Source organism: Phacochoerus africanus, chromosome 7 (genome assembly GCF_016906955.1).
Source record: "Phacochoerus africanus isolate WHEZ1 chromosome 7, ROS_Pafr_v1, whole genome shotgun sequence".
In the NCBI taxonomy this organism is placed as follows: Eukaryota; Metazoa; Chordata; class Mammalia; order Artiodactyla; family Suidae; genus Phacochoerus; species Phacochoerus africanus.
Genome location: NC_062550.1, coordinates 10,444,798 through 10,514,733, shown reverse-complemented (window position 1 = coordinate 10,514,733; position 69,936 = coordinate 10,444,798). Strand labels below are relative to the sequence as shown.

At 54.0% G+C, this 69,936-nt stretch overlaps 1 protein-coding gene across 4 annotated transcripts; it reads left to right on the top strand.

The window, feature by feature from the left end:
* The first annotated feature begins 31,533 nt into the window (after positions 1–31,533).
* Positions 31,534–61,722, top strand: CYTH4 (cytohesin 4). Of its 4 annotated transcripts, XM_047786347.1 has the most exons (13): positions 31,534–31,686; positions 41,443–41,525; positions 44,117–44,181; positions 45,741–45,807; positions 47,344–47,462; positions 48,722–48,802; positions 49,233–49,345; positions 51,160–51,308; positions 55,322–55,433; positions 57,076–57,152; positions 57,517–57,588; positions 58,529–58,683; positions 59,747–61,722. In XM_047786347.1, exons 1-13 carry the CDS (start codon positions 31,668–31,670, stop codon positions 59,817–59,819), a joined length of 1,185 nt encoding a protein of 394 aa, XP_047642303.1. In that variant the 5' UTR covers positions 31,534–31,667; the 3' UTR covers positions 59,820–61,722. The 4 variants fall into 4 exon arrangements, with proteins under 4 accessions (XP_047642303.1, XP_047642304.1, XP_047642305.1 ...); XM_047786348.1 differs by lacking the exons at positions 31,534–31,686; positions 44,117–44,181; XM_047786349.1 differs by lacking the exons at positions 31,534–31,686; positions 41,443–41,525; positions 44,117–44,181 and adding an exon at positions 44,188–44,249.
* The last annotated feature ends 8,214 nt before the right edge of the window (positions 61,723–69,936 follow it).

The following is a 69,936-nucleotide window of genomic DNA, read 5'->3' as shown; positions in this document are numbered from 1 at the left end:
GATGGGCAGAGCCACCAGTCACCCACCCCAGACTCACGCAGGACAAACTGGGAAACCAGTAGGAGGGTGTGGAGTGCCAGGTGCTGGGTGCCCAGCGCCCCTCCCACTCCCTGCCCTGGGAGCACCTGGAGCTGAACCTTCCAGAAGCTTCCACACAAGCTACAGCGTTGCTGAAAATGGCTTTTGCAGAAAGGGAAATGCAGTCTCTCCACGGACCTGCGCCAGCACTTGGCCAGCCAATGATTAAAACCTGCCAACAAACATCTGTGCTCTGCACGGGTGGAGCTGAGGCAGTGGAAGGCACTTCGCGGCACCCAGCTGGGGTCAGGGAGGCCAAGTGTCCCCCGATGACCCACCCTGGGTGCCCCACAGGCCACACCGAAGGACTTCATTCTGGCTACTCCCCCAAATCCACATTCTTTTCCCAACCACCACGACCCTACAGGGCAACCTCCGTGTTAATCTAACGAAAACAATGCACTAAGTGTAATGTGGGATCTTGGATTAGATCCTGGAACGAGAAAAAAAATTAGTGGAAAAAGTTACAAAATCCAAAACAAATCTGAAATTAGATATCGGTATTGTACCAAGTGTTAGTTTTGACAAATGCACAGCGGTTATGCAAATGCTGTGAACATAAGGGGAAACTGGGTGAAGGATATTGTGAATTTTCTTACTGTTTCTGCAATTTTGCTAGAAATCTGAAATTATTCCAAAATAAAATGCTTATTAAAGAAAAAAAAAAAGAGGCATCCCCGCTGGGGTGCAGTGGGTTAAGACTCCAACCGCAGCGGCTCAGGTCACTACAGAGGGGTGGGTTGATCCCTGGCCTGGGAACTTCCATGTGCCTCAGGTGAAGCCATAGAGAAAAGAAATAAAATTTTTTAAAAAGATAAAAGGAAGAGAAAAAAGTACAAAGCAGCTCTTTGGGAAGATATAGCCAATGAAAATGGTCCCATGACTCGGAAAGGGACAAATGCACTGGGTTTTATCCCCTATCACATGGAGCCTTGTTGTGCAGTAAACAACCTACCCAACCATACCTGGCCATGTTGGCTGTACAATTGCACCTGCTCTCCTTCCTGAGGAAGCTGCTTCTCCAGGACCGCCCTGGCAAAACTCTCCCTGACTCAGGGCCAATCGACTCCCTTTTTCAATCTGCATTCTATCAATTATGCACCACTTAATACCTGGCTCTGAGCTGGTACTGCAGTGGATACAAAACCAAGACAGCTAGACACCCCTGAAGAACTGGTGACCTGTAATGAGAGTGACTCGGGGGTGGTGGAACCTCCGGACAGCTTGGGATGGCCCCAATCTGCAGGTGGGGCTGGGGTTGTGAGGACAGGCCAGGGTTGGCAGGGGAATGACATGGGGGTGGGGCAGCCTGGAGGACAGTAGGGGCTAGAAGGACAGTGGCAGTCTCTGCCTGCTTCCAGTGCGGCAGCCACTGCTCTTCAGCCCCAGTGCTGTTGGTGGCTCTATCATTCATTTTACAGATGAGAAAACCAGGGCACAGAGAGGTTCATGAACTTGCTCAGGTTGACACACTCGCAGCCACCACACTGGAAGTGAATGCAGGTCCAAATCCCCTCATTTCACAGATGGGAAACTGAGGCTCGAGGCCATGAGAGCAAGGCCAAGATGCAGCAGCCCTGGCCTCCTGTCTAGTCCTTTTCAGCTTTTCTTTTTTTCTTCCTTTTCATTTTATTTTTTTTCTTAATATCTATGAGATATAGTTTACATACAAGAAATAAATCCATTTAAAACATACAATTCCACTTATTCTCATAGATACATACACCCATGAGAGCACACAGCATTAAAGGCAGAAAATCATGGGAGTTTCCGCTGTGGCGCAAGGGGACCGGAGGCATCTTGGGAGCTCTGGGACGTGGGTTTGATCCCTGGCCTGGCACCGTGGGTTAAGGATCCAGCGTTGCCGCAGCTGCGGCTTAGGTCGGGACTGCGTCCCAAATTTGATCCCTGGCGTGGAAACTCCCCATGAGGCGGGGCAGCCAAAAAAAGAAAAAAGAACGAAAAGAGGCAGTAAATTCCCATTAGCGTGGAAAGTTTCCTCACACCCCTGCTCAGTCCATGCCTCCCCCCCCGCCCCACCACACACAGAAGGTCTGATCTTCTTTACAGATTAATTGCATCTTCTCCAGTTTCACAGAAGTGGCATCACAGTATGCAACCCCAAGCCTTCTTTCCCTCAGTGTGTGTTTGAGATCCAGCCACGCTGTTGCATGGGCTGTGGTCCATCCGCTTTCATTAGGGAGCAGTGTTCCATCCAGGGATGTGTCACCCTCTGGTTATTCATTCAGTCCTGTTAACCACACTTTGCAAATTCACTGAATCACAGAAGCACGGGGCCTCTGGGCATGCGTAGAGGATCCTAAAGCTGGTCTTTTCCCAACCCTGCCTTGGCACCATACGTGATCCAATGCTTGACTCACTGCCCATGAAGCAGCCACGCAGCCCCTACTCACATACCTCCAGTGACGGGGAACTCATTCCCTTAGATGGCAGTCTTTCCCGTCTTTGGGGAGCTGGGCCATTTAGAAAACCAGTCCTCATGTTCAGCCCAATCTGTCTCCCTAGATTGTGCCCGCAGAGGTCCTAGTTTGTATCCTCCAGGGGCCGGTCAGATCAGTCAGCTCCCTCCTCCCCACCCCCCAGGCCTTAGGGTTCCGGAAGCACAACTCCACCCAGCAGCGTGCGGGTAAATGTTTAACCCATGGCTCTGGTTCAGGTTTCTGTGCTGGTGTATAATCTCATGTGATACGAATATATCAAAGTGCACTTATCTAATCTGTTAATGGATATACGTAAGGCTTGTGGTGTTTGCTTTACCCACCGTTCTGCTGCGGTGATTTGTGGGCTCCTGGAGCTGGCTGGTGAGGTTTGCCCCTAGACGTGGCACAGCGGAACTGGAGGGTATGTACATCTTTCACCTTAATACGGAGCAAGATGTCATTTTTCAGGGGTCCACACCCTCACCCACACCGGGCTTGTAAAGCTTTATACTTTTCCCAACCTGATGAGTGTGAATTGGCCTCTCATTGCAGTGTTAACATATATTATTTATGGCATTTTTGCAAATATTTATGGGACACATGTGTTTCCTGTTCTGTAAATAGTCTTATATCTCTGGTCCATTTTTCTCCTCTCTGGTACTTATTTGGAGAAGTTCTTTGTATATTCTGATATTCTGATTCCCAAATTTTTTTATTTTTTTCTTCTTATGGCCGTATCTGCGGCATATCGAAGTTCCCGGACTCGGGGCCGAATCAGAGCTGCAGCCACTGGCCTACACCACAGCCAACGCGGGATCTGAGCCGCGTCTGCGACCTACACCACGCTTGTAGCAATGCTGGATCCTTAACCCACTAAGAGAGGCCAGAGATTGAACCCGTATCCTCAGACACTGTGTCTGGTTCTTAACCTGCTGAGCCACAATGGGAACCCAAATTTAAATTTACTATATGCATTATAAATCTTTCCCCCTAGTCTTTGAGATGTCTTTTAATCAGCTGGGGCTTTGAATACACACAATTTTCAGTTGAATGTAGTCTAATTTACATTTCTTCCCTAAAGACTTAGCTTCTGGAGTGACTCTTGCTTACGAAATCCTTTCCTACTCCCAATTTCATAAGAACAGTTTACTGGGGAGTTCCCTGGTGGCCTAGTGGTTAAGGATCTGCATTGCTGTGGCATGGGTTCAATCCCTGGCCCAGGTACCTTGGCATGCCCCAGGCATGGCGACACCAAAAAAAAAAAAAAAAAGTCCTACTGCTTTCTTCAAAAGCTTTTAAAGTCTTTGTTTTCCATATTCAGTCCTTGCACACTTGGGGTGGACTTTAGGGTGCAGTAAGATAGGATTTCTGCAATTTTAATTTCAGGATCCTGAATTGCTGTGTGACTGTGGCATAGGCTGGCAGCTATACCTCCTCCGATTGGACCCCGGTCTGGGAATTTCCATATGCCATGGGCATGGCCCTAAAAAAAAAAAAAAAAGATTTAATTTTGTCTCCATGGCTATTCATTGAGGAGGGCTGCCTGCCTTTTCCCCAGGGAGCTGCAGCCCCGGCTTCTCGCGGCGACATGTCTGTACGTGTGTGTCTGTTCTTTGCTTCTTTATCTATTGCTTTCTTTGTCCGCCCTGGAGCCAGCACAACACAGCCTTAGTTATTGAAATTCTATGCCAGGTCTCTATACCCGGCAGGGCAAATTCTCCTCTCTTGAACTTTTCCAAAATTGTTGTAATTGTCACCGACCCTGTGCTCTTTCATGTGGATTTTAGAATCGGTTCGTCAAGTTCCTAGAAAAACTGTATCAGGATTCTGATTAGAATTCGGTTCAACTTACAGAAGCATTTCGGGAGAATTGACATCTTCGTAACATCAGTCTCCCTACCCGTGAACATGCCGTATTTCTTCTTTATAGCTTTCAGTAAAGTTTTATGATTTCCCCCCGAGAAAAGTCATGCACTATTTTTTTTCATAAGATTTACTGCTTGTTACCTCATTACTCTCGGTGCCATTGTAACTCACTTTTCAAAACTGTATTTTCTGTTTGTGGCTTATGTGTAGGAATATGTCAGACATTGCAGATTGGACTTAAATAGATGGCAGCCTGGATGGAAATTCTTATTATAATTTATCTAGACAGTTTGCTACTAAAAAGTCTAAGACCGTAGACAGTCCCCTCTGCGCAAAATGACAGTTTTAGTTCTTCCTTTCCAACAACATAATTCCTTGAGTTGAATAGACTCAGCGAAGGCAGGCATCTTTGACTTGAAAAAGAATGCACCAGGCATTCCCACTGTGGCTCAGTGGGTTAAGAATCTGACTAGTATCCATGAGGATGTGGGTTTGATCCCTGGACTCCCTCAGTGGGTTAAGGCCGGCAGCTGCAGCTCCGATGCAACTCCTAGCCTGGGACCGTCCGTATGTCACAGGTGTGGCCCTAAAAAGATCAAAAAAGGAAAAAAAAATAATGCTCTAGTTTCAACCAGGGAACATGACGCAGGCTTTTGGCAGATATCACTTTTATCATATATTATTATCAGTTAAAGTCCCTGGCTATTCTTAGAAACAACTCTTTTGTTCCAATCACAAGTGTTTAATTTTATTGATTGCTTTTTTCCCCCTGTATCTATGGAGATGCTGCAACATGATTATATCCCCTAACGTGTTCGCTTAAGGGGACATTCCTGCAGAAATCTAACTTAGTCATTTGGGGAAATGCTGCTGACTATCCCTCAACTGCCATTCTCCACTTTTTTTTTTTTTTCTTTCTTTCTTATGGCTGCATCTGCCACATCTGCAGCGTATGAAAGTTCCCGGGGTAGGGGTCAAATCAGAGCTACAGCTGTCAGCCTGCACCACAGCCACAGCAACACCAGATCCAAGCCCCGTCTGCAACCTACACAGCAGCTTGCAGCAAAGCTGGATCCTTAACCCACTGAGCGAGGCGAGGGAAGGAACCCACATCCTCACCGACATAAGGTTGGGTTCTTAACCTGCTGAGCCATAATGGAAACTCCCAGAGGTATTATATCTTCATAAAAATGTTAATCTTTTATTAAAATAGCAGCCAATGCTGCCAAAGTCTTCACTGTGTACGCTAAGATCTGGCGTAGATCTGGCACTTAGTAAACTGTTATAGAAATAAGGATGTTTATTAAATTGTGAACTGAAGCTTGGCACGTGCCGTCAGCCTCTTACATGGAGTAAAACATGAGCCACTGCAGCTACAAACCCCCAGCAGCCCCTGAGTGGAGCTCAGGCTGGGGACCAGGAGCGAGGCACTCTGTGCTCTCGGAGAACTGGAAGCACCGGTCTTCATATAGTCAAGATATTTTCAGGAGAAGATTTTATGAGCCCAATTCTTGCATCTCCTCCTATCTAGAAAGACACTAAAATCCTCCCTGGTGGCGTCTGCTCCTTGTGACTGGTGGTGACCTTCAGGAGATCAGCAACAAATTGTGTGTGTGCTGCAGGCACCGCCCCCTGACCTTATCACACCCTGATAGTCCCCCTTTTCCTCCCCAGGTGGTATGTCAACCCAAGGATGAAGAATGTCACAGCCACATGTAAAGGCGTCTCCTCCGAGGGTGAGAGCCGGTGAGTCCTGGGGGCTGTGAAAGCTCAGCACACCGGCCCGGAGAGCTGATGTGCATCTCAAAAGAAGGATTTCAGTGAGCCCAGGCCTCTTTTGTTCCTGCTCCCTAACCTTTGTTGCAAAAACTACACATCCTAGCTCCTCTCTCGCCGCCTAGGAGCGGTTTCTCGGGTCTACCTGAGATGCTGTCTTCCAGACTTAAGTCCTAATTTCACCCCAAATAACTCTCAATTTGCAGCTTGTGGATTTTTTTTAGTCAACAAAATTCAAAATTGAAAAAAAAAAAAAAAAGAGGGAGTCTCCTTTGTGGTTCAGCAGAAATGACACTGTCTCCAAACTGTGGCTCCTGGATCTTGGTCCTCGGTCTGCTGGAGATGCCTCCACCCCCATCCCCACCCCAGATGCCCCCCTGGCCCCTCCAACTCAACAGGCTTCCCCATCTCCCATCCCGGTAGACACAACCAGCCCAGTCCCCCCTAAACTTGGGCCCAGGCAGCATTTTTAAGTTTTTGTTATTTTCATATTTTCATCGTACCTTTGGAGGAGCAAGACATTCACCTGGGTCAAAACTCACAAGGCAACAAGCACTGGGCATGGTCTGTGGTGATAAGCCCAGCCCAGCCCCCAGCCCCCTCCTAGGAGGCCACCTCGCTTGCCAGTTTCTTCTGTGTCCAGAGACATCCCAGCAGGGAAAAAAAGCTGCTTTCGTTTCTTTCTCTCACCAGGAAGGGAGCACGCGCTGCCGGGCATCCTCTGGGCTGCTGGTTCCCATTGCCTATTCACCTCAAAGCTAGTTCCCTTGAAGTAAAGAGCTTCCTGGTTCCCTCTGGCAGCTGAACAGAAGCCCATTGTTCCGGCGTGCTGGAAGTAATCGGATTAGTTCCTACCTACCGAAGGAGGGTTAGGCTTTCCCCACCCGTCCCTTCTCCAGCCACGCGGCCCTGTATCACCTGTATCACGACGTACAGACACCCTTCTGCCAGGTGCGTGGGTCTGAAGGCTGCTGGGTGACAGGGCTGTCATTTGTGTCCAATCCCCTCCTGGGGGCTCTACCCATCCCTCCTGCCACCAGCAAAGCAGGAAAACGCCTTCCCCCACATTCACCTGCACGCCTCTTACATTGGATATTAGCAGAGGCCACAAGGACAGAACCTTGGAGTCTTCATTTGCATTTCTTTGCATACACGTGAGCATTTTTTCAGAGCATCGAAAGCTATTTGCATTTCCCCTATTCTGGGAATGGCGTTTTCCTTCCCTTTGCCCACTTTCTTCTGGGGGTTGGGCTTTCTCCTTGATTTCCATTTCAGGGAAATCAGCTCTTTGTCACGTGAGTCACAACTCTGTTTCCCCAGACTGTCCCTGGGTTACTAGCCTTGGTTTGAGCCACACTGGTTTCTTCATATTCGTGTCATTTTGATGGAGCAGGCCCACGTAGCCGTAGACGTCCCGGTTAAGGATCGTAGATAGAGAGGGACACCTAGGGGACGGTGGCAGATCCCTGGAAGTTAGTCATTGCTCGAGAAAGCCATCGGCTCAGGGCAGGCTTGCTGGACAACTGGAGGCCTGAGAAGGGCCTCAGGTCGTTGGGTAGGGGATGGGGTGAGGTCTGCATTCAGATTTAGACCCAGGGCAGGGGTTTGAGGACCCCCCTTCTGCTCATTCGAACACACACCTTATCCAGATGCCCAGATGGAGCTACTACTCCCAGAAAGGGAGAGGCAGGCCTTTCCCACCCCCTTGGGTGATAAAACTGTAGCCGGCTGGATGCTGGGGGCAGAGCTTCCGTGCCTGCCCGCTTGCATCTCTCACAAGCATCCTATCCTAATACATCTGTTTCTTGCCTCTCACTGGGTCTTTCGCTGAATTCCTTCTGCACTGAGGCAGGAAGAACCTGAACCTCAGTGAGTCCAGACACTGTGGAGCCAGTCTGTGTTCTGGCTGTGGGTTCCCACTGTTGGTGCTGACAGTTTCAAACTGGTCCACCTGTCTTTTCTTTGCCTTCTAAGTTCATTGTAACTCTTAGAAAGGCCTCTGCCACCCTGACATGACATGTCCAAAACATCCTTCTGATACCAGAAGGATGACTCCGGAATCCAGGTTCTTGTTCACGAGCAGTCGAAGAATGAACTCTGTGAACACAGGCAGCCAGCCAGCCAGCAAAGTCTTTATTACAGAAGAGCAGACAGCTCCCAGGGCTGCTGGGCAGGGGGAAAAGAGCCCCCTTCTTCATTGTTCTATAGGGATTTTTATCTCTTAGAAGGTGGAGAGGGGCCCCAACGTGGGGTCCAGAATGATGTGGTTTTCTCCATTGGCCTTGCTCCATTACCTGTATCCGTCCAGGTTTAGGGGTGGAGTCCCGTAAGTTTTATGGTTTCTTTGTCCTTTTCTTTCCTTAGATCAAGTCACCGTTCCTCTCATTTCTTTTTATCCATTGAGGAGTGGGCTAGAGATTCTCCCCTTTCCTACCGTAAACAAAGCCTGTGGGGAGAGCGCATTTCCTATAATAAAACAAGCCCTGTGGGGGTGTTACTCCCTGGAGCCCTTAAGCCACAAAGGTTAATCAACATCCATATCCAAGAACGTATGGAGCCCATGCTCCTACCCTGACTGCCTGAGTTGGTATTCTGTCTACACTGACTACCGGAGTTAGTTTTCTGTCTCCCTTCTGTGGTTTCTTCTTGCTTCATGGTCTAGCTTCTTACATTGCATTATGTGATGCATCTCATATGATCCCGCCCTACAATGCGAGGTACGGATCCTACCTTGTTTTTTCGGCATGGCTCTCCCTTAACCAACACTGTCTACCCCAAGCCGATGAAAGCAGCCCATTGACTGAAAGCAGCCTGCATCTCCTGCTGCCTTCGCCGGTGGGTTTAACTAGCCCTGGAGCCCTGGGCATCTCTCCATCCCAGCATCCAGGGCCTGGGGTCCCCCCTCCTGAATGGGCCTCACTCTCTCACTGGCCTTCTCGCAATTTACCTCAGAACTCAGCCTTTCTCCCCAGGAGAGTGTAGACATATCAGGGTCAGTGCTGGGGGGTGGTTTCTGAGACGTCAGGGGGCTCCCGTTTTCCCTGGAGAGGGACCACTCCCATCCTTTTAGGCAGAAGGGTCTCCCTGTCCATGAAGGCCAGACCCTCAGGGGTCCTCTACTGCCTACTCAGTGTGGCCTGGCCCCTGCCAATCTTCCTGCCAGCCGTCTGTCCTCCTCCTGCCTGGCCAGATCCTATTTCCCCTCAGTGTTGCCGAAACTCAGCCTCTGTCCACGGAGGCCGAATAGAAATAGGAGGCTGAGTTTGGGGTGAAGGAGGAAAAGAGAGCTTTTATTGCTTTGCCCAGCAAAGGCCTTAAAGACTGTGCCGTCGATTGGGAAGAACCGTGGGGAGTTTTATAGTAAAAAGGAGAAAAAGAGGATTCTGGATAAGACTCAGTCTTGAGGGAACATATACATTCTTCTTTCTGGGGGAATCTTGGTCACCAAAGCCGGCAAAAGCATGGGCGCGATGGTGGCCTTCTGGGTTATTGCCTCGAATAACAGTACTTGAGAAAAGGGCATATGGATCAGAGATTAGAACAAACCAGAGAAGTTCCTGGAAACACATCATGCGCTAATAATCTTTAACCCACAGGCAATGGTGTTCAGGGCGCCTAATCTTTAGTTTAGGGGTGATTTTGTTTAAAGTGCAATTAGGCCAGGGAGAAGCCCAAGAAAGGACTCTAAGCTGTTCAATTTTTTTTTTTTTTTTTGGTCTTTTTGTCTTTTTAGGGCCACACCCACGGCATATGGAGGTTCCCAGGCTAGGGGTCCAATCGGAGCTGTAGCCGCCGGCCTACACTACAGCCACAGCAACGCCAGATCCAAGCAGCATCTGTGACCTACCCCACAGCTCGTGGCAACGCTGGATCCTTAACCCACGGAGCAAGGCCAGGGATCGAACCTGCGTCCTCTTGGATGCTAGTCAGTTTCGCTAACTGCTGAGCCACAACGGGAACTCCTAAGCTGTTCAATGTTCAAGTATTCATTTTTAAAAGAAGCATAAGGAAGATAACTTTTCTCTTAGGTGTATGCGATGCCTACATCGTTATGCGCAGCCCTTGAGAGGGACCCAGGACCCTGCCCCAAGGCTGTACCATTGTTTCTTGACTCTTCCTCCCCTGTCTCTGCACCCCTTCCTTCCCTGCTCAGCAGCTATCTGAACCTGCCCCTTGGCCCTCAGGGAAGGTCACAGAGGCTGAAGGAGGCCCATTTCCTACAAACAAGAAATGGGGGACCCAGAAAGGCTATTAGACCAACACTCAGCCTTGAGTGTTCCCGCTGGCCCCGAGTTCCCACCACTCCCCTCCCCTCCCCTCCCCTTATCAAGGACAGATAGGTGCAGAGACACCCCCACCCCCCAGCCAGCCTGCCTGTCAGCCTCAGACACTGTACAGGACAGGCCAAGGTTCAGACACACCTTTGCTGCAGTGGACAGAGGCCAGGGGTCTCTGGGCAGCTTCCCCACTCCAGCCAAGGCGTCCTCCCATTTCTTCCAACAGAGGGTCTCGGGTTTTAACTCTCAGTGTCCCCACCCTCCCACAGGGACCCCCCAGGCCATTTCACCCATTCATTCTTGCCTTTCTCCCTGTGCCCTGGCCAGAGGTGTCAGTTGTCCAGCTATGCCCGCTCCCGTGCTGGATGGGGCTGGGGGTTCTGATGCTGAGCAGGGAGGAGAAGATACATTCAATGGGGCCGGGCCTGGCAGTGGGGGGGCGGGTAGGTGCTGGGAGGATGCTCCCTGCCCACAGGGCCCCTGTACCACTAGTCTGACCTGCACAATTCAACCCTCATTCAACAACTCGTCCTGGGCGCTGGCCCTGGGACACAGCGAGTCCACAGCCAGGCAGGGACACAGACTGCAACTAAGATAATAAATCTAATGATCATGCAGGAGGTAAAAGTGCCACGAAAAAAAAAAATAGAAAAGGAGGCTGGGAAGAAGAGAAGGATGCAGAAGGGACAAGGCAGATTTGATTTTAAAAACAGGCTGAGCTCTCAAAGATCCAGGGAAGAGTAGGGCAGGGAGGCCCTGCCCAGGGCGGAGGTGGGAGGAGCTGACAGTGTTCTCAGAGCAGCAAGAAGGCCTGTGGGGCTTGAAGGAAGTGCACTAGGCAGAGCGGCCAGGGTCTGGAGGCCCAGGTACGATTTCGCGTTCCTTCTATGAGCAGGGAAACAGCGGGATCCGAATCTAAATGGCGCCCTCTGGTGGCTATGTGAGGAATAGACTGTAGTGGGACAAGAGCAGAAGCTGGGAGATCCTGTCCTCACTGAGGTGTCCAGACAAACCGGGATGGAGGCTTGGACCAGCGAGGTGGTGGTGGAAGATCTGCAAAGTGGCCAGACCCAGGATATATTCTGTAGAGTCTATAGGATTTGCCGATGGAGTCGAGGATGGTGCCATTTTCATTCTTAACAACGGCGGCTGATGGAAATTTCCATTTAACCAGGAAGGGGTGGCTAGGGGAGGAGAAGGTTTGCAGGATCGGGAATTGAGGCTCCCATTCTGGAAATTTGGGTTGAGAAGTGTGTTGGACATGGGGGTGTCAAGTGTGGCTTTGGATGATGTGTCTGGAGCAAGGGAAGGATCCAGACTAGAGCCGTCCATGATACAGTGTCCAGATGCAGGTGGTACTTAAAAGCCCGAGGTCCCCAGGGAAGGAGTGCCTCTCAAGACAGGAGTTCCCATCGTGGCTCAGTGGTTCATGGACCCGACTAGGAACCATGAGGTTGCGGGTTCCATCCCTGGCCTTGCTCAGTGGGTTAAGGATCCAGCGTTGCCGTGAGCTGTGGTGTAGGTTGCAGATGCGGCTCGGATCCCGCATTGCTGTGGCTCTGGCGTAGGCCGGCGGCTACAGGTCCGATTCGACCCCTAGCCTGGGAACCTCCATATGCCGCAGGAGCGGCCCAAGAAAGGACAAAAAGACAAAAAAAAAAAAGAATTTCCTTTTATTCAGGAGGGGACTCTCTCCTCAGGGACATCCTCATTGGCCAGCAGGGGTCACGTGACCACCCTTGGCTCTAAGGGAGGCTGTGAAATAATGACTTAGCTTCCTTTTTTTTTTTTAAATGTTATTACAACAATCATCACAACCCAATTTTATAGTGTTTCCATCCCAAACCTGCAGCGCACCCCCCAGCCCCAACCTGTCTCATTTGGAAAGCATAAGTCTATGAGTCAGTATCTGTTCTGCAAAGTTCATTGTGTCCTTTTTTAATTTTATTTTATTTGTTTATTTTATTTTATTTTTTTGTCTTTTTAGGGCCACACCCACAGCATATGGAGGTTCCCAGGCTAGGGGTCGAATTGCAGCTGTAGCCACCGGCCTATATCACAGCCACAGCAACTGGGGATCCAAACCGCGTCTTCGACCTGCACCACAGCTCACAGCAACGCCCGTACCCTCGACCCACTGATCGAGGCCAGGAATCAAAGCCGCATCTTCATGGATGGTCGCTAAAGGCCGAGCCACTACGGGAGCTCCATTGTGTCCTTCTTTCAGATTCCACATGTCAGTGACAGCTCTTGATGTTGGTGTCTCACCGTCTGACTGACTTCACTTAGCATGATAATTTCTAGGTCCATCCATGTTGCTGCGAATGGTGTTATTTCTTTCCTTTTAATGGCTGAGTCATATTCCATCGTGTATATGTCCCACAGCTTCTTTAGCCACTCCCCTGTCAATGGACATTTAGGTTGTTTCCATGTCTTGGCTTTTGTATAGAGTGCTGCAATAAACACTGGAGTACCTGTATCTTTCCCAGTCGTGGTTTTCTCTGGATAGATGCCCAGGAGTGGGTTAGCTTCCTTTTGTAGCAAAGGAAGGAAAGAAGGACACAGATTGGGAGTAGGTGTTGAGGGAGCCAGTTCTGAAGATCTGCTATAGCCACGAGGGGCTCAGACACCGCTGGACCCAGAAGCTTCTACCATGTCACAGAGACTCAGTCTCTCCTGCTCTCCAGCTGCCCACTCAGTGTCGTCTGCTTTGGCTTCATTCCTGGGATCCTTCTGGTGGCACCAGGCAGCTCCAGATTTGCATCCTCTTTGCAGCTAGAATCACACCTGAAAGTTTTGTTTTCCACATCGTTCTGGCCAAAGTCCCAGGACTGAATCTCTCTGGCTCTGCTTCAGTCACAGGAGCACTGCTGAACCAACCATAACAGCCGGGAGATGGACTAAGAGGGCACGCCTTCTCCATCCCCATCCTGGAGCTGGGGGAGGGGGTCAGCCTCATCAGTCACATGGACTGGAAGTGGAGGTGTGCTGGTCCCAAAAGAAAACAAAGACTGGAGCTCCCGCTGTGGTGCAGTGGGTTAAGCATCCAACTGCAGTGGCTTGGGTCACTGTGCAGGCTCGGGGTCAATCCCTAGCCCAGGGCACTGGGTTAAAGGATCCGGTGTTGCCGCAGCTGCAGCATAGGTAGCAGTTGCATCTCGGATTCAATCCCTGGCCCAGGAAATTCCAAAGAAAGAAAGAAGGAAGGAAGGAAAGAAAAGGAAGGAAAGAAAGGGAAGGAAAAAAGAAAAGAAACAAAAAAGAAAAGAAAGACGGAAAGAAAGAAAGATGGAAAGAAAGAAAGAGAAGAGGGAGGGAAGGAAGGAAGGACCCTCTCTGGATAAAGGAGAGCAGATGCCAGATAAGCACAAAGAGCTGAGCTCCCTCCTGTTCTCACTCCAAAGCCTCCATGAACTCACGCGGTCCCATGGCCCTGCGGTCACCTGCTCGGCGAGGACGCCCAGATACATTGCTCCAAACCAGATCTCTCTCTGGAGCTCCAGGTGTGTAAATCTGCCATGTTACGTGTAAACACACATAACGTACACACACATTTGTTTTATGTAAATACATTACAGTGAATACACATATCATACAAATTACCATCTTAACCATCAAGTGTCAGTTCAGTGGTATAAACACATTCATGGTGTTGTGAAACCAGCGCCACTACCTGTGGCTCTTTGCATCTTTTTTTTTTTTTTTTTGGCTTTTTAGGGCTGCACCCGAGACATATGGAATTTCCTAGGCTAGGGTCTAATCAGAGTTGCAGCCGCCGACCTTTGCCAGACCCACAGCAACATGGGAACCAAGCCGCTTCTGTGACCTACACCACAGCTCACGGCAACGCCGGATCCTTAACCCTCTGAGCAAGGCCAAGGATCGAACCTGCAACCTCATGGTTCCAAGTTGGATTTGTTAACCAGTGAGCCACGATGGGAACTCCTCTTTGCATCTTGTAAAACTGAAACTCTGTCCTTGCTAAACAATGACAGCCCCTCCCCCTCCCCCAGCACCCAGCAACCACCATCCAACCATTAAAGTACCTCCTGTGAGTGGAATCACAGTATTTGTCTTTTTGTGATTTTTTTCAACCTTAGCATAATGTCATCTAGGTTCACCTATATCCTCGCACACTGCAAATTTTCCTTCCCCTTTTTATTTTATTTTATTTTATTTTATTTTATTTTATTTTATTTTTGCTTTTTAGAGCCACACCTGAGACATACAGAGGTTCCCAGGCTAGGAGTCAAATCAGAGCTACAGCTACCACCTGCACCACAGCCGCAGCAATGCCAGATCCGAGCCGTGTCTGTGACCTACACCACAGCTCACGGCAACGCTGGATCCTTCACCCACTGAGCGAGGCCAGGGATCGAACCCGCAACCTCACGGTTCCTCGTCAGATTCACTTCCGCTGCGCCACAACGGGAACTCTCAGAGCAACGTTTCTAAACTGCACGTTAGAAGTAGGATTGGCTCCCAGCTCCCCACGTCTGGCTGCATGACTTGGGGGAGGAGGGGCGGTGACAGAACCTTTGAGGCTCAGCCTCACTTATCTACAAAGTAGGATCATGACAGCCATCTCAAAGGGATGTGGTGAAGAGTGCTTGAGACAAGAGACGTGAAAACCCCTCTGTGGCGTCTGGCACAAGAGAGCTTTCCTGCCAAGCGTGGTTCCTTCCTTCTCTATCAGCAGTCAGGTGAGATGAGAAACGTCAGCTGTGTTCTGACGGGCAAAACCGCTCCCCGTCTGGCCCCCATTTTTCTTTTGAGACTCATCCCCCGCCCACCCCCACCCCCCACGGAAGCCACGCACACAGACTCACGCACCGAACAGGGTGGGCTCTGGTCTATGGATGCCCCCAGAGGTGCCCGGCTCAGCCTCCGCCTCTGCGGTTTGCACATGCTGTTCCCACTTCTCCATGCCCTTCCTTCTTCTTTCCTCCAAGCCAGTTCATGCAACCTTCTGCTCTGTGACCCGTTCACTGGTTCGCTGCCCCCGAATCCATCATTACCTCCGTGCTTGTTCTAAGAACTCCTCACATGCCTGTGGACTCCCTGGAGGATGGTCTAGCCAGTTGCACTGGCTCCCCAGGGTGTGGCTGGACCCCACTCCATCCCGAGGAGTGGCAGTGACATGAAAAGATGCGTGTGGCCTTGTGACTCAGACTCACGGGGTCTCACATCCCTCCCACCCACAGACCCTGAGACCCTGGATGAGACACTTCATCCTCTGGGCCTCAGTTTCTCATCTGTAAAATGGGGATAATTACATCTATTCCACTGAATGTTTGTGAAGATCAGAGATCAAGGGGCTTTCTAAAACAACGCATTCCAGTGTTATATGAATACTTTTTAAGTGTCAGACTATATCAAGAGGGACACGTGGGTGTTTGGGGTGTTTTTTTTTTTTTTGCCCTTTTTTTTGTTGTTGTTGTTTTCAGGGCCACACCCACAGCATATGGAGATTCCCAGGCTAGGAGTCGAATCAGAGCTGCAGCTGCTGGCCTGCACCACAGCCACAGCTACACGGGATCTGAGCCATATCTGCGACTTATGCCGCAGCTTGTGGCAACATCAGATCCTTAACCCACTGAGCAAGGCCAGGGATGGAACCTGCATCCTCATGGATACTAGTCAGGTTCTTAACCCGCTGATCCACAGCAGGAACTCCCCAGAATGCAAGTTCTCAACCACAGTGGCGGATGAGCTGATGGACAGTTGGTGGAGGGATGGATGGAAGAATGGATGGCGGGTGGTGGAGGAAGGCTGGGTGGGTGGACCAGTCACTGGATGGAGTCAGGGGGATTCTTCGTGAGGCTTTCTCAGCTGAAGCCAGCCACTCCAGCACCTCTTTATCCCCCCCCCCACCCATTACCCCCAAACCATCGCTTCACCACCACCCCCATCCCCACCCTGAGATCTGCAATGGAGAGTCGAGAAGGGAGTGATGGAGAATGAAAGAGAAGGCGGCGAGAAGGGGCTGCCACGCTCTTCTCGATGCCCAGCCTTGGCCCCAGCTAGTCTCAGCCCAGAGACCCCGCACAGGGGAGCCCCAGGCTGTGGTTCTTCTGAGTGGCGTACCCCAAGCCACCACAGGGTGGAGCCCGCGGGCTGGTTTTGTTCTCCAAGGAAACTGAAGGAGGGGGCCAGACCCTCCTGGGTCTCCCATGGTCGCGCTGGGTGCTGGCTGCTGTCCCTGGATGCTTTCATGAAATCCCTCACACCTTCCTTTGTGGGCGATGCTGTCATTATCCCCGATATTACAGAGAAGGAAAAAGAGGCCCAGAAAGGGAAAGCGGGTGGCAGCTGGTGGGAAGAGGGACCTGGCCACGTCTGCCAGGCTTCTCAGCTGCTGCTGCCCACTCACTGGGTGCCCAGAGCCCCCAGGCCTCAGAGAGGACACTCTAGGCAGGTCTTTGGAATAAATGAGCAAATAGGCCCATTTTGCAGAGTTGGAGACCAAGACTGGTGTGGCCGAGTCCCTGAGCTCCTGTCACACAGCTGGGAAGGACAGAGGAAGCAGAGGAGAGCTGGGTCTGCCTGGTACCATCTTGGGTCCTCACCCTACTAGCACGACCCCCTCCTGTGAGGCCCCATATCCTGGCTTGCAGACTTGGTCGGGACCAAAGAGAAAGATCTAGCAGGTGGGGTCAGGGTCCTTTGTTGCCCCCCCCCTCCCCCAGGGCTGAGTGGCCAAGTCAGGTGCCTCGTCCGTCCCAGGGCTGTCTCAGGACCCCGTGGGCCTGGGGTTACGTGGAGAAGCCAGACGGGGCCTCCTCCTGGCCCACCGCCCCGACAGCCTGGTGCGGACAGAGTGGCAAGAGCTGGAGGGGCAGCGGTGGGGGCAAGGCTGACAAGAGGGAAAGAATAAAACCTGGGACGCAGGGTGATTGGGACACCTCCCCACTCCCCTCTCTTCTGTGACCAAAAGGGGAGAGACGTCAGATACCCTAAAGGGCCTTCCAGCAGAACATTCTGGAATTCCAGGCTTGCAAGTTCATTGCCATCACAAGCTGGTCCATGTCACCATCCCTGGACATGACTTCCACGGCCCAGCCTGGTCAAGGGACCCGGCTTCCTGATAACTGAAGATTCTGGTTCACAGAGTTGCCGGACCCATTGCAAAGTGACACTAGAAATGGGTGGAAATGACTGATGGCCTCAGCTGTTACCACCTCCAAAACTGTGGTTTACCAGATGGAGGAAAGGTGCCAGCTGGCCACCTGCCTTCTGCTTAAATGGAACTTTATGGTCGTAGGATGCAGAAGACTAGGGTTGACTTGGTCAAACACTGCCCCCTGCCCCCTGCCCCCTGCCATCTGTTCATCCAGCAGATACTTCCTTAGCATCACCGTGTGCCACAGACTCACAGAGACACCCAGCCCCGTGCCTCCTAGAGTTTATGATCCAGCAATGAAAACAAACATGGAGCAAGTGATTATGGTGATGGGTCCAAGGATTCTGGTAGGAGGTGCTCAGAGCCATGAGTAAGGGGGTCAGGAAAAAATGCGCAAAGAAAATGGATTAAGCCAAAGTTTGAGTAGGAGTTGGCCAGAGAAGGCAAGGAGGGAGAATGAGCGCAAATGGTGGCCGGAGTGGCATGTGCAAAGGTCCTGGGGCATGAGCGTTTGTGGTCTGATCAAGATAAAGGAAGATGGCCCCTAGAGCCACAGTGGCGTGGAGGAGAGAAGAGGACAGAGCGGCAGGCAGAAGCCAGGTTCTGGAGGGTCTCGTGGGTCAAGTTATGGAGCCTCAATGGCAGCCTGAAGGCAGTAGGGAGCCACAGCAGGTTTTAGGCAGGAGAGGGACATGAACAGATCCATGTCCTAGCAAAATCAAGCTGAATACTGTGAGGGCAAAGTGGCGGGGTTGGGGTGGGGCAAGGCTTACGGTCAAAGGACCTACAGGGCTGTCACTAGAGGAAAGATGACGGTGGCCCAGATAGAGGGTTGGCAGTGAGGGTGCCTGAGGAGTTCATGGCTCTGAGAGGCATGGGGACGTCAGATTCTAGGGGACATTGATCATCCAGGCAGGGAGGAGGGAAAAGAAGGGGCCTAAGGGAGTTCCCGTCGTGGTGCAGCGGAAACAAATCCGACTAGGAACCATGACGTTGCGGGCTAAATCCCTGGCCTCGATCAGTGGGTTAAGGATCCACTGTTGCCATGAGCTATGGTGTAGGTCGAAGACATGGCTCAGATCCTGAGCTGCTGTGGCTGTGGTGTAGGCCAGCAGCCATAGCTCTGATTCAACCCCTAGCCTGAGAACCCTCCATATGCCATAGGTATGGCCCCCCCCCCAAAAAAGACACACATATAAAAAAAGAAGAGTATTGGGGAAATAACAATTAAAACAAAACCAAAAAAAAGAAGAAGGGAACTAAACTGATGCCCAGGGTACCACTTGGATGACTGGGGGGGGGGGGTGCCAAGTGCTGAGCTGGAGAAGCCTGAGGGACCAGCTGGGGACCCACCGAGTTGATGAGACACCAATGGTGCTGTCGGGTAGGAAACTGGAGGTGTCAGTCAGGAATTGGAACGGAGCCGAGGGCGCAAGTGTCCCTGTGAGGACGTGGGTCCTGAGCAATATGGAAAGAGATACGGGGACAGGCCCCGGGGGAAGCCAGGCCTCCTACACGCCACCCTATCTGTGTCCCCAGGGCCCAGCGCGCCGTTTGGCCCGAGAAAGAGCGGCAGGTGGCATTTTCCAAAGGTGGCGGCACCAACCTCTCCCATCCCACATGCTCTTCCTACGAAGGGACCCTGTGACAGAGGTGCCACTAAGAGGCTTCTGAGGCCAGGTTGTAAAAGTCAGCTGTTCCTACCGGGCTTTCTCTCGGCCCACGTACCATGGCTTCCTAGGCTGCAGGCTGCCTGGGCGCTGCCATGCTGGAGGGGCCACGTGGAGAGGCCACAGGCAGATGCCAAGGTCCAGAGGTTCAAGCCCCCAGACCTGCTACCAAAGATGCAAGAGAACGAGCCTGCAGAGGTCCCAGGCCCAGTCTTGGGCCACCCCGGTTGACAGCAAGTGGAGTCGGGACCAGCTATTCCCACTGAGCTCTGCCTAATTGAGCCCTGCCTAGACTGAAACTTTGCAGGCAAAATAGATGTGGTTGAGGTCCACTAAGAAGCTGGGAGTGGTTTGTTAAGAGCAGAACAGACATGCACGTCATAAGTATGTGTTGAATGAACATTTCAGGACACGCAGAGAAAGGGGAGCCTGCAGAGGAGACCGCTAAGTGGTCGGGAGGGCGGAAGGAATCAGAGTGTGAGTGAGTGGCCCAAGGGTACACAGCAGGCTGGTGGCCAAAACTTTAAGTCTGGTCTCCCCTGACCACTCTACTTGGATTTTGCCTGAGGTTTTTTTGGGGTTTTGTTTTGTTTTGCTTTGACATTTTAGGTCCGCACCCACGGCATGTGGAAGTTCCCAGGGTAGGGGTTCGAATAGGAGCTACAGCTGCCGGCTTATGTCACAGCCACAGCAATGCGGGTATGAAGCTGCGACTGCGACTTCGACCTACACCACAGCTCACGGCACTGCCAGATCCCTGACCCACTGAGCGAGGCCAGGGTTCGAACCCGCATCCTCATGGATACTAGTCAGATTCGATTCCACGGCACCAGATGGGAACTCCCTGAGATTTTTATTCTATCTTCCTTCCTTCTTCCCTTCCTTCCTTTCCTCTTTTTTTTTTTTTCCTTTCTTTCTTTTATAACAAGAATCTGTATGTCCCAGACTATCGCCCATATATATGAGAAGCTAAGAATATGGAAGTAGAAGAATCAGGACGGGGAGAAAATATGCCTAAGGATGCTGCAGCTGAGCTTCAGATTTGCCTGAGCTTCCTGGCAGCTGGAGTAAAAAGGGAAACAGGGCAAGTTATTCAGTTCTCCTTACTGGAAAAGGGGAAACAGGCCAGTTCCATGGTCAGATGCATTTTCCTAATACCACGCTGGAGGAAATCTCTCATATATTCCTGATGTAAGGAGCGCTGGATGATATCACGCCTTCAGTAGAAAACACAGAAGTGGTTTCTTGATTTCTTGTCACAACTTCTTTGCTAAAGGCTGACTCCAGAGCTCTGAAGCCCCACGTATGTTCTGACACCGTTACAGAGAAAGGGGGACAATATCTCCCTTGCTGGGGTCACAGGCCTCTGAGAATTGGCTTAAAATAATGACTTCAGGGAGTTCCCATTGCGGCTCAATGGAAGTAAATCTGACTAGTATCCATGAGCACGAGGGTTCGATCCCTGGCCTCTCGCAATGGCTTAAGGATCCAGCGTTGTCGTGAGCTTTGTGTAAATCACAGATGCGGCTCGGATCTTGCATTGCTGTGGCTGTGGTGAGGGCCGGCAGCTACAGCTCCTATTCAACCTGTAGCCTGGGAACTTCCATATGCTGCAAGTGTGGCACTTAAAAGCAAAAATAAATAAAATAAAATAATAAAATAATACTTCAGGTCCCTGCATCAGAGGATGGACTCAGGATCTGGCCGTTTGTATCTTAATAGGCTCCCGGGGGGGCCCTCCATGTTTAGGGGGGGTCCCCTGCCTAAGAGAATCTTTCCTAAATCTCAAGGAAACAGACACTAAACAAGGGCTTACTGTCTGCCAGGGCCTGGAACACTTTGGAACCATAAGCCTTGGAGAGACTGACAAGGGACCAACGGCTGCTCCACTGAGGCCACTCCACTCCAGGCCGGACACTTCACTGCCACGCCCTCTAATCCTCACGTGCCCTCTGAACTATCCCCACTTTAAAGATGAGAATGCTGAGTCCAGGAGGCTGCGCCATAGGTGGAGGCACCGAGGTTCAAAGCCAGAACCTGCTGAACTACAGGCTGACACCAGCAAGAGGCTGATGCTCGCAGGTGAAACACACGACAGCCTTGACAACACAGCCTGAACCTCACCGGTGACAGTGTCACATTCATTCCTTCCAAGAAGCACGCACTGAATACCTACTGCGGAACAAGCCTGTGCTGTGCCTCCCTTCGAAGCAGCAGGGAACCAAACCAACCCAGTGCATTAACTTATATGCTAACTGCATTTCCTTATTTTCTGCCTTTTTTTTTTTTTTTCTTTTTAGGGCTGCACCTGAGCATATGGAAGTTCCCAGGCTTGGGGTCGAATCGGAGCTGCAGCTGCCAGCCTATACCACAGCCACAGCAACCTGGGACCTAAGCCGCCTCTTCGACCTACTCCAGAGCTCACAGCAACACTGGATTCTTAACCCACTGAGTGAGGCCAGGGATTGAACCTGTGTCCTCATGGATACTCGATGGGTTTGTTACCACTGAACCATGACGGGAGCTCCCTTTCTGCATTCTTGAGGCTCTGGCATCTGGGGCTTGACTGCTGGGTAGGGGCTGCCCCCCACCCCCACCAGGGTTATCCAGAGCTGGTAAATGAAGGTGGCTGTTGAAGTTCCCGTCGTGGCTCAGTGGTTAACAAACCCGACAGGTATCCATGAGGACTCGAGTTCAATCCCTGGCCTCTCTCAGTGGGTTAAGGATCCAGCATTGCCGTGAGCTGTGGTGTAGGTCGCAGACATGGCTCAGATCCCGAGTTGCTGTGGCTGTGGTGTAGGCTGGCAGCTGTAGCTCCAATTCGACCCCTCGCCTGGGAACCTCCATATGCTGTGGGTGTGGCCCTTAAAAAAAGAAGGTGGCTGTAAGCATGAATTCCAAACCCACCAATCTTGAGCCCATACCCCTACTTGCTTCCTCTCTCTGGCTTATGTTCCAGGAGGCAATAGTCATTTCTAAACAACTGGGAGCCACCCTATTGCCCAGAGCCAGCCAAGATTATTCCAATGAGCCAATCCCAAGCCTGCTCAGTGCTTACCTTGCCTCGCCCATCCCTTCCCCAGAAAACCACAGTAAAGGCTCTTGTCCATGCCCTCCCCTCACTCTTCTGCCTCCTGGCTGGCCCTGGTGCATCCCCGTGTGGCCCGGCATGGCCTGCCATACCCCCTTCTCTTAGGGCCTGTGCCTATTTCAAACTCTCTTCTCGTGCAATCATCTCCCATTCTGATGGCCTCATCATACTTGAATAAAACCAAAATCCCAGGCAACATTTTAAAACACCCAGCCCTGCTCTCTGACCTCGCAGAAATTGTTCTTACTAGTTGGTTTTCAGAGTGGGAGATCCCGCGGAGCCCCGACTCTGCCCTGGGGTGGGGGTGATTCCGGATGGTATGGCACCCCCTCCAGCCAGGGCTCAAACCCAGAAAGTGCAGCTGGTAGCCCCAGCCTGCCCCCCACACCACGGGGCCCACAAACGTGGACACAGCCACCAAAGAGATGAGACCAAAATAGCAGAAAAGGGGACCAGAGGGACCCAGGAGGACATGTGTAAACAGATCGTTTTGTTAAAGCTTTATTATTACACTTTTAAGCAAAAGGCTCCATGGTGGACCATACCTGACCCAAGTGAACTCACCGAAGTATTGGATTTCCATCTTTTGAAGGACTGACCAAAACTCTAAAGGAGCAGCCTCCAAAGTAAATAGAACTGGGAGTTCCCACTGTGGCTCAGTGGGTTACGAACTCAACTAGTGTCCATGAGGATGTGGGTTCGATCCCAGCCCTTGCTCAATGGGTTAAGGATCCAGTGTGGCAAAAGCAGCTTGGTGCCTGCATGGCTGTGGCTGTGCTGGAGGCTGGCAGCTGCAGATCTGATTCCACCCTTCACCTGGTAACTTCCATATGCCTCAGGTGCAAACCTTAAAAAAAAAAAAAAAAAAAAAGGGTAGAACCGAAGTTCCAGACAGACAGCTTGCCCTTCACCCCCAACAATGCAAAAGTCAGACTCAACCTCCAGGTCAGACTCCCAGCCTGCTGGCGGCGACCAGGGTCTGGGTGGATCTCTCTGTTTCTGGATCTGTAGAGCCAGCAGCCGAGGTACCCTCAGGCTGGGACCTGTCTGTCCTTTCCCCTTGGGCTGCCCTCCATGCTGGACCGTCCTCTACTCCTGCCCAGACTCTCTCCAATCACAAACACCCTGGGTTTCTGGTGGCCTGGCTCAAGTAAAGCCACTCCCTTCTTTTTTTTTTTTTTTTTTGCTTCTTAGGGCCACTCCTGCAGCACATGGAAGTTCCCAGGCCAGGGGTCAAATCAGAGCTACAGCCGCCAGCCTACACCACAGCCACAGCACTGCTGGATCCTTAACCCACGGGAGCGAGGCCAGGGATCGAACCCACATCCTCATGGATACTGGTTGGGTCCCTTTACCACTGAGCCACAGTGGGAACTCCAAGCCACTCCCTTCTTAAAAATACCCTCCTCTGCCCACACGCCCTGCCCAGTGGACCCCACCTCCCACACCCTTCTTGCCACCCCACTTCGCTGTCTCCACTTCCTCAGCTCGCTGCCTGTCGCCCTGGCCTGGTCACCTCCCACTCCAGCCACCTGGATGTAACTCCATGGACATTCATGGACCTTCTCTTCCCGCCCTCCCCAACTGGGGCACTGATGACCACCTCTTCAAAGGCCCTTAGAGTGTGTGTCTCTAATTACACTCTGGGTTTCTTCTCGTCTCTTCAACTGCTTCCCCTCCATCCCCGTGGTGCCACTTCCTTCAAGGGCTCCATGGGCCAACGCCTTGTTTCTTACGAGCCCCTCCCTGGCTGGGGGAGCCCACCACCCTCCTAGATGCTGCAAACACCAGGTGCTCTGTTTCCCGGGATCCCGTGCATCCGGGCATGAGCATGGGTCCACCCCAGCCACGTGGGATGAGCAGAGCCATAGTGGGCGTGGTCAAATAGAGACAAGATGCCTGGAGCTGCTGCAGCCCTCTGGTGACCATGAGGGAGGCAGGACACAGGGAGACATGGCCTGAAACCCAGCCTCCTGGGCCCCTGGAGACCTGTGCTTCCTCCAGGCCCCCACCCCAGTGAGCTGGGGAGGAGGGTAGAGCCTGGGCTACCTCCTGCATGGAGGTGATACACACACAGGCACTTGATGTGCCCAGCAGAAACTACTGTCTCCAAACTACTGCTGCCTGGGTTGGAAAGAGGAAGTGGGCATCAGGGAGCTGCTGAGTTGAGGCCTGAGAGGGGAAGGAGGTGCAGGGGAGGGACAGAATCCAGGGAGAACCAGATCTTAGGCCTGAATTCATCCCAAGTCCCACACTCCATTCCACCTCGAGCCTCTGAGCCTTTGTCTGTGCTATTCCTTCAACCTGGAATACCCTTCCCTCACCTCCTCTGAAGCACAAACTCCTGTTTGACCTCTACAGCAGTCTTTCCTTCCTTGTAACAAATAGCCAGGACTCCAAACAGGCATCTCTGCTCTGCGATGCCCTCACTGAGTGGTGTGCAGTGATTGGTACCTACAGAGTCACATGACCTAGGCCTGGCCAATCAAAGTCTTTGAGGATTTTTAGGGGGTTGGCTCTCTTTCTGAAGTCAAAGGTAATTAGATGTGAGCCTGGAGCTCTCTGTGGCCAGGTTGGCTGCCCTCTGGAGAAAACTCATCTGAAGCCAGAGACAGAAAGAGCTAAGACAGAGAATGAGAGAAAGAAAAAACAAGGATAATTTGAGTTTCTGGTATTCATGTCCTGAAGGCCTACCCAGTTTTGACTCTCCAGGAACTGAGCTGGTAAATTCCAGTTTAAGCCAGACTGAGTTACACTTCAAAACAGAAGATGCTTGAATTTTCTGCATCATCATCCTTCTCTTTCATGACTCACACTGGCCCATCATCTAGACACAAAATAATTTAGCCTCTGATGTGCATTTTGTCTCTTCCCCAATTCCCCAATTATCAGTGAAGCTGGGAGGAGCCTCTGTGTGCTCACCCCTTCCCACATATGCACAATTATCTCATTAGAGACAATGTCTAGATGTGAACTTGAACATGAAAATGAGCTTTGCTGCCCTTGACCTCCATCCCTATTTTTGGTTGCATTGCAGACCCTCCTCCAGGTCTAGCTTCCCTCTGTCCCTCTGTCCTACAGGCTCCCAGTGAGTCTTATGGCCAAACCCAGATCAAGAGTGATGGGTCTGGCAGAAATCAGGCACGTTTGGAGAGTTCCTGGGCTTCTGGAGGCCTGCTTGCTGCTCAGGGCTCACAGGCCAGACCCTCAGCTGTCCCAAGATGCAGGGGTGCCCCCTCCAGACAGAGGCTGTTTCCAGTTCTGAGTCATGAGAAAAAAAATGAGAAATCAGAGAAAATTATGAAGGGAGGGGACATCAAAGATGATTTATTCTAGACACTCACTCAGCCCACACCTGTCCCATCCCACCCAGCCCTACGGTAACCTAACCTTGCGCCCACATGGTGACTTAACCATGTTCCCCATGAAGGCTGGGATTTTTATCTGTCACATACCAATGTGAAAAACAGTACATGACACATAGTAGGCCTTCAATAAAGGCCAACTGAAAGGATGGATGGATGGATGGATGGGATGGATGATGGATGGATGGATGGATGGATGGATGAGGTACTCTAAAGGTGAAGTTCAATGAGGTTCAAGGGCAGGATCTGCCCCTCACTTACTCTCAGGCCCCTCCCTCTCCAGGTCTCAGTTATTCGTGAAAGGAGACCATTGAATTAGACCACCTCTAAGCTCCCTCCAGGTCTCTTTCCCTCAAGCCAGCTGTTTCCAGAGGAGGAATTCTGAGCTTGAAGGCAAACAGAAAGTGTCACCCATGTGGTTTTGATACAATTCAAATATTGGATCTTTTTTTCTCCCCTGAGGGGTGGGCAGTTGGCTGAATTCCTTTCTAAATGTTTAAAATGATGCGCACATTCAGAGTGCCTATGAAGGCAGCGCTGGACTGAAATCTGAGCTTTGCCTCTTCCTGGCTGTGTGACTTGAGCAAGTACCTTAACCTCTCTGAAGGCAGTTTTCTTACCTATAAAATGGGGCTTGCAATACACTTCATTAGGCTGTGGAAAGGATTAAAGAAGGTGATATACAAGCACTTGGCACAAAACCTGGCAGGTACTGAGCATTCCATAAGTGGCGGGGGTAGTTGTGTGGGGACTGCTAGGGGTTGTCCCATAATCAACTGTGGACTTCCACCTACTATACATAAAGGAAGCAGAAACTCTGACCTCAGGCCAGAAAGACCTTCAGGAGGAGCCCTTTAAGGGAAGCCCTTCCCCTCTTCATCCTTCCTCCTGCCTCAAATTCAGGCATAATGGCTGGAGATAAGGCAGCCTCTTTGGACCATGAGGAGACCTTGAGAATAGAAGCAGTACGTTAGAAAGGGCCTGAATACTTAATCACCAGGCATCCGTGAGATCAGTCCTGCATTACTGACCTCGGGCTTCTTTCTATCCCTCTAATTTCTTTAAACTGTTGTTATTTGGGTTTTCTCTCCCATGTAAACAAACTTAATCTGATCTGTACCCATTTTGCAGATGACAAACTATAAGGTCGACCTAACTAGCAGAGAATGAGACAGGATTTGAATTCGGGTCTCCATAGCTCCCCTGCTGCTGATTCTATCAGACCCATTGCCACCCACAGTGAGAGGACCCTCCCTCCCAGCCTACCTGGACATGATCAGAGCTGTGGGGGAAGAGGGAAGGAAGGTGCAATCACCAGAGGCTTCACGTAGGAGGTGGTATTTGAGTTGAGTCTTAGAGAAAGAAGTAGGAGTAATAACTGAACCTTTCCTCCAGATCTTTGACAAAAAGGAAAGTCCCACTTGAAGAAGAGACTTGTGGTTGCTGAAGGGCAGAGGGAGGGAGTGGGGTGGACTGGGAATCTGGGGTTAATAGATGCAAACTATTGCCTTTGGAATGGATAAACAATGAGATCCTGCTGTCTAACACTGGGAACAATATCTAGTCACTTATGATGGAGGATAATGTGAGAAAAAGAGGAGTTCCCGTCGTGGCTCAGTGGTTAACAAATCCGACTAGGAACCATGAGGTTTCGGGTTCGATCCCTGGCCTTGCTTAGTGAGTTAAGGATCCGGCATTGCCATGAGCTGTGGTGTAGGTTGCAGACATGGCTCGGATCCCTCGTTGCTGTGGCTCTGGTGTAGGCCAGAGGTGACAGCTCCGATTCGACCCCTAGCCTGGGAATCTCCATGTGCCGCAGAAGCGGCCCTAGAAATGGCAAAAAGACCAAAAAAAAAAAAAAGAATATATATATGTGTGCATGACTGGGTGCCTTTGCTGTACAGTAGAAAACTGATTCAACCCTGTAAACCAACTATAGTGGAAAAGATAAAAATCATTAAAAAAATAAAAAAGGAAAGTCCCAGATGCCAAACTGTGGCCCTGGGCAAGGGACACCCATCCAGCCTGGCTGAAGCATCAGAGCATGCGTCAGGGGTTCCCCAAGACCATGCAGAGATAGATTGGTTCACCAGGAAGATTCACAGATCTCAGCACGGAGACTTACCTGCAGCTCTGATCTTACAGCCAAAGAATACAAAGCCAAGTCAGCAAAAGCACGCGCAGTGAAGTCCCGAGGAAACCAGGCACCAGGTTCTGAGCGTCCCTCCCCGTGGAGTCCCACAGAGGGCACCTCATTCTTCCAGTGAAAACAGGTGCGAGGTGCTGTCAACCAGGGAAGCTCAGTAGAGACTCAGCGCCCCGGGTTTTTATTGGGGGCTGGTCACATAGGCATCCTCTGCCCAGCACACAGCCAAATCCCAGAATCCTGGGGAAAAAAAAACACAGGGGCTCAGCATAAACCGTGCTGTCTGCACAAACACTTTCAGCCCTGTGAGCCACTTTTTTTAAAATATGTTTTTTATTAGTGTATCATTGATTTACAGGGTTGAGTCAATTTTGGCTGCATAGCACAGTGACCGACTCTTACCAGGAAACAGTAGGAATTCTCCAGAAATCCAAGTTCCCAGACTCCAGCCAAGGGCCAAACTGACAAGCAGGCTTTATATATGTGTGTGTGTGTGTGTGTGTGTGTGTGTGTGTATTTATATGTGCATATTTACGTACGTATATTTATATATATTGTATATATATAAATCTGTCTTCCAATGTGTTCGTTTCTGGTTACAGCAAAGTGACTCCGTCATACATATGCATTCATTTATATATGTATGTAAATGTATAGATTCTTTTCTATTACAGGTTATTAAAAGATATTGAATATAGTTCCCTTTGCTATGCAGTAGGACCTCAGTGTTTGTCTATTTTATATATAGCTGTTTGTACCTGCTAATCCCAAACTCCTAATTTATCCCTCCCCCCAACCCTCTCGCTTTGGTTACCATAAATTTGTTTTCTATAGCTATGAGTCTGCTTCTGTTTTGTAAATGGGTTCATTTGCATCTTTTTTTTTTTTTTAATCTTTTCTGGGGCCGCACCCACGGCATGTGGAGGTTTGCAGGCTAGGGGTCGAATCAGAGCTGTAGCTGCCAGCCTACGCCACAGCCACAGCAACGTGGGATCTGAGCCGCGTCTGCGACCTACACCACAGCTCACGGCAATGTAGGATCCTTAACCCACTGAGCGAGGCCAGGAATCGAACCTGCAACCTCATGGTTCCTAGTCAGATTCGTTAACCACTGAGCCACGACGGGAACTCCCATTTGTTTTTTAGATTCCACATATAAGTGATATCATGTGATATTTGTCTTTGTCTGACTTATGCAGCAAGATAATCTCTGGGGCCATCCGTGTTGCTGCAAATGGCATATTTCGTTCTTTTTTATGGCTGAGTAATATTCCATTGTATCTATATACCACATCTTTATCCATTCATGCTTCCATGTCCTGGTTGTTATAAATAGTGCAAGAAGATCTGCTGTGAACACTTTTCTACCCTGGGAATGACGCTTTTCTCCCCATTTCTTTTCTTTCTTTCTTTCTTTTTTTTAGAGCCACACCAGCCACATAACGGAAGTTCCCAGGCTAGGGGTCAAATCAGAGTTACAGCCACTGGCCTACACCAGCCACACCAATGCAGGATCCAAGGCAAGTCTGTGACCTACACCACAGCTCACAGCAACACCCAATCCTTAACCCACTGAGTGAGGCCAGGGATCAAACCCACGTCCTCATGGATACCAGTCAGGTTCATTTACACTGAGCTGCAACGGGAACTCCCCCCATTTTTCTTTTTGAAATGACCCAGGAAATGGGCTTTTGTGCCTCCGGCCCAGATAGGCTGAGAAAATTTCTAGTTTACCATGAAAAGAATGTCAACAAGATGCCTAAGAAATAACCTCAAGGTAGGCAGCACTGGCAGGCAGGGGTTGGGGGCTGGGGGCAGGGATGAAGAATCCTGAAAACTCCACCAGAGGTGAGTAAGCCCGGCCTCTGGTCCTGAGCTGGCCAGGAACTCGAGTTCCGACTTGGTCGCGCATGTCCCAGGAAGGGGCCTCAGTTTTCTCTTCTCTGTGTGTCTCCATCCTCAGCGGGCCAGCCCAGACAGCTGGGCCACGGGGCTTCTTAAGGCCTCACCTTGAAAGTCATGTAACCTCACTTCTGCCACGTTCTAGCTGTCAGGGAAAGACACAGCCCAGTCCAGACGCAAGGGGAAGAGAAATAGACACCACATCTCCATGAGAAGAGTGACTGCATCACAGGGCAGAGGGGTGTGGATACCGGGACGGGGGGCCGTTGTAGACAGCTCTTGCATCAACCTCACCCCCTCCCCTGGGTGCCCTTCATTCATTCGTTCGTCCATTCGTTCATTTATTGCACATTCATACACCCCCACGGGCCCCCAGCATTTACCAAGCACAGGACACAGAGGGCCCTTGTCTTCCTGGGCTTTGAGACTGGTGGGAAAACAGATGAATAGACAATATGTGCCACAAAGTGACAAGGAAGGAGCAGTGAATTTATAGACGTTTCTTTTTCTTTTTTTCGTCTTTTTAGGGCCGCACCTGCAGCATATGGAAGGTCCCAGGCTAGGGGTCAAACTGGAGCTGTAGCCTCCAGCCTACGCCAGAGCCACAACCACGCAAGATCTGAGCCAGAGCCACAAAAACCTGGGATCCAAGCCATTTCTGTGACCTACACCACAGCTCATGGCAAGGCCAGATCCTTAACCCACTGAGCGAGGCCAGGGATTGAACCCAAATCCTCATGCACACTGTTCGGGTTCTTTACCATTAAGCCACAATAGGACCTCCTAGATATTTCTTTTTTTGAAGTATTTATTTATTTATTTTTGGCTATGCCCACGGCATGCAGAAATTCCCAGGCCAAGGATAGAACCTGAGGCACAGCAGTGAAAACATCGAATCTTTAGGCCACAAGGGAAGCCCTATAAATATTTCTTCACACTGTACTTTTTTCCATCAAGGATTTGAATCAGCTTGCCAAAAAAAAAAAAAAAAAGACACAAGCAGTCAAATTGTAAATTTTAACCCCCAAAGAAAATTGAAACCTAAAAGAGAAAGAAGATAGTGTTTATTGACTATTCATGCATCTTACATGCATTATGTCCCCCATGTTTTTCATAACCCCGAGGTGAGAATTAGTATTCAGCTTTTACAGGTAAGCAAACTGAGGCTCATTGCCAATAAGTGACTCACCCAAGTTCACCCAGGCCCTGAGTGGCAGAGCTGAATCACCCTGCTGAGTCTGGCCTCAACGTCTGTCTGTTACAACAGAACAGTCGTCAAGGCACTTCGGATTTGACTGAGCTTCCCAGCAACCTGGGGGAAAAGGGAAACTGAACATCTGGCCCGACCGATCACTAGACAGGCAAAAGCCAAGCATTTCATTGAGGGGAGGCAGAGCCTTTGCTAGCACTGGATTAATTTTTCCTTGATCAAGGGAGGGTTGATGAAAGAGAGCTTGTGGGGTGGGACCTAGGGGGCTCCGCTTGGACTGTTCAAGTGGAGTGACTCTTCAGCTGAAGGGCAGGGAGGTTGCTGAGTAAGTGCCCATGGTCCCGCTAGAGAAGGATCTGTGCTCTAAGAAGCATCTTCCTCGGGGTGTGTGTCTGCATGTTTCTCTCTGTCACACCATCTTTCTCTTTTTATCCCCCACCCCCCATGTCCTTCTGTCCCTCCCTCGTCCACCCCAACATGCAAAGTGTCCCCAGTACGCAGAACTGGTTTTAGGAAGTGCTGTTACGTCAAGAGCCTACGTACCAGAGCCCCAGAGCCCAGGCAGGACAGGACTTCCTCCCCAGGCAGGGGCTGGGCGGGGCTGGCGGACGGGAAGGGGCCTGCTCTAGCTGAGGTGACACATCCCTGCCTGAGCAGCCGAGCTGCAGCTGGGTCAGCAGGCCCCTGGAGCCCGGGCCGCCCTTCCCCGGGGGGGCTTCAGAATGGACTTGTGCCACCCAGGTAAGCGTCTGGGCCGACCTGTCTGGGCCTCAGTTTCCTGTTCTGTAGAATGGGGATAACGGTGCTGGCCTCACAGCAATCAGTGTGTGCATAGATATAAGCCAGATGGGACAGGCAGGAGCAGAAAACAGAGGTCTAGGCGCTCGGGCTGGGTGCCAAGCTGTGTTCCAGGGGCCGGGAGTCCAGCGAACGAAGCGGGGGCTCCCCTCACCCTCAGGAGCTTATTATGTTCTAGAGGGGAAGACAGACAGTGCGAGTGTGCGTGTGCTTGGTCGGGAGGTGACAAGCCGGATGAACAGCACGGTGAGATGAGGAAGATGGGACAGGTGGCCTAGAAGACCTCAGGAGGAGACACTGTTTGAGCCGAGGCTTGAAGGAGGGAGGAAAGGATCCGTGTGGGTTTCTGGGGAAAGAATATTCCAGACGAAGGAATAGCCAGTGCAAAGGTCCGGAGGTGGGACGCTAAAGATAGCTTGTGTCAAAGACGGTGACATCCATGCAGATGATAACTGTCCAGGTGGCACAAGCGCCCTGCAGCCCCAGTTTGGCCTCTGGTGGGGGACAGTGGCCTCTGGGGAGGCTGAGGACACCACTGATTGCCAGTGGAGGGGCCCAGGAATGAGCAGCCGGGGACCGTGGCCGGGCCCCTGCCCGGTCAGCAGGACCATGTGTCTGGAGGGAAGGAAAGGAGGCTGCAGAGTGGGTACAGGGGCGGACGGGACTCCGTTGTGTTTCCGTGAGGCAGAGAGAAGAGGGGCCAAGTCCTTCTCAGAATGTTCCAGCCTGGCCTGGAATTCCTGAGGACAAGGGCTGCCTGGAGCAGTTCGGTTCCCCAGGTCCAGATAATGTCAGCAGAACCCTACCTTCAAACAAAACCTCACACAGGAGTTCCCCCATTGTGGCTCAGCAGCAACAAACCTGACTAGTATCCGTGAGGACGTGGGTTCGACCCCTGCCCTGGCCTCACTCAGTGGGTTAAGGATCTGGCGTTGTCGTGAGCTGAGGTGCAGCTTGCAGGCGTGGCTTAGATCTGGTGTCACTACGGCTGTCGTGTGGACTGGCACCGGCAGCTCCGGTTCGACCCCTAGCCTGGCAACAAAAGAACCCTCACACAAGGCAGTCCGGCCCCGCCCACTGGGCCTCCCCTCACCCCAGGGCTTCAGGGGAACACAGCTAGAGAAGCACGCATTAGTTTCAACAACCCCCATGGACAGATGGAACAGAGGAGGCCAAGAGGGGGACACCGTCCTGCTGGGGCAGGATCCCTCCCCACCTCCTGGCTCCCCTCCCCACCCTTTCTCCCCAGACCCTGAGCTCCCCCTGTGGACTTTGGGAGGCAGGTGGCTCACAGACTGTAGGGGCTTGGTGAACACACCGCAGGTGGCAACTGGGGGACAAGAGGAGACCCAGGAGGAGCAGTGCCTGGCTCAAGGTCACACAGCTGACACAAGGGTGACAAGAGACTGTGAAGTGCCCCCCCCCCCAGCCAACACTGCCTGGCTGGCTACCACTCTTACTTGATTCTTTGGGGGGGGCGGTCTTCTTGTACCAAAGTCCTTAGGATAATTGTCCCCATAATGCAAATGAGGAAACGGCGGCTCACAGAGGTGAACTGGAGGAGAGGACGGACGGGCCCGAAGTCAGGTGGCCAATAAATAGCAGAATAGGGACAAGATCTAAGAGAAGACAGAGCCCCAGTTTAGCCTGGGTTGGGGGGTGTAGGGGCGGGGCATCTGAGGGAAGCCGCTGCTTCGGGTCAGGCTGGTCCTGGGAGGACAGAGGTTGAATGGAGTCACTGCAGTCAGTCTCTTGGGAGATGTGAGGGTTCCATTGATTGGTTCATCTATTCATTCATTCATTCATTCAAACTGGTGTGCCGGCCCTGAGTTTTGTGATGCTGGAGACAGCCATGGCCCAGCCCCGAGTTGAGCTGCTGGCCTGGGATGGGGGTGGGGGGAAGGGAGGGAGAGGAGGAGACAGATTCTGCAGGACGGGCACCCAGGGCCGATGTGCAAATGGGCAGAGACCTGCAGCTGGGAAGGAGCGACTCTTTCCACCCCAGGGCAGGGGCAGTTCAGGAAGACTTCCTAGAGGAAGTGGAGGGAGAGAGAGTGGGTCATTTCTCTGCTACCCAGACCCGGTCTTAATCAAAGCTCCTCCACAGTCAGGTGACTTCCCCTCTCCAAGCTCAGATTTGCCACCCCTGCGTGGGCACCCTCATCCCAGTCTCACCTGGGCAGCGGGGCAAGGATGAGGATCCGGGGACAGCCCGCCTTGGCTCTGATGCCCTGTGGCCATGGTGAGCCTCTTCCCGCTGTGGGTTTCAGTTTCCCCACTTGTACGATGGGCAGGATGGTGGTAAAAGTCCGCCCACCCCCAGCTCCAGCTGCGGATGTCTGGCACCCTGGAGCGGGGCCCCTCCCCCTGCATCTGCTGAAAAACCTGAGTGATCCAGGCAACAAAGCCCCAACGCGACCAAAGACAGCGGTGGGGCTGGTGCAGCAAGTCTGTGGGTTAAAAATAGAGGCGGGCTTCGCTGGGGGAGGAAACCACTTGATTCAGGCCAGGCGATTCGGGTGCCCGCAGGCCCTCAGCAGCGGGGGTGGGGTACGGCTCTGCCGGCCGCCTGCCCCCCACCCCAGAGCCCCTCAGACCCAAAGTCTGAGGAGCCACTGCTTTCAGGGCCCCAGGATTGCCCCCCCGCTCCAACTGCCCTGGAAAGGGGAAGCGGGGCCAGCTGTTCTGGAAGCGGGGCTGCAAGCAAATTTCTAAAAATATGATGGGAAAGAGGAAGGACGAAGGGGAAGTAGAGAGGAGTGGGGGAGATGGCCCGGGCGGCACCTGGGCACACGCAGCTGGGCTGGGCATGGGGCGCGAGGGGCAGCCTAGTCACGGCGTGGGTGGGGTCAGGGGTCCGAGGGCGGCCTTTGTGAGGTTCGGAAGGCAGAGCCCAGGGAGGTGTAAACAGAGCTGGTGGTGGTGGTCATTCCTCTCATGTTAATATCTTTGCGTTTTTATCATTATTAGCACTATTATTATTATCATCGTCATCATCATTATTATTAAAATCCATCTCCCTTGAGCTGCATCACTGCCTGAAACCCCATCACCGCCAGGCTTGGTGTCAGAAGTGACCCCTCTCGGGCTGTGTCCTTGTCATCCTCCCTGAACTGCAGCTCTGAACTGGGGAGAAATCCACCCTTTTAAATAAAGAGGTGAAGGGCCCGAAGGCTCCGATGCCACCAAGTGATGGGTGCCGCAGGCTCGGGGCGGTCAGCCCTGTTTCGGGGTTTCCGATGCCCTTGGCCAGCTGCCACCTGCCAGGGTCAGGACCCGACTGAAGGGGATGCTGGACTGAGAGGGTTCATGAATGTACCTGTCAAACCACAAAAGCAGCTGCCCGAAGAAAAAAAGGCAAATAATGTACCCCCACGTCATGCCACTGTGCCAGGAAAACTGTTTGCCCAGCTCTGGCATTGGTCTTGTTTGCCTTCTTGCCCCAAAAGAGAAAGGGCTCATTCTGCAGGCATTGTCTGCATCTGCCTTCATTCTCCACAGTGAGGAGCCGTGGCCAGCATTTCTGAGTCAGAATATCCAAGCTTGGTGTTTTTTTTTTTTTTTTTTTTAATGGCCACACCAGCAGCACCTGGAGGTTCCCAGGCTAGGAGTAAAATTGGAGCTGCAGCTGCCAGCCTACGCCCCAGCCACAGCAAGGCAGGATCCGAGCCACATCTGTGACCTACATCACAGCTCAAAGCAACGCCAGATCCTTAACCCCCTGCGGGAGGCAAGGGATCAAACCTGCATCCTTATGGTTCTTTACCGAGTCAGGTTCTTTACGCTGAGCCACAACGGAAACTCTCTAATCCAAGCTTAGTGTCTTGATGAGGTTTGATGATTTGCACTGAGTTATCTGGCTTGAGAAGATCAAGGCCAGGTTGTGGCCTCAGAGCTCCAGATGGGCCTGGGAGTGAATCACACCCCTGCAACCTCGTGGCTGTGTCCTCTTGGACAGTCTGGCCCCAGATGCCTCATCTGTAGAATGAGATTAGAAATAGCTTCCTCCTGAGCTGTGGTGGGAATCAAATGAGATGGTGGAGGGCCAGAGCCTGGAGCCCCCGGGGCCTGAGACAGAGCAGGTGCTCAACCCTCATGCGTTTCTTTAGCCAAGAGCTTGGCTGGTTCATCGAGCAAGTTCCCAGCTTTACTGCAGGGATGGGAGGGAGATGAGGGAGAGGGGGTGCCCAGAGGGGGGCCCCTGAGGGGAGAGGGAGGGAGCAAGTAAGAAGCACTAGGCAGGCAGGAGAAGGAAAGGCATTCCAGACCCAGGGAACAGCAGGTGCAAAGGGAGTGAGCGTATGGGAGCGAATGAGGGGTGGCCAGGAGGCCTGAGCCTGGGGCAGGGGCAGCGCAGTGTGGGATGAGGATGGGGCCCCAGCAGGACTGGTGGGTCCAGTAAGAGGTGGGCTCTTTATCCCCAGGACAATGGGAGGTCACGGGAGCTGGGATGGGAGGGGCAGAGTGGAGGCAGGGGCTCATCAGGACACCTTCAATCATCCAGAGAGAGGAGCCTGGGGTCTGGGGGACAGATGGTGGGGGCCTTGGAAAAAGAAAGAAGAGAGACAGGGCTTGGTGACATGAGGGCGACACAAGAAGACAGAAGGGTGAGAGAGAGGTGTGTGTCAAGGTGTCTGCTGGGGTTCTGGCTGGGGTATCTGGGGTGGGGGGGCATTCCCAGAGCTTGAGAACTTGGGAAGAAAGCCAGCTTGAGGGGAAATTCTAGACGTTCCATATTAGCGACAAATGAGATGGTGGTTGCGACACGGGGGCCACGCAAGGGTCTGAAGCTCGGGGAAGGGGCTGAAGCTGAAGGTATGTGTGTGAGTCCAGGCCAGCAAGGGGCGAGAGGGCTAATGAGACCAACTGGGGAGAGAGAAGTCAGCCGGGGACCCCGCCATGGGCACCCCCATCCCTCCCCCCGGGCCGTCCGCATTGGGGTTATCCACAGAAACACGGAACTCCCACCTGGCTTCTCTCCAACCAGCAGCTTGTCTGGAATCCACGTGGCCTCCACCAGCAGGGGTGCCCTCAGCCAGAAACAGACCTTCAGGACACCAGCCCCGGCCAACAGGAAAACAACAAAAAGCAAACAAACAAGACAAAAAAGTCTGATCTTTCAGCCCAAATTAGCTAGAGGTTTTGGGGTTTTTCCACCGTGGATCTAAGACTCCCCTGACTCCTGAAGGAGTTCTGGGTCCCAGCCTCCAGGGCCACCTCCTCCGCTGTGGCTCTGCTCCTGCCTCCATAAGGATATGGCCCCTCACACCTTCCATCCCTGTGTGTCCCCAGCAGCCTGCAGTATCTGCTTCTCCTGGGACAGGGGTTTAGATGTTGGCAGACTGGGGTTCTGATGCCAGCCCTGCCACTTCTTGTGACGTGGCGCCAATCGCTTTGCCTCTCTGAGCCTCAGGGTCTTAAACTGGAAAAGATCCACTTTGAAGAGTTGTGAGGATTAAACGACAAGGTTTACATGGAGCTGTTGGCAGGGAGCAGGTGTTTCGGAGCTTAGAGTTCACGAGACTCTCACTTTGTCTCCTGGTGCTAGTGCCACTTCCCCTCAGTGCCCGTGGAAAGCAGGATTTCTAGGCTTGCAGAGCTCAGAGTTGCAGGGACAGAAGGGAAAACAGGGCCCCACCCAAGCAGTGTGTCATCTCCCAGCTGCCATTTCAGCTGCACCTTCAGTAGGCTGCTCCGTTGCTCTGTCTGACCAACATCTTCTGGTGATGAAATACGAGGACCAGTGGGTCCTCTGGCTCCTCCCACGCCTCCTTTACTATAAAGTGGATCCTCTGGTCTCATGCAACGTTTGCAGGGTTTTGAGTCAGCAGATCAACCCTTGAATAGTGGTGCTGGCTGAGGCTCTGTGGGCAGGAAAGGACGCCGCGTATCCAGAACAAGGGAGCCCGTGTAATTGATTTGCCATCAGGTTGCTGGTTGGCCTTTTGGAAACCCTCGGTCTCTGTGGCTGGCGGGCTTGATATTCAGCAGTTGGCAGCAGCCTGGGGAGCCTGGGTGAGTGGGTCCATGCCTCTCCTCTGCTTCATTCAGATATCGTCGGACCAGCACAGAGACAGACTGATGTCAGCTGGCTGAGTCTTGCTGCCTGTCTGGAGGTTTAGTGCCCCTCCTATAGTGGCTGCTTCCTGAGGGACATTCATGTGCTTTGCAAAAATCTTCACACCCTGTGCCCGCTCCCAGAGGGCCACCCACCCATCTCTCCCCCGGACCTCTCCTTTCCCCACCTTTCTTCTCTCCTTCTTCCTGACCAAGAAGCCAGGCCATCTTCCACTGCCCAGGAGCGCATATAGATTTTTATTTCACTTCACTTTCCCCATGAAATAGATGACCAGGTGCCCTGCCCAAAGCTCTGCCTACTGGGAGGCGGGGCTTCTCACCACTTTCTGGAAACTTTGAGCAGGGCTGTAGTTCAGTAGCTGTCTAGTTCTGCTTGTACCCAAACACTGAACCACCATCAAGAACCAAGTTCAGGCATTTTCCTCCTTTGTCAGAAGGACCCATGGGATCCATAATCCGTGCAGTCAGAGTGTGACCTGGGGGGAACTGGCGATAACAGTGGGTGACATGGGGGTCTGAGCCACCTGTCCCTGGGGCTTACTGGAGCCCTCTGTCTCTGCTCACTGGGTGACCTATTTACAAAGGTGAAGTGGGTTGAACCAGTTACAAAGGATGGCTGTTGGGCTTGACTGTGGGACTTGGTGGGTCAGAGAGACCCGGCTTGGCTGCCTGACCAAGGCGCTCATGACCACATACACTGGCCACAGTGATGCAGGAGCCTTCCTTCTGGGGGCCTGGCCTCTCCGTCAATAGGGCCTGGTTTGGAGTTTCTGCTGTGACACAATGGGATTGGCTGCATCTCGGGAACACTGGGACGCAGGTTCGATCTCCGGCCCTGCACAGTGGGTTAAGGATGCAGCATCGCTACAGATGCAGCTTGGGTGCAACTGTACTCAGATCTGATGCCTGGCCCAAGAACTCTATATGCCATGGGGAAACAAAAAAAAGGAAAAAAAATGGAATTTCTGTTGTGGCTCAGTGGTAACGAACCCAACTAGTACCCATGAGGATGCAGGTTCCATCCTTGGCCTCACTCAGTGGGTTGGGGATCTGGCGTTGCCTTGAGCTGTGGTGTAGCTCGCAGACTCAGCCTGGATCCCAAGTTGCTGTGGCTGTGGTGTAGGCTGACAAGTGTAGCTCCAAATCGACCCCTAGCCTGGGAAACACCATATGCCGCCGGTACAGCCCTAAAAAGCAAAAAAAAAAAAAAAAAAAAAAAAAAGGAATTGAAAAAGTTAGGGCCTAAATCTAAAAACTGACTCAGGCCCAGAAACCAGGCAAGGGGCCTGGGCTTTTTCTGCAGTGACTGCCCTCGGGCCGGGATATTTCCTTGGGTGAAGCAACCCTATATTTGGACTGAGGTCAAGTTCATGCGGAAGGACTCAGCTGTGAGACTTTAGGAGACTGCATACACTTACCCCAGCAGCTGAGGGAGTGGGTGCCTTGGTCCTGAGGGGAAGAACTGGCTGCCACAACATGGCATCCATCAGACATGGGTTGAACCCTTACCGTATGTTAGATATTTGCTGAGCATTGAGCAAAATTCAGCTTTTTTAATCCTGACAATTACTATCTAGGTTATGATTCACATTTCAGAGACAAGGACACTGCATTAGTCGAGTTTCAGGCATGGCTGCTGTAACAAAGAGACTTAGAATAACACTGACTGAGGAGTTCCCATTGTGGCTCAGTGAGTTAAGAACCCAACAAGTATCCGTGAGGACTCAGGTTCGATCCCTGGCCTCGCTCAGTGGGTTAAGGATCCAGCGTTGCCATGCACTGTGGTGTAGGTCACAGATGTGGCTCGATTCCTGAGTCTCTGTGGCTGTGGTGTAGGCTGGCAGCTGCAGCTCTGATTTGACCCCTAGCCTGGGAACTTCCATGTACTGCAGGTGGGGCCCTAAAAACACAAAACAGAGAGAAAGAAAAACGTTCAAGAAACGTGACCGGGCACTTCCCAAAGCTAGGATTTGAGAGTTGAAGGGATTTGGGTGCACACAAAGGAAAAGGGGTGCCAAGGTGGCGGAGGTAAGGAGGCAACGGTGGGGAAGTAAGACTGGGGTTAGACCACTGGGGGCAGTGAGGAGTGGGCAGACTGGGTGCCAGGCTCTTGAGGATGCTGGAGAGTCTGGAGAGGCTGGGGAGACTCAAGACCAGGATGAAAACTTTTCACTCTAAGCAATAAGGATTCCGTGGGGATTTTATTTTTACTTTTTGCTTTTTAGGGCCATGCCTGAAGCATATGGAATTTCCCAGGCTAGGGTGTGAATTAGAGCTGCAGCTGCTGGCTTACACCACAGCCACAGCAACGTGGGATCCGAGCTGTGTCTGCGACCTACACCACAGCTCACGGCAACGTCAGATCCTTAACCCACTGAGCGAGGCCAGGAATCGAACCCACATCCTCATGGATACTAGTCGGATTCATTACCACTGAGCCACCAAGGGAATTCCCTTTTTTGTGTGCGTATGTGGAGATTTTTTTTTTTTTTTTTTGTCTTTTTGCCTTTTCTAGGGCCGCTCCCGCGGCATATGGAGGTTCCCAGGCTAGGGGTCGAATTGCAGCTGTAGCCACCGGCCTACACCACAGCCACAGCAACACGGGATCCGAGCCGCATCTGCAACCTACACCACAGCTCATGGCAATGCCAGATCCTTAACCCACTGAGCAAGGCCAGGGATCGAACCTGCAACCTCATGGTTCCTAGTCAGATTCGTTAACCACTGCGCCACGACGGGAACTCTGTATGTGGAGATTTTAACCGGGAGGGTGTTAAGGATGGGGCGGGAAGCGCAATGGGGTTTAGAGAAAGGTCAGCTGACTCCTGTGTCACCTTTAATTCCAGGCGATGAGGAAAGAACTCAGGCCCTGTAGCCATCCCAACCCAAGTCCCCCCCTGGCTCCACGATGTATCCCTTTGAGACCTGGACCAGGTCACCTCACCTTTCTGAGCCTCAGTATCTGGGGCAGGAACTGAAATGTACCCCCCTTCCCAAATCCAGTTTTCTCATCTTACGTAGTAAGGATATCAGGACCACTTACTAAAGGCTCATTATCCAGCCTCCCTTGAAGGTAGCTGTGGTCACGTGACTACATCTGGCCAATGGGATGTGAGGTGAAGCGATACGTCACTTCCCGGTTGGGCAAATAAATGAATAAATGACAGATGCATGATCCAGGGAAGAATTAAAGTTCCAGCAAAGGATGAATGGCTTCAGCTAGTATTGTACTGAGGACTTGCGCTGTGTCAGGCTCTCTCTGGGTGCTGAGGATGCAGCAGTGAGCGAAATTGTTGAAGTGCCTGTTCCCTCGTGGGGAATAAGCATAACACACAAGATGCAGGTAAACAGGATGGCTTAGAGAGTCTGTACCCAGAAGGGCAGAAGAAACATAAAGCTGGTAGGAGGGGGGAGGAGGGACTGCTTTGGACAGGGCAATCAGGGAGGGCTTCTTGGAGGAGATGACATCTGAGCAGAGGCTTGAATGAAGAGAGCGAGCAAGTCCTGGGTTTCTGGAGGGAAGAGGGCCCTGGGGAAATGAAAGCTCCAGAGAAGCTGGAGCTTAATGATGGAGGGGAGGGTGGGGAATGAACCCGGAACCACTGGTTTTTCTTTCTCCAGACCCAGGGGAGCTGAGCAGCGGGGAGACAGAGGAGCTGCAGCGGATCAAATGGCACCGGAAGCAGCTTCTGGAGGACATCCAGGTGTGTTCACCCTCACATTCACAAATACTCACGCTCTTTTTTTTTGCTTTTTAGGGCCGTACTCGTGGCTTATGGAGGTTCCCAGGTTAGGGATCGAATCTGAGCTACAGCTGCCGGCCTACACCACAGCCACAGCCACACTGGATCTTTAACCCAGTGAGTGAGGCCAAGGATCGAACCCGCCCTTTGTGGTTCCTAGTCGGATTTGTTTCTGCTGCATCATAACAGGAACTTCCAAATACTCATGTTCTTGTCCACACACAAGTTCATGCTGACACACCCTCAAACCACACCCACCCATGCGCAGACACTCAGACGTGCTCACATACCACCCTGCTCATTCCCGACCCATCCTAGCCTGGGAGTAGGGCCCGATTCTAGCCCTGATGCAGCCTCGGCCCCTGCCCCCCAGGAGTGGGGAGAACAGAATTCTCAGGGGACTCTCCACTCCTGGGCTCAACTGCCAGGGCCCAGAGAGAGCCAGGAGAGTGGGGGAGAGAAAGAAAGCAGCCAGCTAAGCACCTACTGTGTGCCGATCCCTGCCTGTGTGGCCTCAACCTGGTCTCATCCCCACCCTGGCTTTCCGCTTCATCCCCCTAAAAATGTAGACCATTTATGGAGTTCCCTGGTGGCCTAGTGGTTAACAACCCAGCATGGCCTCTGCTGTGGCTCAGGTCACTGTTGTGGCTTGGGTTCGATCCCTGGCCTGGAGAACTTCTGCCTGCAGTGGGTGTAGCCAAAAAAATGTAGACTGTTTGGTCAAGATCACACTAATAGGACTTCCCACTGCGACTCCCAGTGGTTTAAGAACCCCACTAGGTCCCACATGCGGATGTGGGTTCAATCCCTGGCCCCACTCAGCGGGTTAAGGATCCAGAGATGTGGCATAGGTCATAGACACGGCTGGGATGGCAAGTTGCTGTGGCTGTGGTATAGGCCACAGCTACGGCTCCAATTGGACCCCTAGCCCAAGAACTTCCATGTTGTGCAGGTGCGGCCCTAAAAAGAAAAAGAAACAAGAAACGAGATCACACCCGTATCTACCAAGTCTTTCCAGTTCACCAGTGTCTCAGACGTTAGCTCATCAGATTCTCAGCAACCTTCTGAGCTAGACCCTGCTTCTGTTCCCAGAATATGCTGTGCTCGGCCCTGCCCCCGGGCCTTTGCACTCACGGTTCCCTTGGCCTGGGACTCTCCTCACGACTCCTCCTTTTCCTAGTTCATCCTTGGCTTCAACGCCTCTTCCCCTAGAGACTGCTCTGACCACCCCGAATGTAGATGCTGGGACCCCACCCCAACCCCATCCCCGCCCCAAGACAGGTGCACCTGAGACTCCAGGGGAAGATGAGGGCACAAGAGCATTCACTCAGCAAAGCACCTAGCACGTTCTATTACTCTGACCATCTTCTGCAAGGTCATTTCATTTGCCCCGTGACTGCCACCATCGCAGCCCCACTGGACCTTGAGCCCCACATGAGGAAAGCCTGGTGCTTCCTGTCCCTGTGGCCCCAGCCCACTCGTCAGAGCATAGTAGGTGCTCAATTAATACCCAGGAGGGAAGCCTCATTTCATTTGTGGGGCAGCTGCTCAGGGACTCGGCCAAGGTCACATGGTCAGGAGCTGACTGGGCCCAGAGGCTCCAGGGTCCCAGGATAAGCCAGGGTTACCCTCATTCCAGAGATCCTGGGAGGTGAGGGAGGGCTGGGTGCCTTTGGAGGCTCTTGTTGGGTGTTCATGCACCACCCCCCACAGCAGGGGATTGCTAAGCGAGCTGTGCCTCCCTCCCCGTCTGCCCAGTGGCAGTGGTTGGCAGAGCTGGGAGTTGTACCCCACCACTGGGCGCCTTCTTCAGAGTCAAGATGAAAAGGACCAGGAGTGGCAGGGGGGCATCAGCGAAAAGACAGGCTTGGAATCAGATGTGGGACACGTCACTTCACTTCTCTGCGCCTCAGTGTCCTCTTCTGTAAATTCCACAGAAAGGGCAGAAATCCCTCGAGGAGAGGGCCTGTGCGGTCTCGTACCTTGGTTGCACCTGCTGGACCGGGCTCATGCTGGCTGCTGAGTCTAGGGCGGGGGCAGAGTAAACGGATGAAGGGAGGGAAACCAGAGGAGTTGGGGCCTCATCAGAGGGCGGGAATTTGTACCTCTGGCCTGGAGAGGCAGTAGGGAGCCATGGATGGCCTTTGAGCAGAAGCAGCACGGGCACCAAGCTGCGCTTCAGAAAGATGGCAGCCGGGTGGAGGAGGGCTTGTTGGGGACGTTTCGCTCAAGGGCAGGACAATTTTCAGGGCTGGAAATAGAGCGGGGTGAAGGGTGGGGACCAGGCGCTCCCTCACACCAGGACAGGAGCCCCTGGAGAATTAGGTACAAGCAGAAGCGGTAAGTTTGGCTAGGGATTTTGAGGCTGTAAGAGACATCTGGGCGAGGGGTCTGAGGAGCTGGGTCCCTTGTTGGCAGCTCAAGACAGAGAGGACTGACTCGTGCCCAGGGGTGGGAGTGGTTGTGTGGGGGGGTGGGGAGGGTCGCGAAGCCCTTTCTGTCCCCGCCTCCACCCCCTGACTCTCCCTCCCTGTCCCCCTGCCACCCCTCAGAAGCTGAAGGAGGAGATTGCAGATGTGTTTGCCCAGATCGACTGCTTTGAGACAGCGGAGGAGAGGTGAGGGGCCCGGCAGGCGACACTGGGAAGCTGCCACGGAGGCTTCCCGAGGATGTCACATGCCATGAGTGAGCGTGAAGGAGCAGGGGCCCCCCCCGGGGCCTGGGCCCTGGTGAAATCAGGGATCCTACCCCCAGAAGAGAGACATCGGGAGGGGGGGGCAAGACAGGAATCAGGGGGCCCTGATGCTCTGTCCCAGCAAGGTCTTGTCCTTGCTTCCGGAGACCGGCCCCCCGCCACCTCCTTGAATGGCAACCCCCATCCTCCCTCCATCTCCACCCCAAGTCTCTCCCAACCCACCCTGGCCCAGCTCCTGACCAGCCACTGGCCAGGAGCATCTTGGGATGCGCCAGGGAGAAGGAAACTCAGGCCCAAGGAGGCGTCCCTTGGAGGAAGCCAAGGACCTTATGGGGGCAGGAGCCTGGCCTATGGCAAGGCCAAGGCTGGTCCACCTCGCCCCACTTATCAGATGTCATCTACCCCTCCCCCTCTATGGGAAAACCGCCCTGGCTCTGGGACCTGGGGATGGCCCCCTTCCCCCTCTGGGTCTCAGTGTCCCCAATTGTGCAATGACAAGTTTGGTCCCTGGGAGTTCCTGTCGTGGCTTAGCAGTAACGAACCTGACTAGTTTCCATGAGGACGCGGGCTCAATCCCTGGCCTTGCTCAGTGGGTTAAGGATGCAGTGCTACTGTGAGCTACGCTGTAGGTCACAGACGTGGCTCGGATCTGGCTTTGCTGTGGCTGGGGTGTAAGCTGGCAGCTATAACTCTGATTTGACCCCTAGCCGGGGAACCTCCATATGCTGCAGGTGTGGCCCTAAAAAGACCAAAAAAAAAAAAAAAGTATAAGTTTGGTCCCTATCATCCCCTAGGGCCCCAGGACACTGACTCCTACATAAGGTGTCCCAGGAGACCCCCACCCTACCGCTGCCACCCCTTAGTCCTCTCATGGCTCTGGTCTCCACCTTGCTAACTCAAGAACACACACACACACACACACGCACGCACACACACACGCGTAGATGCCTGGCCCTCGTGTCTTCAGCTTCCCCTGCTCCCACCCAGTGATAAAAACAACGTAACATTTACACGGCACCCACCACCAGCTATTTTCTGTGCTTACACCGCTCAACGATGTTTGCGGGCAGGGGTGGAGTCACCCGCATTTTACAGATGGAGAAACTGAGTTCCAGAGACATGAAGTGACTCACCCTTCATGGCTCTGGCTCCAGAGCCTGTGCTCTCACCCCCAGCCTCCCCGTTATCCTGCCCCCACTCCAAGCACTGCACCCCAATAAATCCACCTCCCAACCCGGAGCACCTCTGGCTCCTGAGGCCACAGCTCCAGAGCTGGTGAAAATGCTGGTGCTGGGCCCCATGAAAATCTGGCTTCGTAGCTCAGGAAAGGACCCGGTCTCTTGTCTCACGTTCTCTCAGGTGGTTCTGACGCGGGGCCTGGGGGACCCCACTTGGAGGCCCTTAGGGAAAACAGGCTCTAGGGGGATTGGGGGGTTCCCCCGGGTCCTGGGGCGTCCAGGCTGATGTCTTCCCGTCTGCAGCCGCATGGCCCAGAAAGAGAAGGAGCTGTCCATCGGGCGCAAGAAGTTCAACATGGACCCCGTGAAGGTGGGCGCTGCGGGGGCGCGGGTCATGGGGCCGGGGGAGCTGCACGCCCGCCACCCCTGCCACTCCTCTTCTTCCCCTCAGCTGACACAATGACCCACTTTACAGATGGGGAGACAGAGCCTCGCCAGGCTCAGCACCTTGCCCGGTGCCCTTCACGGCTAGGGGCTCTGCCACCCTACAGCATAGGGGCCCCAGGGCGTGAGGTGGGAGCCAGGAGGATAAGGTGGGGTCTGAGATGCCCATGGCCTTGGGGCCCCTGGGCTCTGGGCCTCTGTCTCCCACTTTGTGAGTAGGACTTTGGACAGTGGGGCCCTTAGATCCTGAGGCCCAGTCTCCAGTGGGGTCTTCCAGCCTCTCAGCCAGGGGACCAGTCCTGAGATGCTGGCTTAGAGCCCTGGGCGCTCAGAACTCAGCTACACTCTGACCTCCACCCCCACCCCCCAACCCCCACCCCACTAGCCTCAGAGCAACCCCAGCCCCCACCTCTTGCCCAATTAGGGGACCACTGGCCTCCTTTCCTGCCGGAGCAGAGACAGACAAAGCCTCAAGCTGACACACAGAGGTGGGATTGGGGCAGCCGAGGAGTCCCTGGAAATTTCCTGCTCTGGCTCGGGAGGCTGTCTCTCTTCCCCCGGACAGACCCTCGGGTCCCACAGCCACAGAAATCGACCCTGCCCCATCCACGCGGACCACACACACACACACACACACACACACACACACACTAACTCACATTCCTGCCTGAGCGCCCCCAGGGAGGGGACATCAAAGGGTCCCCATGCTATCTGCCTGCCACTCAGAGCCCTCCACAGCCTGTCCTCCCTCTTTCAGCAGCCATTTCTCCCAAAGGAACAGGGACCCAAACACATCATCACAGAAATCCAGAGACCAACCCCTCCAACTTGTGAAATTAGCATGACAGGCTCTGAGGGCCTGGATGGTAGGGAGAGACGCTTGTGATATTATCAAACCGCAAGAGTGGGTTTCAGCCAAGCGCGCAAGGCACAGGCCCATTTTCATACAGAAGGGGAAGGAGAGGCCACCAGTGAAACCGTCTCCCACCGTGTGGTCGGACTGGGGAGTTTTCTCTCCTTTGATTGAGCTGGGGCTTTTTTTTCCCTAATTTTTAACAATGGACATAGATTCCTTGGGAGAAAAAAATGAAACACTCTTTTTAAACACTATGAATTTTAAGGGGACAAAAGGAATGGCTGACTCATTCAATCTTTAAAATTCATGGAATCACTGAAGCATAGAATCAGAGAGTGTCAGACTGAAGGGGACCCTGCGGAGCAGCTGGTGTGACTCAGGTTCATTGCAGGAACCCCATCTCTCTTTGCACACCTCTGCCGATGGGGAACTCACCACCTTACAAAGGCATCTCCTAGGAGGGAGAGAACACGACTTCCCAGATCAAGCCAAGCCAATGCCAGAATGCCAGGCCCCAGGGCTCTGGCCACAGGGGCTCCCTCCCTTCCTCCTCCCAGGCCAGTGGCTGGGCGGGAGCTGCTCACAGGCTCTGTGTATGACCTCCAGGGCATCCAGTATCTCATTGAGCACAAACTGCTGAGCCCTGACGCCCAGGACATCGCCCAGTTCCTGTACAAGGGCGAGGGGCTCAATAAGACGGCCATCGGCACCTACTTGGGGGAGAGGTGAGGAGGAGGGGCCCTTGGGAGGCAGGGAATGAGGGTGTGCGGGTGGGCACAGGGTGTCGGGGGGCAGGTAAGCAAGGGCATGAATCATGTTAGGAAAGTTGTAACTCTTGGGTCTTGTGTCAACTCACTGATGGCTCCCCTCCAGACGCTGAACCAAAGCCTGCCTGCCTTGCTGCCTTCGTTTGTTTAGAAAACAAGCAGATATTTTTAGTATGTACGGTGGGTGTACCAAGCAGTGTTCTAAACCCTGGACAGACATCAGCAAATGAGACAGACAAAATGCCTGGGGTGGGGGGCGGGGAGGGATAAATTGGGAATATGAGATGAGCAGGTGCACGCTACCAGGTTACTGTATATAAAATAGATAAATGACAAGGATTTACTGTATAGCAGAAGGGACTATATTCAGTAGCTTATAATAAACTATAATGGGGAAAAAAAACAGAAAAAAGAATATATAAAATCACTTTGCTATACACCTGCATGTAACACAATATTGTAAATCAACTATGGTTCAGTATAAAAAAAACCTCCTGCCCTCTGGGACATTCTAGTGGGAAAGACAGATCTCAAAATATATGAAATAAGTTAGAAGATTGTAAGGTCTTTGGAATACAAATAAAGCAGAGAAGGGAGGTGAGAAAGTTCTGGAAACCACATGTCGAAGGCTGTGACTTTAAGTAGTGTGGACACGAAGGGTCTCGTAGAGAAGGTGACCCTGGATTGTAACTTAAGAGCTTCCTGGGCAGAGGGAGCAGCATGTGCAAAGGCCCTGGGGCAGAAGGCTGCTCAAGGAAGAGCAGGCTAGTGAGACTGGAAGAGAGAGAGGGAGGGAGGAAGTCGCAGGCGACAAGATGGGGGTCCCTGAGAGGGTTCTGGGCAGAGGAGTGGCCTGAAGGGACCCCTCTGGCTTCTGGGTGGGGGACAGAGTATAGGGGATAAGCGTGGAGCTGGGCCAGCAAACCAGCACCCCTTCTCCCCAGCCCCCCAGAAGACACACTCCTTGTCTTAAGCAAGCTGGAAATTCAGCAGACAAGAGGGTAGCGCTTTTTTATTTCAGACCTGGAAGAGGGAGGAAATGGGGGTACGCCTGAGTCTCTCCATTTTCCAGTTAAGGATACCGGGGCTTGGGGAGGTCAAGTGGCTTGCATGGGGTCACCCAGGCAGGAAGTGACAGAGGAAGGATTTGACTCAGGGCAGTGGGTTCCAGCAAATTCCCCAGTGTGTCCTACCCTCCCTTCTGCCTCCTCCCCCAGGGACCCAATCAACCTGCAGGTCCTCCAGGCCTTCGTGGACTGCCACGAGTTCGCCAACCTCAACCTCGTACAGGCCCTCAGGTGAGTGGGCCAGGGGGCGGGGGCCTGACCCTCAAGGGTCTAAGCCTGGAGTTCCCATTGTGGCTCAGCAGGCTAAGGACCAGACTAGTATCCATGAGGATGCGGGTTCGACCCCTGACCTCACTCAGTGGGTTAAGGTTCCAGAGTTGCTGCAGACTGTGGCATAGATCACAGATATGGCTCAGATCTGGCATGGCTGTGGCTGTGGCGTAGGCCAGCAGCTGAAGCACCAATTTGACCCCTAGCCTGAGAACTTCCATATGCTGCAGGTGCGGCCCTAAAAAGAAAAAGAAAGACAGACAGACTAAGCCTGGGAGAGGCAGAGCAGCTTATTGGTGGGGAGGGGCCCCCCACCCCCTCTGAGAGCCCCCCGCTCCCTCCAAGGGCCCCCCACCACCAATCCTCTGCCCACAGCTCTGTTCCTCCCCAGACAGTTCCTGTGGAGCTTCCGGCTGCCAGGCGAGGCCCAGAAGATTGACCGTATGATGGAGACCTTTGCTTCCCGATACTGCCTCTGTAACCCGGGCGTCTTCCAGTCCACAGGTACCAGTGTGGGAGGGGACCCTGCCAGGTGTAAATCTGCCACCCAGGGCACCATGGCCTCTCCACCCCTTCAAGTCTCTTCCAAGCACCCAGACCCTGGGAGCTCAGATGCCCTCATGAACCCTCACTGAGCACCAGCTCTGTGCTCTGTGCCAGGCCCTCTGCTGGGTGCTTGCTGAGCAGAGCTGCCTCAGGACATAATCCTTGGGGAAGAAGGCAGAAAACAACGGCACAGGGTCTGAAGGCAGCAGTACCACATTGAGGGCAGGACTCAGTGTGTCCAGGCTGGCTTCCTAAAGGTTGTGAGGTCTGAGTGGGGTTTTGAAGGATGAATAGGAGTTCTCCAGGAGGTCAAAGAGAGAAAAGGCCTTCAGGGTAGGAGTTCTAGTTTGAGCAAAGGCACCAAAGCATGAGACAGCCTAGGCAGGATGCAGGGGGACAAAGAGGCATAGAAGAATATTGGCAAAGATCAGTCCTCCAAACCTCCCAACAGGCAAGAAGTCATCTTGGTGGACTTGTCCTGGCCTCTTCTCTGGATCTGAAGCTACCATAGCAATAACCAATTACACGTACTGAGCACTCTCCATGTGCTACGTGTGCTCCCCACGCAAAGTCATCTAATCCTTACATCCACTCTGTGAGGTCAGCCGTATTCTCAGCCACATTCTCAGATATGGACTCAGAGGAAAGAAGGGGACTTCCTGGTAGTATATCCATGGACAAGCACTATAGAGCATGTGTCCTACCTTGTAGTTGTATGTAAATTAGAAATTTGCATATTTATTAGCCATCAGCTCTACAAGTCTAAACGTCCCCCAAGGGTGGGGACTTTTTCCACCAGTTGATCCCCAGTCTATAGCACGTAGGAGGTCCTCCATATCTGTGTGTCGGAAGGAAGGAATCTTAAAGCACCAGATTTAAATCACAGTCCAACTACCTAATCGTGTGACCTTGGACAGGCAGCTTACTCTCTCTGTGCCTCCGTTTCCTAATCCGTAAAATGAGTGTTGGTGACAGTGCCTGGCTCAGAGTGTTCTCGCGGGATGGAAGGAGCTTAGCGCAAGGCAGGCACCAATGCTGGGTGCCACTGTTCACAGAGGCAGGCAGGTCGAAGTTCTAGAACGTGAGGCTGTTTCAACGTTAAACCACCTAATGTCACAGATGGGGAAGCTGAGGCTCCAGGACCTCGGGGACTTTCCGAGGTCAACCGGAGAACCAGGGACATGGCCAGACTTGTCCTGGCTCTGGACCTACGGCTTTAAGACATCACAGCCGCGAGCACCCTCCTCTCCCAAACGCTCAGCCCGGCCTCGCTCCCAAGCCCCTGAAAGTCTGAATAATGGAACAGGAGCCCCACGATGCCAGCAAGATTACCAAGCAGCACGTGACCAAGCCCTGAACAGCAGTGCCAACAATAAGCATCTTCTGAGTTCAGAGGAGGCAGAACAGAGTGGGCAGGGGGGCTGGAAGGGGTCGGCAGGGAGGAGGGCTGGAGCTGGAGCCAAAAGAGCAGGAGGTTTCAATGCAGAGAAAACGGGAAGGGGAGGGCGGGCCTGGTCGGGGGCCCAGCGGGAGCAGAAGTGGGGAGGGGGGCACCGCGGGCACGCTGGGGGGGGGGGCGGGAACTGACAGCTAGAGCTTGTTTAGAGCAGAGAGCCCAGGATGAGTGGGAGGTGAGGCCGGGCCCCGAATGCCGAGCCAGGCGGACAGGGTGGACTGGCCGGGCATTAAGCCAGCTGGACTCTTGGCCCCGGGAAGGGGTTGGGCAGGGGAGGGGGTGTGGCCGGGACTGTGATCGCCGCCCCATCCTGCAGACACCTGCTACGTCCTGTCCTTCTCCATCATCATGCTCAACACCAGCCTCCACAACCCCAATGTCCGAGACAGGCCGCCCTTCGAGCGCTTTGTGTCCATGAACCGAGGCATCAATGACGGCAGTGACCTGCCCGAGGAGCAGCTGCGGGTAAGAGGGCTGCGGCCCCATCAGCTCAGTCCCCAGGCATCCATGGGCCAAGAGGGGCTCCTCTGAGCTAGAGCACCCCAAGAGGGGACTCTGCCGAGACAGACCTCCCTTCTCGGCAGCTGTCTTAAGAGGGACCATCACAAGAGAGGTGGATCCTGAGACGGGCCTCCCCAGGTGGCCCCATCTTAAGAAGGAGGTCTCAGGAGTTCCCTTTGTGGCTCAGCGGGTGAAGAATCCGACTAGTATCCTTGAGGATGGGGATTTGATCCCTAGCCTCAGTCGGTGGGTTAAGGATCCAGCGTTACTGGGAACTGCGGTGTAGGTCGCAGACACAGCCTGCATCTGGCATTGCTGTGGCTGTGATTGGACCCCTAGCCTGGGAACTTCCACATGCTGAGGGTGCGGCCATAAAAAAAAAAAAAAAAAAAAAGAGGTCCAAGATAGATGCCCAGGAGGTTCCTCCCTCCACGCCACCCCCACTAAACCCCAATCTTTGGGGAACTCTGGACATACACCTCTCACACCTTCCAGAAAGGGTGCCTCCTGCCTGCAGCCGTGGTCTGTTTCCTAGAATCCCAGATGCTTAGATTTTCAGGCGGTCAGAGCTGAAAATCCTCAAACTCTGTTCAGAGCCTGGACTCCTTTAGAGAGGAAGGAACACAGGCTGAACATCAGCTCAAGTATCAAGCGGAACCCAGGCCTCCCATCTCCGCCTCAAACAGCCCCCACCCAGCCACACTGCACCAGGCCCTGGGCCTGGCATGCGGCACCCAGGGCTGAGTCAGCCCAAGTTCAGAGTCTGGCGGGAAGGTGATACATGTGTGAGTGACAACCCTGCATGATTCATGCTGTGCTGACCGTAGGAACGCAGAGGACATGACGGTCCCTCTCCTGGGGGCAGGGGAAGGGTGCTATGGAAGACTCCATAAAGGAGGCGACTTTTGAACTGGGCCTTGAAGGTTGCATAGGAGTTTGCCCAGAAGCAAAGTAGAGAGAGAATATTCCAGGAGGAAATGGCCAGCACCTGACCTGATTGGGAAAGGAAGGGGCATTTAGAATGGCCCACTGTGTATATATAGACAGTTGTGGGCACCAAGGCAGGGCCAGAGTGCCCAGGGCTTCTAATGGCAGCCTCAGGAATCTGCCAGCTTCCTATGGGCAAAGTGGAGCAGAGCTGTTCTAGAAATACAGGAGTGAGATCCAAAGCCTGGCTCAGCAAAAATGAACTGGCACTTCATTTCCAGGACTAGAGACGCCCCAGAGCTCAATAGAGCATCATTGCCTCGGGGTCCGAGCCCTGCAGGAGAGCAGAAAAGAGTGTGAAACCCACACACTCAGAGTTGGCACCCGGTGCTGCACCTCCCAGCAGCAGAAGTCTGGGTGGTGGTAGGGAGCCTGGGTCTGGAGTGATTCTGGTGCCCCCCTTCCATTGGTGTCTGAGAATAGCCACCCCCTTAGCCCAGCACCCTCCTTGGTCCCCAAAGGAGAAAGCGTATCATGGGGGGATGGGCACGACATAGAATGAGGGCTTGGGAGTAGGTTAGAGTTCAGGTCAAATTCCACCTCCCCATTTGCCTGCCTGGCCTGCCTGCCCGGTGACCTTGGTCATGACTCACCCTCTCCAAGCTCCTGTTCCCTCAACCAGGAGAGCAGGGATAATGACGCTTGCGTCACAGAGCGGCTGTGAGTAGTCATTTTTAAAAATGTAAAGGGCACAGCCCATGCCAGGAACATAGCACAAGCTCTAAATGGTGGCTTAGGTCGCTATTAAGAATAATGAATAGTAATTTTAAATCCCCAGCCCCCTGTAAAATGCCCGAACTGTGAAAGACATTTGAAACCCGTAACTAATCTCACTGTGGTTCTCTGGGGCGGGAAGCAGGGCACACCTTGTCTGGCAGGTAATGAGTTAATGACAGACATGCCTGCACCAGTCCCATTGGATCTCCCAGGTGCCAGCTTTATTGCTTCAGCCCCCAAAGGGCCTCCTTCAGCAGCTCCCTCCTTAGGTATTTTTCCCAATTCAAGCCTTTTGTTAATAACAAAGAATCGCATTTGTATAGAGCTTGTAACTTTCTTCTCCTAGGGCTTTCGGGTCTATTATCTCCATTTAGCTTCAAACTCTGCCTGGGAGGTCTGGGAAGGGTTTATTATCCTCCTTGGCAGCCGAGAGAGGGAGGCACAGAGTGGGGGAAAGAGCCGAGCGTTGGAGTCACAGCCCCATCCAAGGGCTGGCTCGCCCGTTGTCTAGTTGTGTGATATTAGTTAAGTGGCTTGACCTCTCTGAGCCCCCAGCTTACAGGATTGGGGTAGAAGCGTTAGGTATTTAGCACAGCGCCTATGTCGTCGAGCTGGCTAATTAATCCCAAAGCTTCCCAGGGCACAAAGTGGACCCCACTGACCCGGTCCTAGCTCTTCAAGGATATCGCCCTTGCTTCCTCTCCAAGCCTCATCTTCCCCATGTTTAAAGCAAGGACTTGGCTTTAAGCACCTGCAGGTATTCAAAGTTTGCATCTTTGCAGGAGTCTCCATGAAGCTACTCTAGCTTGGGTCTCGCCAAAGACTCGTGTTTAAGTGGCCTGATTGATGAGATTAAATTGACATAGATATGTCATCTAAAGACAGGTCACCCCGTGACCATGAGGGGGAGCATCTGAGAAAGGCTTCAGAGAGGTGCATGATGGGAGTGGGAGCTCACACTTGTAGGGCTGGCCTCACCCTGACTGTCGGAATGGGGATGGGGCAGGGTCTACGGGACTAAGGTGCAGGATATGGACTCAGAGTTCGGGGGATCAAATCCCAGCTCTGCCCTTATGGCTGTGTGCCCCTGAGTGTCAGCCTGTTGCTCCATCTGCAAAGTGGGCTGACGATGCTCTGTTCTCCTGAGAAGCAGACTGTGTGCTTCAAGCGCCTGGTACCACCCGGACAGAGCCATGCAGGGAGGTTTGGGTGGCCAATCTCTCTGACTCCCTAGCAGCTCCTCTGTGTCCCCGCACCCAGGGTACACCTGGAAGTCTAGCTACAGCGTCTAAGAGGAGACCCCTTCCCCCCATGGATGTTTCCCAGAGACCCCAGCCCTGGCTGCTGTGCCCCAGTGTGTGTGTGTGTGTGTGTGTGTGTGTGTGTGTGTGTGTGTATGTGTGTGTGTGTGTGTGTACGTGCATAGGGGTACATGTGTGTGCATGTACACATCCCATCTGAGCTTCCTTGCCTCTAATACTCTCAGACGCGGGGCTGATGGGCCCCAACTGACTGAACTGGGTGGTCAGGGTGAAGGCGGGGCTTCTCCTCCTCCTCCTCATCTACCCCTTTACTTGGGGGCAGGGTGAGGTTCTGACCCCGGTGGAATCCGTTTACTCCCCCTAGAAGCCCAGGGGTCCACCTTGTTCTCCTCATTTTTCAGATGAGGATGCAGCAGCTCAGAGAGGTCAAGGGAGCTGCCCAGGGTCACACAGCCATTGAGTGAGCAAGCCGAGATTTTTAAGCCAAGCAGCCTGACACCAGGCGGCTGCTCGAGTCCCACCACACGTTCTCCGTTCTCCTGCCACTCGCTGGAATTCCAGTGGGAGGACGGGGCGGGGGCGAGGGTGGGGGGGACCGTCAGCCACTCTCAGTCAGCAAACAGTTGCCCACCTGCTTTAGGCCGGGCCCTGGGGAGCCTCTGGGGTTGTGACACGCAGGCCTGCCCTGGAGGAGTTCCCCACCTCTTTGGAGGGTCAACCTCAGGAAGGGGCAGCCGGGCATCGCCTCTCTGTGAGGCTGACCCCGTGGGCTCTGCTCTGCGGTACCACGAGGGGGAGGCAGGATGCAGAGATGGGGGACAGAGAACACCGGTGGGCCTGGGGGCCCAGGGAGGGTTTCATCAGGAAGGCCAGGGACCCACAGGGCGCTAACAGGAGGGGAAAGAGTTTTCCCAGAGGGGCCAGGACCTGCCCAAAGCCACACAGGCCAGACGCAGGCCCTGGACTGGGAGGGATGTCACAGCAGCTCTTTCCCCCCTTCTCCCGCGGCAGAACCTCTTCGACAGCATCAAGAACGAGCCCTTCTCCATCCCCGAGGACGACGGCAATGACCTCACTCACACCTTCTTCAACCCCGACCGCGAGGGCTGGCTGCTTAAGCTGGGTGAGCTGCGCGCTCAGGCTACACGGCCGGACGCATGCACACACTTGACACACAGCCTCGGGGCGCGGGGTCGGGTCAGCCCCAGGTCTCCTGACCCCCGCCCTGCACAGCTAGCTGTCTGGCTGCCCCATCCCTCCATCTGTCTGTCCTGGGGATGAGGGGACCCTGGGGGAGGGGAATGATGGGCAGAAAGCGGGGCCAAGAAGCTGACAGATTCGGAGATAAAGGCTTCCACCCCAGGCGTCTTTTCCTGAAGCGATTCTGAGGAAGCCCGGGCCCAGTGAGGTTAGGGCACCTCCCCAAGGGCGCACAGCCAGCCCGTGGCGGATTTTGGTGGGCAGAGGGTTGGGTGTCCGAGGGAGCATGACAGGATGTGGCTCAGGAAGCCTCCCCTCTTTGTGAGTGGGGGGCAGGGAGGGCCTCCCCCTGCAGAAAGGAGCTGTGGTGGTTGCTGCAGCCAGGGCACTGCAGGGCTCAGCCGTCTGCCCCCGGCACCCCCACACAGCCCTGGGAACCTCCCAGCAGGGGCGGTCCAGCCAGGCCCAGTGGTCTTCCCGGGCAGCAGGGGCCACGGCCTGGAGGGCCCCTTCCAAACCCTCTGTCTCTCCAGGCTCACCTCCCAGCCTATCTCCCTGCAGACTGCAGCCTCTTTTCTTGCGCAGCTGACTCTTCTCAGTCCCGGGGTGTCTCTAACTCACAGACCCCAGCTTCTCCACTTGGGCCAGGGGTCAGGCTCCTCGGCCTCAGTCTCCATCGCTGTGAAATGGGAGTGACCATCCCTGGGAGGGTTATATGTGTAGGATAATGGCCAAGCACTTGGGCCCTGGGGCTGGGACACTAGGGTTCGAATCCCAGCTCTGCTGCAAGACCTTGAGCCGATGGCTTAGCCTCTCTGCCCCTCAGTCTCCTCACCTGTAATGTGGGTTTAATAATGGTCCCCTCTTCATAGGTGGTTATAGGGGTTGATCAGTGAATGTTGTTTTCACGCGGTTCTCATTGTGGCTCAGTGGTAACGAGCCCCATTCGTATCCATGAGGACACAGGTTCGATCCCTGGCCTCGCTCAGTGGGTGAAGGATCTGGCGTTGCCATGAGCTGTGGTATAGGTCACAGATGCAACTCGGATCCTGCGTTGCTGTGGCTGTGGTGTAGGCCGGCAGCTGCAGGTCCGATTCAACCCCTAGCCTGGGAACCTCCATTTGCCAGTGGGTGCGGCCCCAAAAAGCAAAATAAATAAATAAATAAATAAATAAAAGTGAATGTTGTTTTAAACTTCTAGAATGTTGCCTGGCAAATGAAAGATGATGACAGGCTTGGCACAGTACCAGCCAGGGAGCCGGCCAAAGGATGAACGGAAGGGCGAGGGAAACAGGAAGATGGAGGGGATGGCCAGCCTGCCCCAGGGCCTGATCAGGAAGGAACCTGGTGTCGGGCAGCTCAGGGGAAGCCTGGGGGTGGTGGGAGCCGCTCTGGTTTTTTCAGCAGGAAAGAGGGAAATACAGAGACAGGTGTGGCAGGCCAGGGGTCAGGGGACATGGGTGGGGGCCCAGAGGAGAGCATCAGAGGCCCTGCTCCCCCGTGGAGGGAAGCACCAGTGGCCCAGGGCAGGGGACGCCTGACCGCCTGGCCACTGGCTCTTGCAGGAGGCCGCGTGAAGACGTGGAAACGGCGCTGGTTCATCCTGACAGACAGCTGCCTCTACTACTTCGAGTTTACCACCGTGAGCCTCACCCCGCGTCTCCCACAGCCCCTGCCCGAACTCCCAATAGCCAGTCCACCAAGAGCTTGGGGCCCCCTCCAGGTCATCTGGTCCTCCTCCACACCCATTCTGCAGAAGAGGAACACTGAGTCACGAAGAGGGGAAGGGGCTGGGCCCAGGTGCTCGGCAGAGCCAGAGCCGGGCCTCCTAACTCCTAGCCAGGGCTCTTCCCATGCTGCCCCCCACCCCGTGCCCCGCCAGGGCTGGACAGAGTCTGGGGAGATGGACGCACTTCTCTTTGAGCCTTGGGGTCCCCCAAGCCCACTCCTGTCCTTGGCCTGGAGGCTCCACTTGCGATCCTGACCTTCCTCCCATTTCCCTGCAGGACAAGGAGCCCCGAGGAATCATCCCCCTTGAGAACCTCTCAGTGCAGAAGGTGGACGACCCCAAGAAGCCGGTAGGTGTCAGGGTGGGGGCCTGAGGCCGCAGTGGCGGCTGCAAGAATTTACAAAACAGGGCAGGAGGAAGGGGCTGCTGGGCTTCGCTCCCCAGAGGCCCAGGCTGCGCCCATCACACCTTCTGGGTGGCTCCCGGCTGCCTCAGCCTCCATCCCGCGGCTGTGGACCCTGGGGACAGGTCAATGTCCTCAAGGGGGCTGGCCTCTGAGTTCCTGGTGTGGCTCAACAGGTTAAGGACCCAACGTTGCCTCTGTGAGGATGCGGGTTCGATCCCTGGCCTCGCTCAGTGGGTTAAGGATTGGGCATTGCCTGTGTAGGTCGCAGGTGAGGCTTGGATCCCGCATTGCTGTGACTCTGGTGTAGGCTGGCAGCTATAGTTTCAATTGGACCCCTAGCCTGGGACTCTCCATATGCCATAGCTGTGGCCCTAAAATGAAAAGAAATAAGGGAATTCTCTGACAGTCTAACAGGCTGAGCCTCCTGCGTTTTCACTGCTGTAGCGCAGGTTCAATCCCTGGCCTAGGAACTTCCATATGCTGCGGGTGTGGCAAAAAGAAAGAAAGAAAGAAAAGAGATCAAAATATAAAAAAGGGGGCTTAGCCTCGCTGGCTCTCGAGCCTACCCCTGCCCCTGGCTCCGGGACCTTCAGTAAGTCTCTGCTCCTTTCTGAGCCTCAGTTTCCCCTTTGTCAACTGGGGATTTTAAGGAGAATCGTGTATTTAGGTAGAGCCTGGCGCCTAGGTCGTTCCCAATATGAGGAGCTGCACCTGCGACCCCTTTGCCCCTCACAGGGAGGCCGGGGGTCGGGTGTGTCCTGCCGTTGGTCCAAGTGCTGGTCCTGCCCGAGGGTCTGGGCCTCTCTGAGCCTCCGGGAGAGCCCGGGACAGCCGCCCTCTCCTCCCACCCGAGCCCTGCCCTCACCTGGCCACTTCCCCACAGTTCTGCCTGGAGCTCTACAACCCCAGCTGCCGGGGCCAGAAGATAAAGGCCTGCAAGACGGACGGCGACGGCAAAGTGGTGGAGGGCAAGCATGAGTCTTACCGGATCTCAGCCGCCAGCGCCGAGGAGCGGGACCAATGGATCCAGGCCATTCGGTAACGGCTGGCCGGGCTGGTGGGGTGGGGTCTCCCGTCACCCGCCAGAAGCCCCTGCTTCTCTCAGGGCCTGGCTTCCTTGTCTGTAAAGAGGACTAACTCCAGCATCTCCCTCCTGTTTCTGGGATGCAAATCCTTTCCCCCCCCCGTATCCCGTGAGCACCTGTCGTGGGCCGGCACAGGGCCAGGCCCGGGACCAGGGGCCTGTGGAGGTGGTGGAGGATCATGGGAGATGTTGTGTAAAGCTCTTTGCCCAGCGCCTCTTAGCATCACGATCCAAAGTGGCTATGGAGGGAGTTCCCGTGGTGGCTCAGCAGGTTAAGAACTCGACTAGTATCCATGAGGATGTGGGTTCGATCCCTGGCCTTGCTCAGTGGGTTAAGGATCTGGCCTTGGTGTGAGCTGTGGTGTAGGTCGCAGATGTGGCTCGGATCCCACGTTGCTGTGGCTGTGGTGTAGGCCGACAGCTATAGCTCCGATTCGACCCCTAGCCTGAGAACTTCCACATGCTCTGAGTGTGGCCCTGAAAAGGAAAAAAAATTAAGGGGGCCGAGGGCCATATCCCAGGGGCTTGTAGAGTCTTCTTCTTCAGGCCTTCCAGAAGCCCTGTGAGCTGCCAGGCCAAACCCACTCTCCTCTCACCCCGATTTTACAGATAGGAGATGAGGACTGAGGCCCAGAGAGGGGAGGGTGCCGCCCAGGGTCCCGCAGCCGGTGAGGGCAGAGCCGGGACCCGCAAGCAGGTCTGCTGGCTCCACCTGGGCTCTTGCCACCTCCTGCCAGAGGCTGCCAGAGCCTGAGTCCAGAGGCCTGTGGAGCAGCATTCACAAAGCTCTCCGCTGGCAGCCGCACCCCCTCTGGCCCCGTGGGACTCTGGGTTAGGCCAGCGAAGCCGAACCCTCCCTGGTTTGGTCCTCGTTGGGGTCATCTGACCTTTTCCTCTGCAGCCAGGCAGGCCAAGCCCACCCTGAGAGACACGTGCCCCTACTTCCAGCCCTAGGAGGCAAGACCCCCCTCATCAGCTCGCCCAGCCCTGAAATCGTTCCACCTGCTCTCATTCCAGGGCCAGCATCACCTGTGTCCCCTTCTATGACCTGGTCTCTGCCCGGAAGAAGAAGATTGCCAGCAAGCAGTGAGCTTCCGGGGAAGTGATGCTTCACGTCCTGGGAACCACGTGACCTGTGGTACCCAGAGACCCACCCCTCATCCCAGGGCCCCCTTTCCTGGCCCGCAGGCATCCTCCTTCTCCCCCCTTTACCTCCAGCTGACAGGAGGGGGGAGGCAGGGCTCAGGAGGCTGGGTGGGAACCCCTGAGATTCAGAGCCCGACCGTGAGGCTGCGGGCCCGGGCACCCAGGAAAGGCCCCGGCCCTGCCAGATCCACTGCAATACGAGGTAAGGAAAGCAGCCCAGAACCTAGCACCCTGTCCGCTCTCTGGGCCTCAGTTTCCTCTTCTGTCAAAGATCTCCTCGCCATCTGATGTGCCTTCAGCCCTCAAAGCGGGAGGGGCCGGAGTATGTCCTACCCTCCGCCACGGTGGTGCCACCGCCTTCCGCACAGGCGGTTTCTTGGCCGGCCCTCCCCCATCCTCAGCCGGGGCTTGGCCCTCCCCGCCCAAGGGACAGACATACACGTCTCAGACCCACAGAGGAGATCATCTTTAGGAGACCCAGGAGCACTGGACTGGGAGCCCCGACCCTGCAGTCTTAATCCCAGCTCCGTCTCCAACTTGCTGTGTGCCCTCGGCCAAGTCACACTCCTTCTCTGGTTCCTGGGAAACCACGGTGTCTGGATGGAAATGTCTTGGTCCTTCTGGCTCTCTGGCCCCCCCTTCAACATCCCACCTGCTGGCCAGAGTCCGGTGTGGGTCCCCGCAGGGGGTAAGCTGGCGACCACCCTCCTGCCAGACCACCTCCTCTGGGTAGACGACAGGACTGTTCTGGTCTCCCAGGGAGCTCCTGGCTGGACTATCTACACTGGTTTCCCGAGCTGGAGGGGGCTCCGCATGGAAGGCTGCCGGGAGGCGGAGAGCAGAGCAGGCTCCGTCCTCAAGGATGTCCATTGTAGAGAAGCGGCAGGTGGGCCTCCTCAAGAAAATGGCAGAGAGCATCCCAGACGGACGTCCTCAAGCAGAACTGGTGGTACAAACAAGAAGCCAAGAAGAGGGCTTTGTGAGCTGTGGTCCCCAGGAGGCCTGCCTGGAGGCAGCGGCCACGCCCGTGAGTGACACAGAAGCTTAAGGCAGAGTCTCAGCCACAGTCTCTCTGCTGGACCACAGCCCAGGGCTCCGGTGGTGGTGGGCAGCTGCCCCAGCTGGGTCGCAGCATCCTGAGACCCTCTGCAGTAGCACCATCAGGAGGAGAGCTGACTTCCCAGCCTACAGGCAAGTAGCTCTGTCTCCAGGGAGGCTCCAGCCTGGAGGAGGATTCCACGAGCTTCTCAGCCCATTGCACAGGCCCTGGGGGAGCCCCTGGAGAGACGTTCCCTGGCAGGAAAGCAGGATATGGGGTTACCTCTGCCCCACTGGCAGCCTGCGTGGGTGAGCTGGAGCAAGGTGGATTCCCCCAGGGAAGGGAGGCAACCTCTCCTTTCCTCCACCCACCCGTGCACACACACACACACACACTCACTGTGGAGTCAAGATAGAGCAGCTGCCTTGCAAGTGCTGAGACCCCTGTCTCTGGAGGTGTGCAAGCACCTGGTGATAATATTGTACTGAGGAGACTCTGGTTGGGCATCCATGAGAGGAAGCCTGACAGGACATCTGCCATCTTCCTCAGACCCCATGTCAACCTGGGAGCTGAGTGCCACCTCCGTTGCCTCGTGTGGCCCCGAAGACGCAGCCAGGGGTCATAGGTGCTGAGGTCCTCTCCTGCCACTGGAGACTCTGGCTGTGGGATCTTAATCCTCTCCCTTCCGTCTCTGGTCCCCAGCTTCCTCCTCCTTCATGGAGAGGGGGTGGAATGAGGGATTTTCTGGGCATGAGTGGCTGTTCTGGGAAACACTCAGAATAGAGAATAAATCTCATGATTCAGCTCACGAGTGGGGCTCTGTCTTCTCAGGGACCACATCTGCTGTCCTTGAACCCACCTCGGCCCTTCGCCTTCATCTCTTTCCCAGCTGGAGGGCAAGAGGGCCAGGCAGGAAAGAGTGGGCCGTGGACCCTCGTTTTCCGGGCAGTGAGGCTGCCACACTGGACAGATCCCCAGCGGCTGGATCTGCAACACGGGTTCTTCAGAGCAGGGGCTGACATGCACTGGTTCTGCCAAGGCCGAGGAAAAGCAAAAGAACTTCCCCAGGGGCAGCTGCTGTCTAAAGAGAGAAAGAATGCTGCTCAGGAGGTAGGTCATGAGCTCCCTGTCTGTGGAGGGATGCAAGTACAAATTGGCTTCAATGATCACTCGAGGTGTTACAGAGGGGCTTGAATTTGGTAATCTTGGGCCGCACCCGTGGCATGTGGAGGTTCCCAGGCTAGGGGTCTAATCAGAGCTGTAGCCACCAGCCTACGCCAGAGCCACAGGAACGTGGGATCCGAGCCGTATCTGCGACCTACACCACAGCTCATGGCAATGCCAGATCCTTAACCCACTGAGTGAGACCAGGAATCGAACCCGCAACCTCATGGTTCCTAGTCGGATTCGTTAACCACTGAGCCATGACGGGAACTCAAAATTTGGTAATCTTCATTTCTTTGTACCATCTACAGTATTTATTAAGTACCTACAGTGTTCCAGGCACAGTTCCAGGCACCAGTGGAACAAGACAGAATCCCAGCCCCGCGGGGGGCTCCCATTCTGGTGGTCCCAAATGCGAGGACTTTAGGCAGCCCCCTCAGATGTGCAGGGCGGCGAAGTGGCCCCCACACTCTAACCCAGCCCCCTGCTTGAAATTCCACCATTGCGTAGCTTCTTGAAGATCTTACAACCTTGAACCCAGACGTGCATTCATTCCACCCAGGCTTATGGAGCACCTACCATGTCCCAGCCTCCACACACACGAAACCTGGGGTCCAAAGATGATCAAGGCAAAGCCCTTGCCCCCCCAAAGGAGCTCAAGTCTGATGGGGAACAAGCAGTCACGGCTCAGGCCAACCTGTGCTGTTATAAAGGGGGGCACACGAGCCATTGGAGGGCTGGGCTGGGCAGAGGGACAATCTAGGGGGGCTTCTTGGAGGAGGACACACACACGATATTGCAGTGAGCTCATCTGGTGTCGGCTCACACTGACTGCCAACTCCTCACAGGCCAGACTGGCACACAGGAGTGCACAATAATTCTTAGTCAGACTCAAGACAACTGAAAAGGCCCTTGAGGCCTCAGCAGCAGCAGGTGCAAATGTCTAGAGGCGCAGGGAACTGTGGGAACAGTGGTGCTCCTCGGGGTGGGGGGCGTGGCTAGAGAGGTGGGCAGGGCCACATCCCAATCTGGCTTTGACTTGCGGGCCCTGGGGGCTCCCGGCTCTGGTGGCCTCCGCCCACCTACCCACCCTGCTACCACTCCTCGCTCTGGACAGCAGGGGGCTCCCACCACCCGTGGATGAGAGGATCCATGACACAGCCGGACTGGAGATGGGACAGGCTGCCCTTGCAGAGATGAGGCTCGGTCCAGAGGAGAGCCTTGGCCTGGGTGTCCTGGACAAGGATGCGCCTGGCCAACCAGGACCTGCGGACTCAGGCAGCCCGACAGACACCCTCAGACACAGAGGAGCCTGCGCCTCCCCCGACCCTTCATGCTGGGCACAGTTGCCCCGCTCAGCCTGGGAGTCCTGATAACCTGGCTCTCACGATTTCTGGCTGTAGGACCCCAAACTAGTAGTTTACCCTTTCTAGATGTAATTGCCTCGCTGAAGGGTTCAAAACAGGTGAGTTCCAGGTCACAAACCTTTAACCGGGACATCTCAGACATGAGCACAGTGCAGCCCCTGCCCTGGGGTGAATTGAGACCGCTGTGTGTGGTGGGGTCGGTAAGAAGGTGCCACAACGGCCACTTACTGTAATAGGCCACAGGGGGGCAGTAGTGAGGCCATCCAGAGGGTCTGAGTTCAAGGTCCAGCTCTGCGTCTTCAGCAAGTTTCCTGAGCTTTCTGAGCCTCAGATTTCCCAGCTTTAGAATAGTAATAACCAGAATATATGCAAAATGCAGTGAATAGCATTGAGTGTCTACTCAGGGTGAAGTGCTATTATTACCATCACAAGACAAACTATGCACATGATTCCATGGTGAGGCGAAAGAGTCCAGACCACTGGTAAAGGAAAGAGTCGCGGGGGAATTCGAGAGCTTGAAGATCTGGGAAGGCTTCCTGGCAGAGGCGTCCATGAAAGATAAGATAAATGGAGGCCTGGCTCTTCTAGCCAAGTGGAGCCAAAACAAGGGTGCATGGCAAGGTGATGTATTTCTGGGACTGCCTTGAGCCCCCCAAACAAGACTCAGTGAGCCAAGAGGATGAAAGGCTGAGGGAGACAGGGCCCTGGTGTGGGGGAGCTGTGTGCAGGATGCCACAGCCCTCTGCGGCCTTGAGGCCATTGGGTCCCTTGTCCTTAAGCTCTGCCTGGGGATCCAGTAATATGGCTGCTGAACGAGGCCATTGCAGAACAAGGGAGAACAAGCTGGGCACAGGATGCCCGGGGGTGGAGTAAGAGAGGACCAGGGGGACCCCTGCCCAGTGCCCGGAGGCTGGGGGCACGTCTGGCCTGGAAATTCAGAGCTGGCCCTGGGGCCCTGCACCCGGATGCCTGGGGCCAGGGGATGGGGGCAGGCAGCCAGGAGTCAAGCGGCAGGTGTGAGAGACCTGGAGAAATTGATTTATTAGGGACGAGGAAAAGAGCTAAATATGTATGCCAGCTCAGCGATGACTCAGGCGTTCCCCAGGGGTCCACAAAGTGTGAGCATCAGAGAATCAAAGGCAGGCCTCCTCCCACCCGGGCTCTGCCAGTCTGGAGCCATCCTTCCACACTGGAAGGACCACCCTGAGTCCTGAGAGCCTTGCCCTCAGGGGGTGGTAGAGACCCTGCCACTCCCTGCTGCCCCCACCCCCAGACCTCCCCAGAATGGCTGAAGAGTGAAGCCTCAGAGTGAGACGCATCTGGGTTGAATCCTGGCCTGGCCCCAAACTGCTGTGTGATCTTGGACTAGTGGCGGACCCTCTCTGAACCCACATTCACCAGGAACAGTGGATTCCCACCAAGCCAGGGCCCTTCCTCCCGCTTCCTGTCTGGCAGTGTTGTTCTCGCCCCATTGGGCTTCTTCCAGACAGCTATGAGCACAGCCTCCTCTGCCTAAAATCCACCAACTTGCCTCCAGGAGAAAAGCCGGATTCCACAGGGCCTCATTTTGGGAGAACATGCTCTTCCGGTACCGGGTTCCAGCCAGCCGCTGGGCTCTGGGAGAACCAAGAATGAATCAGAGTCAGAAGCCGGAGGCAGCGCAGACGGAGGAGGGAGGAATGACCTCCTCGTGGGGCGAAGGGCTGGGGGTTACAGTCTGGGTGTGGGAAGGGGCCTGAGGGGCCTCGGAGCACCAATGAAGACGGGGCTTTAGGGGGCAAGGAGGGACAGCTGCCAGGCATTGGCGGCGGGGGGGCAGTTCCTGATGCAAGGGACTCTGCAGGAAAATGTATGGAGGCTGGCAGGGTAGCCTGGCACAGCTTGGGAGCCGTGAACCATTCGCCGGGCATGGAGAGGGCCTGTGCCTAGAACAGCCGCTCTTGGAGTTGAACAGAAACAGGGGGCAGGCTGGCCAGGGAGCAGTTAGACTCTATCTGGATGGTACCAGGAGCTGGGGAAGGGCTCACAGCAGGAGGCAGGCAGGGCTGGAGGCTGTTTGCAGGTGGTCCCTTCTGCTGCTGGAGGGGATGGATCTGAGGCACGTGGAGGGAGTTCCCGTTGTGGCTCAGTGATAACGAACCCAACTAGTACCCATGAGGATGCCTGGTCTTGCTCAGTGGGTTACGGATCCGGCATTACCAAGAGCTAAGGTGCAGGCTGCAGACGCAGCTAGGATCCTGCATTGCAGTAGCTGTGGTGTAGGCTGGCAGCTGCAGCGCCAATTCGACCCCTAGCCTGGGAACTTCCATGTGTCATGAGTGTGGCCCTAAAAAGCAAAAAAAAAAAGGAGTATGGAGGCCCAGGGGTCTGGAGGAAACGGGCAAAGGGATAGGACAGGGGCTGGACAGCAGCAGTACAGGTACGAGGGGGAAGGAGATGGAGGAGGTTTGATGGGCCCCCAAGGTTAAGGCTTGTGGGAGGGTGCGGGCAGCTCCCTACCAGCCCAGCATAGGCAGGTGGGAGGGAAGATTCCGGGGACAGGGCTGAGGAATGGGGTCACACTGAGTGGGAGAGTCCTCCAGGGTCTCCAGGTAGAGAACCTCAGTCCACAGGTAGAAATAGGCCCTCCCACCTCCCCCTTCTGCCGCCGTCTTGCTGGTGCCCTAGGCCTGGGCAACCAGTAATGGACCAGCACATGGGCTGTAGCCTGCCTGAGGATCTGGGTTCAAATCCCAGCTCCCCCATGCCCAGCTGTGTGGCTCTGGGCCAGATACCCCACTATCTCCAGACCTCACTTCCTCAACTCAAAGCTGGGGCTAGCGACCCCTACAGCTGGAGGCTGGGGGCTCCCTGGCAGCAGTCATGGTCCCCGGCGTCTCCAGGAGGACCTGGTGAAACCCAGGCTGGCTGGGGGTGTGCTCACTCCAGAAGCCTAGGGTGCTACTCGAACGTCAGGCCTGGCCCAGAGCCAGAGGAAACTTCCACGTCGTGGCCTTCCCTGCCCCTCCCAAGCCGATCTGTGCAAGGCCAGCCAGAGCTGAGGCCTCTGCCATCTTTGCCCCCCACATTTATGGAGGTCTCACTTTATACACTTTTTTTTTTTCTTTTAGGGCTGCATCTGCACCATATGCCATATGGAAGTTCCCAGGCTAGGGGCCAAATCTGAGCTGCATCTGTGACCTACCTACACAACAGTTCACGGCAACACCTTAACCCACTGGGCGAGGCCAGGGATCGAACCTGCATCCTCATGGATACTAGTCGGGTTTGTAACCTGCTGAGCCACAATAGGAAGTCCCTTATATTCTCTTCTTAGTAGCAAGTGACCCTCAAAACTAGCCCACAAAGACCCCATGCTCCAGATTTGACCCTGATACCCCTCCCGCCCCCCACCACCGCCGCCATGCCCAGCATCAATATGTCATGGCCAAGGCTGCCAACAGCAGAACACTAACTAGGGCCAGGGCTTCTGCCAACATGCTGCCTTCCAACCTCTCCACCCTCTCCAAAGTAGGCACTGTTATCCCCACTTTACAGATAAGGGTCTCGCGGCTCACAGGGGCACATGGCCCAGCTAGAAAGGCCTGAGCCCGCATGGAACCAAGACTGTCGGACTCAAGCGTAGATTGAGTATAGATTTCAGGTAGCCACAAAATCACCATGCAAAATGGGCCCTTCTGAGAGTTCTAGAATGCTGGGTTCCCTAGGCCACAGTTGTGGCCCTAAAAAGACAAAAAAAAAAGAAAAAAGAAAAAAGGTGGAGACACACTAGGTGGCTCTGTGGGCTGGAAGGGATGTGACCCATGGTTGCTGAATCATGGAGATGCCAAGGGCAGCTATTTTATCCCGAGCAGACAGGACTCCAGGCCTCTACCCACACCTAATTCCAGGGAACTCTCCCCTCTCTGAGTCTCCCCAAGTGCAGCCTCAAAGGGGTGTGGTATGGACGGATCATGAATGCAGCAAGCCTGGTGCACCCTACGCTCTCCATGGATACTAGCTGCGCCACTGGATGACAGTGGGGTCTTTCTCACAAGGCTGAGAGCAAGGACTACGGACAGAACCACCCACAGGTACCGGGGCTGCCCATCCCATCCTTGCAGGACCAGCTAAAGCCCGCCTCCTACCAAAAGTCCTCCCAGATCTCTCCAGCCTGGAGGGTTCCTTCGAGACTCCCAGAGGTTTCAGAAAACAGGTGCACTAGCCCCAGAAGCCACAGAGGAGACTCAGCACCTATTTCTGTCCCAATGCTAAGTATTCACCATTTCAGCTTTTGAAGAGCTGGCTTCGTGGGCTGGGGCCGTTAGGCTCAAAGGAGGGCATAAGGGTTGATTCTGCTGCTGGACCCCAAGGCCCGCAGGTTCCCTCCTTCTCCCCATCTCTCTGCTTCTGGGCAGAGACCAGAAATGCCTTGCCCTGTGAAACCATCCTTCCCCTTCTCGTGGGGAACCTGAGACCCATCAAGGTGAAGGGACCTGTCTTAAGTGGTCACCCACCACAGAGGCTCCATGAGGAAGATGGAGACAGAAAATACTAAACATCCTTTATCTCCTTGGCTCGTCCCGGTAGCCCACCAGGTAGCCAGGAGTCTTCCCATTTAACAGACGAGGATGTGGAGGCTCAGTGGGTCCGCGACTTGCCCAGGAAGCAGCATCGGATCAACTTGTGGCCATTGAGTTGCAGAGGCCAGGAGTTCCCGGCAAAAGTAGAGGATTAACTCCATGACTTTACAGCCCCCTTGATCTTTTGAAACTAAAGCTCAGCTCTCGTCTCTTCCTGCCTCCTCCAAACGATGTTCATTTAATAAATAAGAGCCCAGAAAAGGAGTTCCCGTCATGGCGCAGTGGTTAACGAATCCGACCAGGAACCATGAGGTTGCGGGTTCGGTCCCAGCCCTTGCTCAGTGGGTTGACAATCCGGCGTTGCCGTGAGCTGAGGCGTAGGTTGCAGACGCGGCTCGGATCCCGCGTTGCTGTGGCTCTGGCGTAGGCCGGTGGCTACAGCTCCGATTCAACCCCTAGCCTGGGAACCTCCATATGCCGAGGGAGCGGCCCAAGAAATAGCAACAACAACAACAATAACAACAACAACAACAACAAAAGACCAAAAAAAAAAAAAAAAAGAGCCCAGAAAGGACCCAGCTTTGACCCAAAGAAATTTCTTTTGGAATAGAATGTCCCCTATTAAAAAACACAATAAAACATGCTCATTGGAGAAAACCGGAAAAGGCAATGATCAAGAAGAAAAAAACCCAGGTCGAGAATTCTACCTGATATCATAAACTTTTCAGATTATTTCCAGCACATCTCGACCCTTTATGTGCTACATCTCGGCAATACTTCTACTGCCTAGACCAGTTGGTATCAAGCGCTTCATACGGGAAATCCATAGTTCCCCTGTGCCCCACTCAGCTCGGGCTAGGTTGTGCCCTGGTAACGACTAACCCCCAAATCTTAGCAGCTTCACGCATAAGAGTTTACCCCTTGCTCAGCTGTATGCTCAGTGGGGGGGCGGGGGGGGCAGGGGTCTCTACTTAACACAGTCACTCAGGGGCCTCGGCTGGGGAGGTCCCATCCTGACACAGGCCATTAGGAGTCCAGTCTGGACATGACATCACTTCTGCTCACATTCATTGGCCAAAGCAAGTCACGGGGCCTCCTAAGGCCAAGGAGAGAGTCACTCTCCTTCCACCTTCCATCAAGAAGGGAGAGGAGGAGTTCCCATCGTGGCTCAGTGGTTAATGAATCCGACTAGGAACCATGAGGTTGCGGGTTCAATCCCTGGCCTCGCTCAGTGGGTTAAGGATCCGGCGTTGCCGTGAGCTGTGGTGTAGGTCGCAGACACAGCTTGGATCCCACGTTGCTGTGGCTCTGGCGTAGGCTGGTGGCTACAGCTCTGATTAGATCCCTAGCCTGGGACCCTCCATATGCCACAGGTGCGGCCCTAAAAATACAAAAAAAAAAGGGGGGGGGAAGAGGAGAAGTACTTGGAGAGCAGCACTAATGGCCATTAGGACGAGGGTGACCAACTGTCCTCATTTGTCAGGAGCAAGGGCTTTCCTGGAAGGCAGCGCTCTGGGAGCGAAAGCCGAGAAAGTCCGGGGCAACCCAGGATGAGCTGGGCACCTCCCTGCAGCGCGTTACTAGGCTTCACAAACGCGCTCCTCGGGCCGCTCCCGAGCCCGGCTAGCTGCTGAGTCACGGGCTTTCTCCCTAATCCCCTATTGTTGGAGACTTAGATTGTTTCCAGCTTTACACGTTTATAAATCCACTGTCTTAATAGCTTCATGAATAAAACCTTGTCCCTGTAGCTTCTCAGAAGTGCAATTACTGGCCCTTTTTCAGGCTCCGAATACCCACGATCCCTTCGGATTTCAAAAGAGTTGGAACAACACGGCCTGCCTTTTCCAGCAGAAGAAAAGCCCACTTCTGAACACGTAGCCGGAGCCCTGAGCCGTCATTCTCCGATCTCAGCAGCAGAAGAGTCTGGGG

Coding starts and splice junctions, on each gene's coding strand:
- CYTH4 (XM_047786347.1), top strand. Junction 55,434..57,075: donor GGGCTGGCTGCTTAAGCTGG/GTGAGCTGCGCG, acceptor TGGCTCTTGCAG/GAGGCCGCGTGAAGACGTGG. Junction 58,684..59,746: donor CAATGGATCCAGGCCATTCG/GTAACGGCTGGC, acceptor CTCTCATTCCAG/GGCCAGCATCACCTGTGTCC.